General features: G+C 49.6%; 1 protein-coding gene across 1 annotated transcript; it reads left to right on the top strand.

Annotated features, from left to right (window-relative positions):
• The first annotated feature begins 25258 nt into the window (after window positions 1-25258).
• Window positions 25259-32001, top strand: LOC135372381 (uncharacterized). Its single transcript, XM_064606004.1, has 4 exons — window positions 25259-25945; window positions 27558-30581; window positions 30921-31117; window positions 31920-32001. Exons 1-4 carry the CDS (start codon window positions 25259-25261, stop codon window positions 31999-32001), a joined length of 3990 nt encoding a protein of 1329 aa, XP_064462074.1.
• Window positions 32002-71920: the final 39919 nt, after the last annotated feature.

A 71920-nucleotide genomic window follows, 5' to 3' on the forward strand; every position in this document is an offset into this window, starting at 1 on the left:
TCGCACCCTTTCATGAATCAAGAACTGGCCAAGGTTTTTCCCACCAGAAGCCTTATGGCAATCACAATGATGAGGCATCAAGAACGATACAAACGTGCCCTGCAGAGGATCACAGAAGCAGTGTCCACTCAGATGGTCACTAATGCTGACAATGAAGTCAGGGAGGAGGAAACGATAGTGCTCAGTGTCGATGAGATTATGGAAGATATGGAGGAAGTTGGACTCCATGACAGAACTTTAGCCACCAATCTGGCCAATGTCCCCATGAGTATGGGTGACTGGTCAATGATAATAAGACACTTTGGTGTGGCAGTAAAAGACGGGACCCAGCAGACCAGAGGTCGGCCAAGAAGGAATGTTCCCAACCCCAAATCCAGGAACGCCAGAAGAAGGGCAGTGTTCAGAGAACACCAGCGACTTGACAAATTAGGCCCAAAGGTGCTAGCACACCAACTGATTATGGATCAGGATGGAGATGGCCAGAGAGTCACTCTAAAAGATGTCCATGAGCTGTACGACCCAATATTCTCGTCCAAATCCAGAAGGGTTGAGGGAGATTTGAGGTCTGATGGTAAAACCTCTGTCGAGGTTACCACATTTCTCCAGGACGAAGTGGTCTGGGCTATGAAGAGCCTAGACAAGAAAGCAGCTCCGGGTCCTGATGGACTCACGTGGACTGACTTGGCAAAGATACCACCAAAGATCCTGACCCACATTCTCAATAACTTCTTGGCGTTCCAAGACATTCCTGAGGAACTGAAATCCTCACGTACGGTATTCATACCTAAAAAGGCCAACCCGAGGTCTGCTGCGGATCTGCGTCCTATCACCATGTCTCCGGTGCTGAGCCGTCTCCTATCGAAGATCCTACTTAGGAGATTTACGGAAGACAACACCTTCCATCACCTCCAAGGCGGTTTTGAGAGTGACCGCAGTACAAGCTCGAATTTGCTGATCCTCCAGGGCACGATGAAGTATCTTAAGACCAAGAAGAAGAGCCTCTATGCGGCTAGCCTTGATGTTAAGAAAGCCTTTGACACGGTCAGTCACGAAGCCATATTTGGGGCTATGAAGCGAACTCCCTGAGAAAAGACTATTGGAAGAAGAAGAGGGAGGCTTACAATAACAAAAGTCTCTTTGCCCATCTCAGGGAGCCGGTGGGGAACACTTGGTTGGGGTGCGACTCCCGATTGCTTAAAGACGGTGACCGAATTAAAGCCCTCCGTCTGCGCACCAACCTGTTCCCCACCAGAGCGCTATCCAATAAACACTCAAGGGATCCCAGGGCTCGTGATTGTCGGCATTGTGGCCAAGCGGTGGAGACTACTTTTCATATTCTAGAAGAATGCGAGCGCGTCCACCTTCCGAGAGTGGCACGCCACAACTTCATCGCTGGCCACATTGCTCGACTAATAAGACACCACAATCCGGAGGCGTCGGTGGAGGAGGAGAGGCTGATCACTTCGACAGAGGGCACTAGGCTAAAGCCTGATCTCGTCGTCACCCGTGGCGACGAGGTCGTGGTGTTGGACGTAGCCATCGCGTGGGATGCCAGTCCCACCACCCTTTCGGACATAAACAGAGCGAAGGCTGCGAAGTATGCTTGCCTAATGCAAACCTTCCCCGAGCATCACTTTTTTGTGAACGGGTTGTCTTTCGGGGCTCGAGGAGGAACTTGTACAGGAACCCGTAGAGCGCTTCGCGACCTCGGACTGACCAATAGCGACATTTCATGGCTCGCCGCGAAGGCGCTAGTAGGGAGCCTCATTTGCTTAAGCAGATTTAACAAAATGGTCTAACTGCTTTTTCATCTTTTTATCGGAGCTCAGATGTTTTTTATATTGCGACTTACCATCCTGGTGGTGGTCTTGTGTTTTCCTGGGTTTTATTCTTCCCACTTTTATTGATTTTATAAAAGTGGCTGCCTTGGGTCCAGTGGCCGAAAGGCTGACCTCGACTCGGTCGTGGTCTGGACCCAAGGACACCCACTTTTGGTCGCAACCCCTTATATTTTTTACCCCATTCTTGGGGAAAGTAACTGTTTTAGCCAAATAAACGCCATTCTACTCATTCGAAGCTTTTCTCCACGTTCGGTTCCTGCATATCAAGAGAAAATGAAAAAAGTATGGTGTAACGGCGGGGGAATATAATGTGTTCTTTCCATTTGGGGGGCGGGGGTGATTGTCGAGTGCCCTCTGTGCGATTGCTGTTGTTCTAGCGCTCCTTCTTCTAGCAGTGTTTGCTCGGCAATCAGGCAGGCGCACCTCCACGTGGTCCCCACTGGGCGAGTTCATCTAGGTGAACCCGGCTAAGAGGCCTGCCGCGGGTCATTCTTGTTCTCAGTCTACGTGTACAAGGCGGGTTGAAAAGGCCCGACCTTAGCCCCACTGACTTCCTAGAGAGTCATATATTGAGTATGGACGTCTTTACTGTGATATTCCCTCCGGGAGAACTGAGATGTCACATGTGTTTCGAGAGACTATCATCACGAGACAAATATCAGAACCATTACACCAGTGCCCACCAGATTTCCATCAACTGGAAATGCTTCATCTGTAACATAAAGGAGTGTAGCACTGCCAAAAGTATGTCTTCCCACCACACCAAGTGCAAGCGACGAATGGGTGGTCAACGAAATGTGTCTCCGGAACCTGGTTGCTCGGCTCCCCCCGCCAGGATGCAAGCGGATACCGATCACAACTGTCAAATAGCGGGCACTGCTCCCGCCACTTTGGGATTGGAAGGCACGACAACAACAGTCAACACAATTAAGAGACCTGGTGCTGGACTTGAGGTCACCTGCGGTGTGGCCCTTGAGGCCATGGGGGGCCCCGTGGGACCCGATGGCGTGCGTCCGGTCGGGAGTTTGTCCGGCGTCGGATCTGGCAGTGCAGTGCTGGGGGGGGGGGGGGGGGTTCCCCCGGAGAGGCTCAAACATGCTTGAGTTTGATGCAACCTACGTTGCAAGTGGCGGCGGTTTCTGAGGTGGCTACTGCTCGGCAGGATAATACTTACGATGTTAACCCGACCACCTTACTGCAAGAGGCAATGGTGGCTCCTAGTGGAACTACCGTCCCTGTGGTCGAGTCGCCAGAGATTTTTGATCTCTCTAACCTGTCAGAGCTGGCCCAGGCAATTGTCGCGGCGGGCGCTGATCCGCCACGCTTTGAAATGCTTGATGCCACCTCCAGAGATGGAGGCTTGGCGCCTCGGGAATACGACAGTCCCACTGATTCGCTGCCGGATCCGGGGCCGGATTTGTTCTCGTCTGGGCCGGAGGGTCCGGCGGGGCCCATTTCGTATGGACGATGGACTGAGCCTTGGACTGAGCCTGAGCCGATGGACTGAGACTTATTGCTTTGGCTAGGGCGTTTGAAAGGCCATCTTTATATCAACCAGGAGTTGGCCAAGGTCTTTACTACAAGGTCGCTGATGTCAATTCGAATGATGCGCCACCAGCCACGATACCGGGCCATCATACGTCAGTTAGGTGAAGAGGACCTCCAGGCAGCAAATCGCCCCACCAGGCGACTCCCAAACCCACCTCAACACACACACCTGTGCCTTGAGGAAGTGGCGGCCGACCTCACAAGAGCTGGACTTCATAATCCAGCAATAAGTCACAACCTAGTTGCGGCCCCGCTAAGTATGGCGGATTTGACGGTTATACTCCAGCATTTTGGTGTGAGTCCCAGTCGGCACTCTTACAAAAAGGATAGACCACGGAGAAGGATGTTTCAATCGGGACACAAGTCCAAGAGAGCAAGGAAGCAGGAGCGATATTCCCAACGTCAGCAACTTTACCGCAAGGGCCCCAAGGTCCTGGCTCATCATCTGATGCTCGACAATGAATCTGGTGGAGACACCATTTCTTTGGAGGATGTCCATGCGTCATATGATACTATATTCTCTTCAAACGAGCCTCCAGAATGTCCCCCAATCTCATATGGAGTACTCGATGTGCCAGTGGCGTTGCCAGTTACTCTGTTTTCCCCTGAAGAGGTAGAGGCAGCTCTTAAGGGAATGAATGGGAAATCACCTCCTGGTCCCGATGGAATCCGAGTATGTGACCTGCAGCGACTACCACCAACAATCCTTACGCACTTACTTAACAACTTCCTGCACTTTAAGCGAATACCAGAGGATTTGAAGATATCAAGAACTGTATTCATTCCTAAGAAGGCCGTGCCGAGTTCAGCCGGGGACCTGCGGCCTATAACTGTTACCCCTATCCTAACAAGGCTTCTATCTAAGATTTTACTCGGCCCGCTCTCGAGAGACATACATTTTCACCCCATTCAAGTAGGCTTCCAGGCAGATAGGAGTACGAGCACTAATCTCCTCTTACTACAAGCCACCATGAAGGCCATGAAGAAACGGAAAAAGCTTATATATCGCCAGTTTAGACCTTAAGAAAGCCTTTGATACGCTGGCCCATGAGGCTATATTCACCGCCCTGCGGGGCAGGAGTGTCCCTGACCACTATGTGGAGCTTATTCAACATCTCTATGAAGACTGCTCCACCACTTACCATCTTAACGGCAAATCAGATGGCAAGATGGTCCCTGTTCGTCAGGGAATCAAACAAGGAGATCCCCTCTCGCCATTCTTATTTAATGTGGTCCTTGACCCCCTGCTCCACAGGTTGAACTCATCAGGTCTTGGTGTTACTATGGATCAAGCTAACGCCTCGGCCTTGGCGTTTGCAGACGACGTCATCCTAATGTCTGAAAGCGTCGAGGGTCTGAAAGCTCTAATCCTCAGTACAGAATAATTTTTGAAATCCACTGGCCTATCTGTAAATTCGGCGAAGACCCAATATTTGGGTTGGAGATACGACGGCACAAGGAAATGGTTCAACTATGAAATTCCGCCACTGCTCATAGGCAATACCATGATTCACCCTCGCTTGAGGGATGTCCCCACAAGATACTTGGGGCTGAGCATCTATCCGAATAAAGGCTCCCAGATAGAAGATGAAGTGTCCGAGAAGTTACTCAAGATCATCCGACACGCCGCATTAAAACCCTTTCAACGGTTGCACTGCATCAACACCCTGGTAATCCCACGTTATCTTTACATCCTGGCAAACTCTCTCTCCGTTTTAAGCGACGCCAGCAAGAAGGAAAAGTCTTTGCGAAACATTATTAAACAGGTGCTACATCTTCCGCAATCCTTTCCTACGGCCCATATTCATTTGCCCGCTCGAGAGGGAGGACTTGGTGTGTTATATCTGCAATGGACTGCAGCAAGCATGCAGTTGAAGGCCTTGGCCAGAATGGCCCGCCTGGGTTTTCCTTCTGTCGACACTATTTTAACTACCTTAGCTGAACAAGAAAGACGCCTCTCGTCCTTTTTGGGGCTACCATCGGGTATTACAGCTCCAACTGACCTTGCTACAGCATTAACCTCTGCTAGAAAAGCGTATGTCTCAAACGCAATTGCTTCATATGGCAATCGGTCACTGTTTGCCCACAGGAGGGAACCAGTAGGTAATGTTTGGCTGTTCCATGATAGTCGTTTAATTAAGGACGGAGATCGAATAAAAGCACTTCGACTAAGAACAAATTTGTACCCTACGAGATCTCTGACGAACAAACATGCTATAGATCCGAAGGCTAGGGAATGCCAGTTTTGCCCTGGCAAAGAAGAGTCGGCATTTCATATCCTCCAGGGATGTGAGAATGCTCATCTTCCTAGAGTTCAGAGGCACAATTTTGTTGTAAACCAAATAGTACGATTGGTGCAGAAGTATAACCCCAATGTGTCCATTACCCAGGAGAAGGTGTTTACCTCTAATACCGGAATCAGGCTTAAGCCGGACATGGTGATCTCGGACGGAAACTCGGTGACCATCCTTGACGTGGCAGTCGCCTGGGACGCCACTCCGAGTACGCTCGAAGAGATCAACAGATCCAAAGAACAGAAATATTCGTGCCTGGCCGCAAGTTTTCCTGATAAAGCTGTTTCGGTAAAGGGGTTATGCTTCGGTGCCAGAGGACGAACCTGCGCTTCTACTCGGGCCGCTCTTCAGAAATTAGGCCTCTCGCGAAGTGATCTATCTTGGCTAGCATCTCGTGTCCTTATTGGCAGTCTAATTGTATTAGGTCGTTTTAATCGTTCAGTTTGAATGTTTACTCCAGACTCCCTGGCTCTCTGGGTTTATCTTGTCGATTTGAGATTTTATGGGCTGTATCCTACTTAGTATTTTACCACTTGGTTTTAACTGTTCATTATTTTAACGGTTTTACGAAGTGGGATTGTTGGCGGTCAGATGGGCATATCATTAGCCTAGCCCTGGTTGTTAATCATGGGCTGGCCCTCAACATATCCCACTTGAACGGACACCCCTTTTTAACCCAAGTTTTTTTGGGAAATCCCACGTTTTAGCCAAATAAGCGCCATTCTACTCAAAAAAGTATGGTGTAACGGCGGGGGAATATATTGTGTTCTTTCGGGGGGTGGTTGCCAAGGTTCCCCCTGCTGTCTACGTGTCGTTGTGCAGCTAGCTAGTGGCTTGTCCCTAGTGCAATTTGGTCGACTCTTCCTCAGTGTGCATTAGCCTTGGCAACCCGGCGGACCCACGTCCTCGTCGTGCCCCCTGGGCGGGAGCCAGAAGTTTCTGGCTCCCGGCTAAGTGGTCCGCCGCGGGGTCTTTGACCCGCAGAGAGATGAATTCTCAGTTATTAGACCCTCTTTTTGAGAACTAGGTACTCTGCCTGGTTTTGTACCTCTCTCCTTCCTTTCCCCTGCTATGTGCTCCGGCCCTCGGGATGGATGACAAAGTAATCCTCTACCCTCCCCAAGACTTAGTCTGTGAAGTCTGTGGGGCTTCCTCATCATCTCGAGCGAAATATCAGCAACACTACGCTGAGGCTCACAATACCAATATCAAACGGAAGTGCTCCATCTGCCAGGAGCGGACGTTTGACCTTGTACGCTCAATCTCTTCTCACGTAACCAAATGTAACCGTCGCAACCCCTCCGCTACCCAAGAATCTGCGACTAGAGGGGCGACGTCGTCAAAAGTAGAGAACGTGGCTGCTTCAGCTCCCCTACCATCTCTGCCTGGAAACCAGTTGGAACAGCAGGAAATTATGTCTCACGGCCGTTGGACGAATTCAGAGCTCCGTGCTCTTGCCAACCTCGAAGTGAGGTTGAGCGGTCACCCTTTTATTAACCAAGAGTTGGCGAAGCTTTTCCCAACAAGATCGCTGATGGCTATTCGGATGCAGCGGCACCAACCTAAGTACAAGGGGATGCTTGAAATGGCCTTCAAAGATCCCACCTCAGCGCTCGTGTCAGCAACCGGGCCCACATTTAGCAAGAGCCTACCACTCATACCTGATTTGTCGACCCCAGAGGCGGTAGCTTCTAAGGTCGTAGATGCAGCCTGTGGAAGTAAGAACATTGAAGTCACTACCAAGATCTCGACTTCTGATGCTACCCATGCAGAGATCAGGCACCTGTCTAGCGATTTGGAGGCGCCAACCCAAGAGGAGCATATTGAACGGTCCCTTGAAGAGTCCCTTGATATCATGACCGATCCGATATCACGCCTCGATATCACGCCCAATGGAGCCTTGGCGGAGGCCTGGGCGGGCGCTCCCGTGGCTGGTGCGAGCGGGGCCCCGGGCGTGCCCGACGTCGCCGCTGACCCGATGGATCTGTCCCGCCTCACTGGCACTGTGAACGAAGCCAATGGTTATGAAGCCACAAACACACAGTCCATGCCCAGCGGGTCCTTGGAGTACTCAAGTGACATCGAGAGCAGCGAAATATCCCAGCTGGCTTCCCTGCTAGCGGGGGCGGGACTAAGTCCCCCCTCATGCAATAGCTCTACGAACCATCCTAACCCGCGAGGTTTGTCTTCGGACGCCTCAATTACAAACGTCTGCAATGGGCAAGAGGCGAGCATTTTTGCTCAACCGAAATCTCCGACTGCCTCTGGTACTGTGGTGGCATCCGATGGTGGCGGGGTGTCCGTGGGCGAGGGGGCGGCGCCGGGCTTGGTCGGGGCTGCGGTTGCGGTGGTCGCGGGGGTGTCTGCTCTGGCGGCCGCCTATATTGAAGATGATGGCGATCCATCTTACAGCGCAACCATGCAAGACTTCCTCGAGGCCGGGATTTCGGACGCCTCGCTAGTGCAACGGGTCATTGACGGCCCTCTTCAGGAGATTTTCGGGCATTTTGGAGTTAAGCTCCAGGCCAAGAAGTCCAGAAGAGGACTGCAGAAGGACCAGGCTCCGGCTCAGAAACCAGCCAATAGATGCGAACGCAAGAGGGCGAGATACTACGAACACCAAAGACTGTACAGATTGGGGCCCAGAATATTACTCCACCAGTTGATGACTGAAGGCGATAACGGGAGTACAACGATCTCCCTAGAGGATATGCATACATTTTACGACCCATTGTTATCGGGACCTTCAGCAGCCTGCGAAGTTCAGTTGCCATCAGAGACCAAGACAACGGCCGAAGTTGGGCATCTAGAGATCGACGAAGTGGTCTTGGGTTTACGAGCGATGGACAAAAAGTCAGCACCTGGCCCTGATGGAGTCACTGTAGAAAACTTAAAGGGACTCTGACCAGAAACTGTGGGAGCTCTTTCGTACTTGTAGTCGATAAAGCACCCAACAAGGACTCTCCATGCGAAAATTCACGCATCAAAACCCCATAGTTTCTCTCAACTCAAATTTTAAACATTCGACTTCATCCGAGTGCAGCACGCCTAGCGTCAAACCGAGAAAACATACGTTTATATAGAATATCCACCCCGGCCCACCATCAAGATGATGTCAACACGGGGGCCACTCGCAACACCCACAATTGACTCAAACGCGTCACGTGGTCACGCAATATCTGTCAATTTCCTTCATGAAATTGCCTTTCTACGTTAATATGGTTTTGTTACAGAGCCCCAAAAAGAAAAATATACCCTGCATTTATCACCTGCAACAGTTTCTACGATTTTCTTTTCAATCTGTACACGGCGTTCGATATATGCTTCCGTATCCGGTCAGCTGTAATGGATGCCGTATGCCGAGCTTGCGAACTGTGAACTTGTGTGACTCCCGGTTCATCCTCTTTGTTCGGGTCATATTGGGTTGGTGTTGGAGTTGGTCACCATATTCTGAACGTTTCACCTATCGTTGCGGTGTACTGTTCTTGATCTGCTGCGAAGCGACGAACCGTAACGGCAGTCACTCGCCTCAGCGAACTTCTGTCTGCTGCATCTCAAAGGAGCATTGGGACCTGATGGTACCTTCAACTAAAAATGTTTTCCGTCAGGACCACACTCGTGTCAGGACCACACTCGTGTGGTCCTGACGGAAACGTAGTATCAAAAAGGTTAGCACATTTATTTTTCAGTTCCAAGTCTACGTATTGAAAACTATGCAGGTGCAGTCGATCATTCTCGTAGCTGTTGTGTAACGCGTATGCTTTCTTACATATCCCACAGAACCCTCCACTTTTTCGACCAAGTTATCGTTATGAGATCCTTCTGATGGCTTCTTACTAGGCTATGCCGCTCCGAAGCATTGAGATGACGAAGCGTCGTGGTAGCTGCACCCCTGCCTTCGAAAGATGAATCAGTCATTCCACACTGTGCTTACTGGCTTTGTATAGAGTCTGGCAAATCCGACAGACTTGGACTGCCTTTTTCAAGAAAGTTTGAAATGTAAGTATGTGTATATTGGTTTCACATATCCACCACATATTGAGCGTGTGTATGATTGTACTTTATATGCTACAGTGTATCAGTGTACATTATTATTCAACACGTAGTGTGGCAAACTCGACATCAGTCACACAAAGCCAACAATTGCCTTTTCTTCAATTGCTTATTTTTATCATAACATGTTTTTGTCTATATCTCAATTTACCAACCAACAAAGTATATTATTTTAGTATAATCGTCTGATATTTAACAAGTCACAGTTTTACCATGGTTTTGGCGCACTATAGCCCGAGTTGCTTATGCGTCATTAAATTGAATCATCGTCATCTTCAACTGCCATTATTCAATTGAAGTGCCAGGTGGATATAATGATATGGCAAGATATATTTTTTTGCTGTCATCCTGGAATTGCTCATTTCAGAAGAATAGTCACCGTGAAGTTTGTTTTCGTTTTCAGAAACATTAAGAGGACTAAAACCAAACACTTTTCTTTCAGAGCATCCCTTATGCACCTGCATTTCAATTCCAATCTGTGTTACAAGAATGACAGACCACTCAACAGAGATGAACATCTAAAGAGCTGGAATGAAGATACGTTAATCTGTGTCAAAGGTTCTTAGTATGTGTGCGAGTCGAGGACATAGGTCTCAAGCTTATTCCTGTCTTCAGAAGAGGTGACAACTATTCTCCTTCTATCTATTAACCAGCTCCACCTTTTAGGGTTCCCTGTAAACTAATGGAGCACATTATGTACTACCACGTTGTCAACCAAGTTGACTCTGTCAATTTCTTTTTTTAAATTCCAGCATGGCTTTAGAAAAGGGTATTCAGGCAAAACTAACGTAGTGGAATTCGTTCACAGCATTTCAAACTGTCTTGATTTCTGGGTCCACGTAGATGTAGTATTCTTTTTATGTTGTAAGGGCTTTTGAGACTGTGTTTTTCGCTCGCGTGTTGGCCAAAGTAGCCTAATTAAAATTTGATCCTGCTACCTGGATATGCAGTTTCTCAACTAACCGTAACTGTGGCGACAACTCGTGAGGAGAACCTATCACATCGCCACCATGCAGCATTTGTTATATTACAATCACTTCACATTTTAATCTTGTCAAAAGCAAGGCCTTTTGGTGATCGGTCTTGTATAATTACGTGCCCCTCCGTTATGTAACACCACACTGGGTTCTTCAACCTATGAGAGATAAATAAATATATTGTCAAGTAAATTGTCTACAAGGCTCGTTATTCCATTTCGCCACACTACCACAAGCAATTGTTAGAGTAGTGGCCCAGGGTATGAAGCTCGCCACTAATCATCATTCAAACAAAGTTCATAATGTAAAATGCTTTACTCAGAACACTGGCTTAACACAACAATTGAGAATAAAGAGAGTAAACGTTTCATTGCCTATCCAGGTGGCATCATCCCTCCAACAGAGAACAATCAAAAACAACATCAAAGGAGTCAAATCGGTGGTCCGCATTCCTTTCATCCAATGTATTTCATACGATCTTTCGAGGGCACTGTGCCCATCAGGCATTTTGACTGTGCATATCAAGTTGAGTGCATAGAATGTGATGCAACCTACATTGGCGAGATAGACAAAAGACGTGGGACAAGACTAAAAGAGCCAGTTGCCAGGGCTACTAATGCTTAGCTTAACTAAACAGGACCGAATCAGTCTACCACTGCTGTCCTAAGGGACATATATTTTGATGGTGCAGTAACCTTTGCTCATCACTAGCGATGGGGCCCTAGAAAGTTCTTAGAATCCTGCTTTATCAGGCGTGATGCTTCAGCCTGTAATACATACCGTGGCCCCCTATCGGATGTGTAAGATTCCCTCTTAGATAGGCTGATGTGCTCATCTTTGGCCTCTGTTGTACTGATGATGCCACCCGGATAGGCGACAAAACGTTTACGCTCTGTTTTTATTCGTTGTGTTGAGCGGTGTTTGCAGTAAAGGACGCTACATTATGAGGTTGTCACCCGGCTTTTGGAATATATTTTCAAATAAAGTTGTTGTTTTACAAAGCTCAATACATTGCAGAAATCATTCTTGTTGCCTATTGTTTTGGGGGTGCCATTCTTGCAGTCACATGAAGCACTGAAGGGCCAATTTAAAAAGTAAAGGCAGTCTGATTTATGTTCTTGCCGACATGGCACAGCGTATGTACGAGGTAGCTCCATTTCAGAAGCCTGAGAACACTCAAAGCAATTAGTGTGCTAGCATCAGATATGGTGTACAGCATTACATATTTGCTTTTGCTAGGGCAACTAAGAAGGGTGGATAGAAAGACAGTTACAACCTGTTTCCACAAAAGACACTCAGATTCATTAGCAATTTCCTCCAAGAGAGCCAAGGCTTTTTCTAGATTACTAGAACATGGGTACCTGGTTATAAATAACAAGAATTCATCTACCAGAAGTCAGTGTTTCACACACCCTGCTTTCAATCAACACTATTAAAAGGTGTGACCCCCAAACCTGCACAAAATTCCTGGAGAGTCTTTACTGGACACTGTTGCTGTCCCTCTCACCAGGTGCTCTCTATGAACCCGATTCACAGTTCTGGAGGCACTGCCTGAGCTAACTTCAACATGCTTTCCCAACATGAATGGTAACTGCTATGAGGAGTGTTGTACTTACTGAAAGCAACATGAAATGCTGTACCTCGACAGGTAACGTTGATATCCTTCTTAAGACCGTAGAGAGATGTTCCTTGCTCCCTTTCTTCCAAATCTTACTATCAGACGCAAGCCCACTTGCCACCAAGCCAATGAGATGTGCCTCACAGTCAGTGCAATCAAGGGAATCTATCACTGAGGCTCAGAAAAGCTGTTTTCCATCGGGACCTGATTCAGCACTGAGCCGTGAGTAGCCCCGTGAAAGTACACCCCACTTCAATATCTAGGGTTGTCTATTAGTATAGCCAAGGGCCCGATTATGTTAGACCCCATGGCGAACAAGATCAAAGAAATAATTTCTCGAGCAGCTTTAAAGCCCTTCCAGCGGCTGCGCTGTATGAAAGAATTGCTGGTGCAGAGACGCCTGTATTCTTTGAGTAATTCGCTCAGTGTCATTGCCCAGTCCGAGAAGGTTGACAAGGAGCATTTACGGCTGGCAAAAGAATGCCTTCATCTTCCCGGTCCCTTTCCGTCTTCCCATGTATGGCTACCGATGGGCCAGGGAGGACTGGGTGTATTACAGCTATCCTTTACTGCTGTGGCCGTTCAGCTAAAGGCTGTCACCAGATTGATGAGACTCGCCGCTCCGTTCGTAGACGCTATTCTGAACGCTGTCCTTCTTAAACACGCGGATACCCTGACTGACCACCTCAAACTGCCAAGTTACGGGTGCTGAGGATCTTAAGGCTCTACTGAGCGAGGCGCGCGGGGCGTGGGTGGAGCGTATGAAGAGCGTGTATAGGCGTAAAGGCCTTTTTACACACACAAAGGACCCCATGGCCAATAAATGGCTCCATCCAGACTGCCGCCATATGAAAGACGGGGACAAGATAAAGGCCCTGCGGCTACGTACGGGGATCTACCCATGCCGCGCGCTCTTCAACATGCATTCCAAAGATCCGACTCAGCGCCTCTGCCACCACTGTGGTCAGGGTGAGGAAACGCCTGCACATATCCTGCAGTTTTGCGAAAAGGCCCATGGTCCAAGAGTAGAGCGGCACAACTTCCTGTGTAAACAAGTGTGTAGATTGGCCGCACAATACAATCCCAATTTGACTATTGCACAGGAGAAAATTTTTACGGTTCAGGGATCCCGATTGAAACCTGACATAGTCCTCGATGATGGGAGTAATGTGACCGTAATTGATCTAGCTGTGGCCTGGGATAGCACTGTTACTACTCTTGAGGATAGATGTAAAGAGAAAGTTGAGAAGTATAGGATCCTCCAACAGTGCTTCCCAGGCAAGACGGTCCGCATCGAGGGTATGTCATTCGGTGCCAGGGGATTGACTTGTGCGACCACTAGGCGGTTGTGCCGTTCGCTGGGCTTTACAGTATCGGATGTTGCATGGCTGGCCTCGCGAACATTAGTGGGGAGTCTCATCTGTCTGGGACGTTTCATCCGACTTGTTTAACCCGCCTTAAGATCGTGGGGGGGTCCACGATCTTTGTCCACTTGGTCCACTGTCCCACTCTTTGGCTCCCGTGCAGTGATTAACCCTTTGGGGTAGTTAGACCTCTTTTTGTGAGTTTACTTTTCTTTAAAGACGACCAGGGCTAAGGTAGGCTTCTGGGCGCCAACAACCGCACCTTGCTTACGCATGGTGTGGCGTCAAGAGTCTGGCTTCCCTTCTTTTACCCATTTTTTTATGGGACATTTACTGTTTTAGCCAAATAAACGCCATTCTACTCATTCGAAGCTTTTCTCCACGTTCGGATCCTGCATCTCAAGAGAAAATTAAAAAAGTATGGTGTAACGGCGGGGGAATATATTGTGTTCTTTCTGCCCGGCGTGGCACACCTTTTTGCCCGGCGTGGCACACCTTTTTCGCTGTTCTTCTCCCGTGTTTTGCGAAGTGTTCTGTACGGTGTGTCACAAGTGCTCCCCCACCTCCTCGTGGTGCCGGGTGGTAACGGCTCTGCTCTTTGCATAGCCGGCCAAGTGGGGAGCGCAGGCCTTTGGCCTGGTGCAGGACCTGAGTTTCTTATTCTTTTGGGTCTCCCTGTTCATAGCACAGGGGGCCTACACCTGCTCCGTTGAGCGTGAGTGCATTGTCTTCTTTTATCCTTTGAGGATGGCGACCCATGAATGGGTTACCATCTATCCACCACTGGACAGTCTTTCTTGTCACTTTTGTGATCTTCTTGTGTCATCTCGACCCAAACTAGAGAGCCATTACCTTCATACACACGACACTAGGCTCATTTGGAAGTGTGGTGTCTGCTTGAATAAAACATCCAATTCAAGTAAGACAATATCTTCACACCACACAAAATGCAAAAGGAAATTGAAGTCTCAGGCGGGTCTGTCTGGCTCGGGTGCGTCCGGGGCGGCTTGCGCCGCGTCGGGTGGGCCTGGCGAGTCGACGGCTGCGGCCCCTAGTTCTTGTCCAGAATCTCTTCCATGCTCTCCTGATGGGGGTGGCGATATCAGGGAGCAGAGTGTCTTAAGTCCGGCTGTGCCGGCTCCACAATCAAACATCGAGAAATGTTCTTCCCTTGAGGAAGAGTTCAACACTTCGGGGCAGGTTGCTCTGAGTCCGGCTATGCCGGAAGTCGGTCCTTCCCTTGAGGTAGTGGCTGACGAGCCTGAAACCCCTACGACAACGAGCGAGTCACAGTTGGCTCAGTTGCTGGTAGACAGAGGTATTGCCCCCCCCTCCTCTGTTTGCTGAGACAGCTCAAGGATTGGTGTCTGCACCAATTGAGTGGGAACGAGGTAACATCAAACCTCAACATTTTCTTTCTTCACATTCTGGGAGTTCTGGGGACCGCGAAGTTGACGAGTTGGGTCCGCACGGGGCGGCGGTGGCCCCTCCGGGGGCGTCGGAGCCGGAGAGGCCCGCTATGTCTTATGGTCGCTGGACCAAAGCAGAAATGCATGTTCTTGCTATGCTTGAGATAGAGATTGGAAAGCATCCTTTCATCAATCTTGAACTTTCCAAACGTTACCCCATCCGTTCTCTTATGAGCATCAGGGGTATACGTCATCTTCAAAAATATAAACAAATATTAGCAGCTGCACGTTCAGCATGTTTCCAAGAAATACAAGAAACTCTAAGTCAAGAGCAATGCGTGTCACAGCACAGTATGAGGTCTGAAGGCGAAGCTACGGAGTTCTGTGTGGAAGACCTTGAGAGGGCGGGACTGCCGCGGGACCTTGCTGAAAGACTTCTTTCTGGTCCATTGCAGTATACAGATTTGGAAAGTATTTACAGAGTCTTCAATGCCTTTCCCGATCCAAACATCGATCCACTAAGCCTACTAAAAAAGCCCAGCCTAGTACGAAGGCAGCGAAAAGGAGGGAGAGGTATCGTGAACATCAGCGGCTTTACAGAATGCGACCGAAGGTCCTGGTTCACCAGCTGCAGGCTGAGGGGGTGACTTCCCCTGTCACATTGGCTGATGTTCACACCACTTATGATCCACTCTTCTCCTCTCCTTCTAAAACTAGTGTTTCGGTGCCTTCGTCTAGAAGTAAGGTTAAGGCGTAATGCGGCTTTATTGCCGATTCAGAAGTTGGAGAGGCATTGGGCTCTTTTAAGATGGGTACTTCTCCTGGTCCAGATGGAGTGACGGTTGAGTTGTTGAAGCGGGTCCCTGCGGTCGTCCTTGCCTCTGTTCTTAACAATTTCATGAAGTTTGTGGTCGTTCCACCTGAACTAAAACATTCTAGAACGATCTTTATTCCTAAGGTGCCAAAGCCTGAGTCAGCTTCTGACTTCAGGCCCATTACCATCTCTCCCTTGGTCCTTAGGCTGTTTTCCAAAATCTTATTATCCCGCCTTTCGGCTGAAAATCTTTTCCACGATTTGCAGAGTGGATTCGAGAATGACCGGAGCACGAGCTCCAACCTTCTCCTTCTTCAGGATGTCATGCTGCATTCCAAAAGAACACACAAGCCCCTGTACGTGGCGAGTTTAGACGTTAGGAAGGCCTTCGACTCTCTGAGTCACAACGCCATTTTCTCGGCCCTTGAGGGCAAGGACGTGCCACGACTGTACCAGGAGCTGGTGAAGGAGTTGTACACTGGAAACACGACCACTTTTCATCTGAACGGCAGAACCGACGGTGCCAGAGTCGCTGTGCGACAGGGAATAAAGCAAGGAGACCCCCTGTCACCATTCCTCTTTAACTGTGTATTAGACCCCCTCCTTGCCCAACTCAACCAGTCCGAGTTTGGGTATCACGCTGGAACAGCTTCGGCTGCCTCCATGGCCTTCGCTGACGACTTGCTGGTGTTTTCCGAGAACCATGCTGCGTTAACCAAGTTGTTGCACATGGTTGAAACCTATATGAATTCAGTTGGTCTGGCACTGAATCCTCGGAAAACCCAGTATTTCGGATGGCGTTGGAACAGCGAGACCGGCTGGTTTGATTACGGTGCACCACCTGTGGAAATTGCAGGAGCACGGGTGGATGCCCTGGGAAGGGGAGGTGTGGTCAAGTATCTTGGGGTCTCCTTATCTGTCAGCAGAGGTCCTCTGCTTGAGGACAAGTACAGCGACTCTGTGGCCAGGTTGTTAACAAAAGCGTCATTGAAGCCGTTTCAGAGGATAAAGTGCTATAAGGAACTTGTAATATCACGGCAGTTGTACCTCCTCTCCAACTCTCTGGCGGTTCTTTCGCAGTCGCAGAAGATCGATAAATGGCACAGGTCCTTCGTTAAAAAGACAGCACATTTGCCCGGGTCCTTTCCTAACGTCTTGCTCTGGATGCCTTGTAGAAGTGGTGGCATGGGGGTCTTGCCGGTACTGTGGACAGCCCCAGCAGTCCAGTTGAAGTCCTTGGGAAGACTGCGGCGCCTTGGTAACGTCTTCGTTGACGAAATTTTTAACCAGGTGCTTGGAGGTTACCCTTCGAGGCTGTCCGCAGTGCTGGGTGTTCCGGATGGGATAGTACATGGGAAGGATTTGCAGATGGCCCTGAATGAAGGTAGAAGGAAGTGGTTCAACGACAAGAAAGGGAGTTATGCGAAGAGAGATCTTTTTGTTTTTGAAAAGGATCTCTTGGGAAACCGGTGGCTGCACCCAGACTGCCAATTTATGCGTGAAGGTGATAAAATAAAAGCCTTACGACTCAGAGCGGACGTTTATCCAACGCGTTCCTTATTCAATAAACACGCAGAGGACCCCGCGGCCAGGCTTTGCCATCACTGTCATGAGGCCGAGGAGACGCCTTGCCACATCCTCCAGTACTGCGAGCGAGTTCACGGCCCCAGAGTCGAGCGCCACAACTTTATCACCAAGCAGTTGCACAGACTTGTAACCAACCACTAAAACTGTCACTGCGAGAAAGTCTTTTCTGTTGGTGGTGCTCGGCTCAAGCCAGACCTTGTATTACATAGGGGGCACGAGGTAGTGGTGGTGGATGTGGCGATCGCGTGGGACTCCTCTGTGGCCAATCTGGAGAAAAAAGCTAAGGAAAAGTCCGACAAGTATGCCTGTTTGGCGCAGCTTTTTCCAGGCAGAAGTTTCAGAGCGGTCGGGGCGGTCCTTGGAGCCAGGGGTCTGGTCTGCCAATCCATGCGTAAGTTATGTGAGGAGCTCGGCCTCTCGAGGTCCGATGTGGCATGGTTGGCAGCCAGGGCCCTGGTTGGTAGTTTGATCTGCCTGAGTCGGTTTGTAAGGAAGGTGTAGCTGGGTCGTCCATCGGTTTCTCCCTGTGGTTTTGCTAGATCTAGGTGGTTTTGCTAGATCTTTGCCGCTTGGCGTATGAATATACCTTAACATCTGGCGGTCAGCATTTTGAGCGTTTTAAGCTCAATTGCTCCAAGAACATCTTCTTAGTAATTACCTTCTTAACCATTTTGTGGTTTGCTAGATCTTTTCGCTTGGTGTACGAGTACACCCTAACATCTGGGCGACTAGCATTTTGAGCGTCCGTTGGACAAGCTCAATTGCTCCATGAACTTCTTATTTAGCAAATACCTTCAACTAAACATCCTTTGTAGCAAATACTCCTTCAACATTACTAGTCACTGTAGCACTGTCTTTCCCTGTTGGTTTTGCCATAGGGTAGTGGTGTGGAGTTCCCGATGGTTTCGCTCGATGTAATCGGGACTCCCTGCTTGAGTTATTTAGTTATTTTAACTTGAGGCGTTTTGCGCTCCGCTCGTTTTAGCCTATTGTTGGGCTTGGTTCTTATCAGTATTCTTACTTTGCTCTTTTTAACGGTCTTACCCCAAGTTTGGGTCTAAGGCCAACTAGCTCACTGCGCTCCGCGCGGTGAGGCTGCAGATCCCCAACTTGGTTTCAACCCGCTTGCGGGTACAAGTTAGTTTTAGCCAAATAAACGCCATTCTACTCATTCGAAGCTTTTCTCCACGTTCGGATCCTGCATCTCAAGAGAAAATTAAAAAAGTATGATGTAACGGCGGGGGAATATATTGTGTTCTTTCAGAAGGCGGCGGCCATGGCGTTCGCCGATGACCTCTTACTGATATCAGGAAGTTATGAAGGGCTCAGAGCTTTGACTAACGAGACAACTGACTATCTTAAGAACCTGGCTTTGACTGTAAATCCCCGCAAAACGCAGTACTTTGGCTGGAGATACAATGGTGTGAGGAAGTGGTTTGACTATACACTCCCCCCATTGAGAATCGATGGATGTTCCATCCCATCCTTACCTAAGGAGATCCCAGTGAAGTACCTCGGGCTGCAGATATACCTGAACAAGCCCCCCAAGGCTAACGATGAGATGGCTGAGAAGATCGTGGCAGTGATCAGAAGGGCGGCCTTGAAGCCGTTCCAGAAGGTCAGGTGTATTAACACCTTGGTATCTACAAGATACCTATACATACTCTCTAACAGCCTCAATGTGAGATCAGAGGCAGCCCGACGTGATAAGATCATAAGGACCATTACCAAGAATGTGCTCCACCTTCCATCATCATTCCCAAACTCCCATGTGCACATGCCAGCAAGGGAAGGTGGGCTAGGCATGCTACCACTAGAATGGACAGCGGCGACCTGCCAAGCTAAAGCCTATGCAAGACTAGCCCGAATCGGGCTCCCTTTCGTGGATGCTGTGCTCTCTGAGCCCCTTAAAGACCATCAAGAAAGGCTAGCCCAATATCTGGGCATTCCCATGGGAATCTCTGATAGAGGCGACCTGGAGTTGGCGCTGAGAGAGGCTCGCAAGCAGGCGATCGAGAAATCGATCCAAACCTATACCAACAAAAGTCTGTTCTCTCACCGAAGCGAGCCTGTTGGAAACCAGTGGTTATACCACAATTCCAGATACATGGCCGATGGAGACAGAATTCGAGCCCTCAGGCTAAGGACCAACTTATACCCAACCAGGGCCCTATCTAATAAACATGCCACTGATCCCAAAGGCATTGAATGCAGGTTCTGCAAGGAGAAGCCGGAGACAGCATTCCACATACTCCAAGAGTGTGAAAGGGTCCACTTACCAAGGGTGGAAAGACACAATTTTATAGCAAAGCAGGTCGTCCGACTGATCAAGAAGTACAATCCCGAGGTGGAAGTGGAAGAAGAGAAGCTGATAACTTCTCAAGATGGAGTCAGGTTGAAACCTGACATAATCATCAAGAAGGGCGATGACGTTAAGATCTTGGACGTTGCCATTGCATGGGACGCCAGCGCATCGACCCTGAAGGAAGTGAACCAAGGGAAAGTACAAAAATACTCATGCCTGAAAGCCTCCTTCCCCGGCAAGAATGTTGAAGTGCACGGTCTGTGCTTTGGTGCGAGAGCTGGCACCTGTGCAAGTACAAGACAGACCTTGAAAGATCTGGGATTTACCAAGAATGATATCGGTTGTTTGGCAGCAAAGGTCCTAGTCGGCAGCCTGATCTGCTTAAGCCGTTTCTTCAAAAAGGTATAGCCCGAGGGAACCCTGGCGAAACACCAAGACTACGATACCGATAGAAGCTCTGCGTTACGGTTTGCTACCCCTACTGCAGGGGCTTCCAGATGCACTTTGGTGTTGGGTTCTGAGACGGATGCCGATGTAACTTACCCTCCCCGACTCAATCCGACTCACGGCATGATGAGCGGATTAAGAACAGGTTAGAAGGCTCAACACCGCCGTCCCCTGTCGTCCCAGCAGGGCTAACCAAATGGCCTCAGAGCCTGACGATACACCCCATTTGGGGAAAGAAGAGTTATAGCCAAATAAACGCCATTCTACTCATTCGAAGCTTTTCTCCACGTTCGGATCCTGCATCTCAAGAGAAAATTAAAACAGTATGGTTAAACGGCGGGGGAATATATTGGGTCCTTTCCTGGGTCTATTGTGTTCTTTCCAGGGTCCTGGGTCCTCAGAGGAGTCTGAGGGCTCGTTATAGGGCGGAGCTCTAGTTGAGCGTCGGAAACGGTCTGTCCTGGCCGACCAACCCCGCCTCCACGTGGTAGGACCTGGGCAACGCACAGAGGCATTACGCCCTGTCCGGCTGAAGGGGCTCTGGAAGGCGAATTTTGCAGTGGGAGGTAGCTGCCCCACGATGCTGCGCACCCTATGGGATGACCCTCACTGGGGAAGCCTCCAGGATGACGTAAGGCCGTGGTAGGGTATATACCGGAGTGGCTATTCCCCAATGGTACTCGGCGCCCGGGCAAAGTCCCTTTGGCTAACTTCTGTGGCGCGTGGTCGTAACCCAGCTTCTTGGGAGCCGGGACCTAGCCTGCGTAACACAAGTACTGGGAGGTCTCGGTTCGTCCGATGTTATGGCAGCCTCCTGTAACGGTGCCTACGGATTTATCCGCAAACCGGGGAAAGGTTGGTCGAGGTCTCTTTGGGGCCCTCGGATGAGGCCGGGAGGTATTGCTACCCTCCTGTAATCCAGCACATTTGGAGGCTGAGGGGTACGGGGTATATCCTTGTGCTACCCATTTCCGATATGCTTTTTCCACAATGGCCTGAAGTCTGATAGGTGGTGGAACCTTTAAAAGGCCGTCAGGCGACGTGCCTCGCAGCATCTCCCTGCCGGGAGATAGGAAACGTGATGGCTTCTTTTGGTGTTCATCACTGGTGTCCTTTCACGTCGCCAACGGCGGCAATCCCTGGTGGTACCCGGTGTTCGGGCAAAGTTCCTGTGGCTAACTTCCGTGGCGTGTGGTCGTAACCCAGCTTCCTGGGGGCCGGAACCTAGCCTGCAAGACACGAATACCGGGAGGTGTGGCGGCCTCTTGTAGCAGTAGCCGTAGGGGTAAAACCCTGTTTCCTTTTGCTGGGTTTAAGTTCATCGGGACCGCTTTGTGGCGAGGGGAAAGTTTTTCCGCTCCCTTCCCCGTTCCACAGGGGCCCTCAGGGAGGCTAGGAGGGGTGGCGTCCTCCTGTAATCCAGCCTGGAAGCTGAGGGGTGCGGGGGGCTTTGGCAACCCCCTGCGCTATCCGTCGAGTGGTGTGGTGCGAGGGCGCTAGCCGGTGGTGGGCCGGAGCCAGGCACGTATCTCGGCCAGCTGGGGCCTCTCTCAGGGTTTATCTCTGTTGGGGGGTCTCGGCTATGTACGGCGAGCACTGCCGAGTCATCAAGTGTGCGAAAGATGGCAAGGGGTGTCCCCCGGTGGTCCTGTACTGCGAGTGGGGGCGCTCCGCGCCAGACATACATAGCCAAATAAACGCCATTCTACTCATTCGAAGCTTTTCTCCATGTTCGGATCCTGCATCTCAAGAGAAAATTAAAAAAGTATGGTGTAACGGCGGGGAAATATATATTGTGTTCTTTCGGTAGCAAAATAAACGCCATTCTACTCATTCGAAGCTTTTCTCCACGTTCGGATCCTGCATCTCAAGAGAAAATTAAAAAAGTATGATGTAACGGCGGGGGAATATATTGTGTTCTTTCTTGTGTTTATTTCTTTTCTTTGTGTTTCTTTCTGTTTTTTCTTGTGTTTATTGGGGGGGTGGCTGTCGAGTTTCTCCCTGAGCGTTCGTTTTCGCTGTGCTTTTGCGCCCAGTATTCTTCAGTGTTCGCTCGACAGTCAGGCAGGCCCACCTCCACGTGGTCCCCCCTGGGCGGGTTCTCTTCAAAAAAGGGAACCCGGCTAAGTGGCCTGCCGCGGGCTTTGCCCCGCAGTGGGGCAAGGTGTTTACTTGTACCCTTTTGTTCTCATAGAGGCGGGTCGAGGCCCGCTCTCAGCCCCACTGCCTTTGCCTGAGGGCACTCAAGTCGATGGACTCCCACACGGTTTTGTTCCCCCCTGGGGAGCTTCGTTGCCATATATGCGGGGACAGAATGACTTCTAGAGACAAGTTTCAAAGACATTATTTGACCAACCACCAAGTATCTATACTTTGGAGATGTACTGTCTGCGATATCAAGGAACTTGGATGTGCGAAGAATATGTCTTCTCACCACACCAAATGCAAGAGAAGATTGGGAGCACGACTCAACGTGTCTCCAGCGCCTACTTGCTCTGCGCCTCCCGCTCCACTCCGAGATCTCTCTGTTCGAGAGCGCCACATTACCAGCTCAGCCCCAGTTCTGGGATCTGAAGGCTTTAATCCAACTCAACACACGCTTGAGACCGGTCTTGTTGGGTCTGAGGGAGCGGAGCCGGGCGGGCTTGTGTCGGACGGGGGGTCTGGCGCCGCAGCGTCTGGGGGTGGTTCCCCAGAGGGGGCAAATTCAAGTACCGACAATATGCAACCTGATATTGAGTCAGCGAGCTGCGCTGTCCAGCTGCATCAGTATAACGGTTCTCTAGGAGACCGTGAAGGTACCTCCATTTCTTCTCACGAAGAGGTTGACCTTTCAGAATTGGCTGAGGCCATTCTGGCAGCTGGAGCTGACGCCCCAACTTTTCAGCCCGCAGAAATGGTTGCCGCCTCGTCTAATATGGTGGACGAGGCGCCCCCTGGAGACGACTACCACGCTAGTGCCCCCCCTTTGGGTGGGACAGTGGCGCCGGACCCGTTGCCTGGCTCGGTCCCGCTGGGGTCTGCTTCGGAGGGCCCCTCGGGGCATTTGTCTTACGGTCGTTGGACCGACCCGGAGTTGGTGGCCTTGGCTAGGGCCGAAGTGGAGAGAATCGGCCACCCTTTTATAAATCAAGAGCTGGCGAAGGTATTCACGTCAAGATCACTAATGGCGATACGCATGATGCGACACCAGGGACGTTATAAGACCATCCTTCAGCAAGTCACTGAAGAAGTAAGACAAACTGAGCCTGCTTCATCTACTACTGGGATTGAGCAGCAGCTACAATTGAACTTACAAGATATCCAGGCGGATCTGGAGAGACTGGGCATACAAGATCCTGCCCTCAGTTACAACTTGGCGTCCGCTCCCATCAATATGACCGACCTCACTGCTCTAATGCAACACTTTGGCGTCGCCCCCCCTCGGAGGGATCAAAGAAGAGAACGAGCACGAGGACGGAGCAGGGTAGCGCGAAATCCCAAGAAGGCTAGGAAGCAAAAACGCTTTCTGGAACACCAAAGGCTTTACAAGAAGGGGCCCAAAATCTTGGCCCACCACCTCCTCCTTGAGAATGAGTCCGAAGACTGTTCTGTTACCCTTCAAGAAGTCCATGACACCTACGACGCCCTTTTCTCGAGTTGCAAGTCACCAGATAGAGCTATGTTTATGACGGCTCCTGAATGTCCTGTGAGCATCCCGGTAGTCCCTTTTACCGTAGATGAAGTCCAGGCTGCTGTCAGAAGTATGGACCCCAAGTCGTCCCCTGGTCCCGATGGCATTCGAGTTCAAGATCTTCTCAGGATTCCCTCCTGCGTGTTGGGTCACATCATGAACAACTTCCTGAGCTTCAAAAACCTTCCTGAAGAGCTCAAGGTATCCCGAACAGTATTTATTCCCAAGAAAGGAATACCACATACAGCAAGCGACCTTCGCCCTATAACAGTGGGCCCAGTCATGTCCCGACTCTTCTCGAAGTTGTTGCTGGGACGTCTATCAAGAGCAATACAGTTTCACCCTTTGCAGGGTGGCTTCCAGCAAGATAGGAGCACAAGTACAAATCTACTCCTACTCCAAGGCACCATGAAGATTATAAAGAAGAGGCGTCGGAGCTTATTTATAGCAAGCTTGGATCTCAGGAAAGCATTTGATTCCTTGGCTCATGAGGCAATATTTACTACACTACGTCAAAGAGGCTTCCCAGATCACTACGTGGATACAATTCAGAAGATGTATGAGGGTGGTTCTACAACATTCCACTTGGATGGGAAAACTGACGGAAAGAGGATACTAGTGCGTCAAGGGATAAAGCAGGGGGACCCCTTGTCCCCCTTCCTCTTCAACACAGTCATCGACCCTCTTCTACACCACCTCAATTCCTCAGGTCTGGGGGTCACTTTGGACCACGCCCACGCATCAGCACTTGCTTTTGCTGATGACATTGTACTCATGTCTGAGAGTTTCGAAGGCTTGAAATCACTAATCACTATCACTGAGGAGTTTCTCAGCTCTACTGGTCTACGCCTAAACCCCGCCAAGACACAGTACCTCGGGTGGCGGTATGACGGCCGTAGAAAATGGTTCGATTACGGCATACCCCCCCTTACGATCGCCGGTACTACCATCTACCCAAGGCAGAAGGATACTCCGACCAAATACTTAGGCCTGAATTTATATCCCAACAAAGGCCCTAAGGTGGAGGATGATATGTCTGAAGACCTCCTGAGAATTATTCGGCAAGCCTCGCTCAAGCCTTTTCAGCGCTTGCGATGCATCAACACCCTGGTTTTGCCTCGATATTTATATATTTTGCGAACTCTCTCACCGTCCTCCGAGATGCAGAGAAGAAGGACAAGACTATCCGTAATATCATCAAGAAGGTCTTACACTTGCCACAGTCCTTCCCGACGGTCCACATACATCTACCAGCCAAGGAAGGAGGGCTGGGGGCTTTGCAACTTCAATGGGTAGCGGCAGGGATGCAGATGAAGGCTTTCGCCAGGATGGCGCGACTACGATATCCCTTTGTAGACTCCGTGATGGCGGGACTGTCGGATCAAGAAAATCGTCTGTCATCTTTCTTGGGTATACCTACGGGCATCACAAGCCAAGGCGAGGTCTCAGCGGCAGTCCAGGCTGCAAAGAAGATATACGTTTCTAGAAAAATCGCTGAATACAACAACAAGGCCTTATTCGCTCACCGTAGAGAGCCTAGCGGCAACGCTTGGTTGTACCATGACAGCCGACTCCTAAAGGATGGAGACAGGATCAGAGCGCTAAGACTACGAACTAACCTCTACCCTACCAGAGCCCTGTCAAATCGACAAGCCAGTGATCCTAAGGCCAGAGAGTGCCAATTTTGTCCAGGAAAGGAAGAGACTGCCTTCCACATATTGCAGGGTTGCGAGAAGGTTCATCTGCCTCGAGTTGCTAGGCATAATTTTGTCGCTGACCAGGTGTCGCGGCTTTGCAAGAAATACAATCCAAACTCGAGTGTTGTTCAGGAAAGGGTTTACACTACAAGTGACGGTGTCAGACTTAAACCCGACATAGTGATATCTGAAGGCAGCTCCGTAACTATTCTAGATATAGCGGTTGCCTGGGATGCCGCACCGAATACCCTGGAAGATATTAATGCCGGAAAAATCCAGAAGTATGCCGGCCTGATTTCCACATTTCCTGACAAACAAGTAACCATCCACGGATTGTGTTTCGGTGCAAGGGGCGGTACCTGTGCTTCCACCCGCAGCGCTTTGTTGGGCATCGGATTTACTAGAAGCGACCTTAGTTGGCTTGCCTCCCGCGTTTTAATTGGAAGTTTAATTATGCTTAATCGTTTTAACCGTTCGGTTTAGTCCTTTCGAGTGAGCGGCTCTCAGGTATATTACCAGTTGGCTCAAGATTTTATTGGGTGTACCCTCTTCTTCTGTTTTATTCCGCTTGGTTTTAGCTGTTTCTTGTTTTAACGGTTTTACCAAGCGGGAATGTTGGGGGACATAAAGGCAGACCATCGCCTGACCCTGGTTGGCTAACCATGGGTCGTCCCCCAATACTTCCCACTTGAACCGACGCAGTTTTACCCTTATTGGGAAATTCCGAGTTTTAGCCAAATAAACGCCATTCCACTCATTCGAAGCTTTTCTCCACGTTCGGATCCTGCATCTCAAGAGAAAATTAAAAAAGTATGATGTAACGGCGGGGGAATACATTGTGTTCTTTCGGTAGCCAAATAAACGCCATTCCACTCATTCGAAGCTTTTCTCCATGTTCGGATCCTGCATCTCAAGAGAAAATTAAAAAAGTATGGTGTAACGGCGGGGAAATATATATTGTGTTCTTTCGGTAGCAAAATAAACGCCATTCTACTCATTCGAAGCTTTTCTCCACGTTCGGATCCTGCATCTCAAGAGAAAATTAAAAAAGTATGGTGTAACGGCGGGGAAATATATATTGTGTTCTTTCGGTAGCAAAATAAACGCCATTCCACTCATTCGAAGCTTTTCTCCACGTTCGGATCCTGCATCTCAAGAGAAAATTAAAACAGTATGGTGTAACGGCGGGGGAATATATTGTGTTCTTTCGGTAGCCAAATAAACGCCATTCCACTCATTCGAAGCTTTTCTCCACGTTCGGATCCTGCATCTCAAGAGAAAATTAAAAAAGTATGGTGTAACGGCGGGGAAATATATATTGTGTTCTTTCGGTAGCAAAATAAACGCCATTCTACTCATTCGAAGCTTTTCTCCACGTTCGGATCCTGCATCTCAAGAGAAAATTAAAAAAGTATGATGTAACGGCGGGGGAATATATTGTGTTCTTTCGGTAGCCAAATAAACGCCATTCCACTCATTCGAAGCTTTTCTCCACGTTCGGATCCTGCATCTCAAGAGAAAATTAAAACAGTATGGTGTAACGGCGGGGGAATATATTGTGTTCTTTCGGTAATGGGGGGTGGTTGCCAAGGTTTCCCCAAGTTGGTCTGTCGTTTTTGCGAAGAGTGTGTTCGAGCGCCTTGCGTCTCTGCGAGTTTTCTTCTCTTTGTGTGCTCTCACCTTGGCAACCGGGCGGACCCGCGTCCTCGTCGCGCCCCCTGGGCGGGAGCCAGTTATTTCTGGCTCCCGGCTAAGAGGTCCGCCCAAGGTCTTTGACCTTCTGAGTGCAGAAACTCTTGTTCTCAATTTCGTTGAAGGACTAGGTACAGCGCCTAGTCACCTACTGCACTCCCCTTCCCCTTGCTCTGTGCTCGTTTTAATCCTTTTTGAAGCTACTATGAGCCAACTGACGGTGGTTTATCCACCTCAGGACCTGTCTTGTCACATTTGCGGGGTCACAAGCTCTTCCCGCACAAAATACCAGGAGCACTACTTGCAAGTGCACAATACCCAGCTGTCCTGGAGATGCTCCATTTGTCAGGAAAAGGAATTCGCCCTAGTGCGATCCATCTCGTCGCACCTCACTAAATGCAGTAAAAAACATCCCGCTGCATCTCAGCCTGCAGTCCCCATTGCTGCCTTACAAGCCACACAGCAAGAGGTGGCAGCTACGGCTCCTCCGTTGGGTCAACGTCCTGCCCTTGGTGCGTCTGGGGCCATCGGTACCGGGATCATTTCTCACGGTCGTTGGACCGATTCTGAGCTTCGAGCCCTGGCGAACATGGAAGTAACCATGTTTCAACATCCATTCATCAACCAGGAGCTCGCGAAGCGGTTCACCTCCCGGTCACTGATGAGCATTAGGATGCAACGCCACCAAAAGCGGTATAAAGACATTCTAAGGGTGGCGCTCCAGACTCCAGGTGTTGCGGCGTTATCTACCGGAGAGGCTTCTACAATGGCATTTAACACTCCAAGCCAACCCACTGACAATCATCAGGTTCCGGCCGGAGGCCAGCACAGCCAAGACAACCAAATGACGCCGCCGGTGGCCAGGACCACCTATCCCCTAATCGCCCAGGATTGGGCCCAGGAAGAAAGATCTGAGTGTACTCCTCCAAGAACTTGCGGGGTCCCTGGGGGCGGCGGGGCTGCCGCGGCTGCGGACGGAGGCCCGGGTTTGCCCGATAGCGTCGAAGAGCCGATGGAGACCGACCGCCTGCTCACAACCATCCAGGAGGCCTACGGGCCTGAGAGCTCCCCGTCCGACGTAGAGCGGACAGGGGGACCGTCCACTTCGGTGGATCCTACTGACATTTCTCAATTGGCGGACCTGTTGGCGGAGGCGGACATCAGCCCCCCTAATCTGGCTTTTGAAGGCCAACAGAGTACCCAAGGTCCGGCCATCACGGCGAATGTGTCCGATGCATCTAAGGGGTGCTCGGCTCGACAAAGAAGCTCTGCAACGAGCAATAATGATGACGGCGGCTCTGTTGGCGAGGCGGCGGGGTCGGGTTTGCCCGGGTCGACGGCTGCGGCGGCGGTGGCGGCGCCTTTCCTGGGGGCTGCCAGAAAAGCTACCGAGGCGACGATTGCCAACACCTTACAAGGCATAAGACAAGATTTCAACCGTGTCGGAATAACAGATGGATCTCTGGCGGAGCGTATTGTCTCCGGCCCACTCCAGATGGAAGATTTAATGAAGATCTTCGGGCATTTCGGAGTGAATTTCCAGAAGCCTCAGAACCAAAGAGGGACTGTAAGGACGAACAGACAAGCTGAGCATGTCCCGCAACTTTCTCAACACCAAAATGCTGGGAATAGGAAAATACGAAAGAAGAACAAATTCAATAAACACCAACGATTGTACAGACTGGGCCCACGGGTCCTGTTGCACCAACTCCTGTCAGAAGATGCAAGCGGCGAGCCAACGCTAGCCCTGGAGGACATCCACAAATTTTATGATCCCCTTATGTCGGGTTCTCCTCCCCCACTTCAGAGACAGCTGCCCTCACTGATAAAAACTTGGGCTGATACCAGCGAGTTTGACCTCGAAGAAGTTACACAGGCCCTAAGGGCTATGGATAGAAAGGCGGCTCCAGGGCCGGACCGTGTATCGGTCGACGACCTGCTAGCTGTTCCACCTGAGATCCTTCGGCATGTGCTGAACAATTTTTTCCATTACAAGTCTATGCCTGGCGGCCTCAAACAAGCACGAACTGTCTTTATTCCTAAAAAGGCAACACCTTCACTGGCGTCTGATGTCAGACCTATTACTATGGCCCCCATGCTGAGTCGGCTGTATTCCCGCGTCCTCCTTAAGAGACTAACTGCTGAGAACACCTTTCACCCCTTACAAGGAGGCTTTCAAGATGATAGGGGAACCAGTACCAACCTTTTGGCCCTCCAGGCGCTAATGAAGATCATGAAAAAACAGAAGAGGAGTTTCTATGCAGTGAGTCTGGACGTGAAGAAGGCCTTCGACTGCGTGTCACACGAGGCCATAGCGGCAGCGGTTCGTGGTAGAGACATCCCAGAGCACTATGTCCAGGTGCTTATGGATCTTTATAGCGGGTGTTCTACCACGTTCTGCTGGAACGGTAAGACGGACGGCAGGGAGGTGCCTGTAACACAAGGCATTAAGCAAGGAGATCCCCTGTCGCCGTTTCTTTTCAATTCCGTTCTTGATCCGCTACTCCAACAAGCTAACACCTCTGGCCTCGGTGTGCAGATCGACCACCAACACGCAGCTGCGATGGCCTTCGCAGATGACGTCCTCCTCTTCTCTTCTAGCCTGGAGGGGCTAAAGGCCCTGGTACGCCTCACTGAAGGTTATCTCGGCAGCACGGGTCTCACTATCAATCCCGTAAAGTCTCAATATTTTGGTTGGAGGTACGACGGGACTACCAAATGGTTTAACTACGACATACAGCCGCTCAGCATTGGAGGAACGACGATCACGCCCCGTGGTCGCGACACGCCAGTGACCTATTTGGGCCTTCGGCTTTATATAAATAGGCCATCTAGGATTGAGGACGCCATGGCTGATCGGATGGTGGAACTCATTAAAACCGCGGCCCTGAAGCCCTTCCAAAAGCTTCGATGTGTAAACCAGTTGGTCCTCCCTCGGCTCTTGTACCAGGCTTCCAACATCCTGGGACTTTTGACGCAGGCCACCAAGCGAGATAAGGCCATGCGAAAAATAGCTAAGCAACTTTTGCATCTGCCCCAGTCATTCCCGAACGCCCACGTCCATCTGCCCAACCGTGAGGGAGGATTGGGAGTGCTTCACCTAGAGTGGGTCGCGGCAGCGGTGCAGTTTAAGGCGATGGCACGAATGGCGAGGTTGACCGACCCGTTTGTGGACGCCTTGTTAACGCTGGGTCTCGACGACAACCTAAATAGACTGGCCTCTCATCTAGGGATCCCTCGAGGAATTACAGATAGGCATGAGGTAAACGAGGCTCTCATTGCCCTTAGGAAGGAGTATTGGAATCGGAGGATCGCAGGGTATAACAATAAGGCCCTTTTCTCTCACAGAAACGAACCCGTCGGGAATTCGTGGTTAGTCTGCGATTCCCATTTAATGAAGGACGGGGATCGAATTCGTGCCCTGCGCCTCCGAACCAATTTATTCCCCACTAGAGCTTTATCTAACAAGCATGCGAGGGACCCTAGAATGAGAGATTGTCGACATTGTGGCCAGGAAGTCGAGACGGCGTTCCACATATTACAGCAGTGCGAGAAGGTCCACCTCCCAAGAGTGGCGCGCCACGATTTCGTTTCTAAACAGATTGCACGGCTGCTAAGACACCACAATCCTGAAGCCACTGTTGAGGAGGAGAGGTTGTTGACATCAGTAACTGGCGTCCGATTAAAACCAGACCTCATCTTTAAACGAGGAGGCGAAGTAATAGTTCTCGATACAGCCATCGCCTGGGACGCCAGTTCGACAACTCTCTCCGACATCAACAGGGCCAAGGTGGAAAAGTATTCTTGTCTCTCCCAGTCCTTCCCCGACAGCCATTTTTCAGTTCACGGCCTCTGTTTTGGGGCACGGGGTGGGACTTGTGCGGGAACCCGTAGAGCACTGAGAGACTTGGGGTTAACTAGACGAGATGTGGCTTGGCTTGCGTCAAAGGTGCTTGTTGGAAGCCTAATCTGTTTGAGTCGCTTCAACCGCATGGTTTAATACCTGGTTTTATTAAGCACAGAGCACTTTTTAGGCATGCATTTCCACCTTTGTGGGTTTGTTTTACCCCCTTTTGGGAACTTCCACTTTTATTGTTTTTATAAAAGTGGCTGCCTTGGGCCCTGTGGTCGTTAGACTGACTTCGGTTTTACCGTGGCCTGGGCCCAAGGACACCCACTTTTGATTGCCTCCCCCTTACCTTTTACCCCACTCGTGGGGACATAGTGTGTTTTAGCCAAATAAACGCCATTCCACTCATTCGAAGCTTTTCTCCACGTTCGGATCCTGCATCTCAAGAGAAAATTAAAACAGTATGGTGTAACGGCGGGGGAATATATTGTGTTCTTTCGGTAGCCAAATAAACGCCATTCCACTCATTCGAAGCTTTTCTCCACGTTCGGATCCTGCATCTCAAGAGAAAATTAAAAAAGTATGATGTAACGGCGGGGGAATATATTGTGTTCTTTCGGTAGCCAAATAAACGCCATTCCACTCATTCGAAGCTTTTCTCCACGTTCGGATCCTGCATCTCAAGAGAAAATTAAAACAGTATGGTGTAACGGCGGGGGAATATATTGTGTTGCGGGCTTTGCCCCGCAGTGGGGCCAACAGACTTATCGTACGATTACCTCTCAAAGGAGGCGGGTTGAGGCCCGTTCTCAGCCCCACTGCCCTCGCCTAAGGGCGCCTACTTTAAGATGGACACCCATGTGGTTTTGTTTCCCCCCGGGGAACTAAAGTGTCATGTTTGCGGAGACAGAGTCTCTTCAAGAGAAAAATTTCAAAACCATTACGCCAACAGTCATCAACTATCTACTGTATGGAGATGTTCAACTTGTGGAATCAAAGAGCTCGGATGTGCAAAAAGTATGTCATCCCACCATACTAAGTGCAAAAGGCGTCTGGGAGCCCAACACAATATCTCCCCACAACCTGGTTCCTCAGCGCCAGTGCCTCTTCAGAGTCGACCCACTCAGGATCATCACATCGTGGGCTCAGCACCAGCACTGCAAGGATCAGAAGGCTTCGTAAGATCACAGCTTGTACCTGATTATGTGGCAACGACTCGATTACTTCAACACCCTGGTATACGAGATCAAGCTACGGCCACAGCCCGGCTTCCACGGAGATCGGTAGAATCCGACGATACACTGCATGACCTGGGGACTGGGTCTGGTGGGCCTGAGGTGGCGGAGCCCGGTGGGCCTGTGCCGGACGGGGGGCCTGACGCTATAGCGCCTGGGGGTGGTTCCCCAGGAGGGGCAACTTCGAATGACCATAACGTGCAACCGGATAGAAGTTCTTTAGTGAGCGAAACAGCCCAAGTTTATGCTGACAGTGGCTCTCTAGGAGACCACTCGGTTTCCTCGAACATACGTGATCTTCTAAACGAGGAAAACCTATCACAGCTGGCTGAGGCCATTGTGGCGGCTGGCGCCGACGCGCCTTGCGATGTGCTCACAGATTTGGTTGCGATTCCGTCTACCTGTAGAGATGGAATGCCCCTTGACTACGACTATCACGCTAATGCCGCGCTACCAGATGCGGTGATGGCGCCTGGCCCGTCGCCCGGCTCGGTCCCGCTGGGGTCTGCTCCCGAGGGTCTGGCTGAGCCAGTTTCCTACGGTCGCTGGACCGACTCCGAATTGACTGCTTTAGCCAGGGCTGAAGTTGCGATAGCAGGCCACCCATTTATTAACCAGGAGTTGGCCAAGACATTCAAATCAAGAACTCTCATGGCAATTCGTATGATGCGCCACCAGGGGCGATACAAGGCAATCTTCCGAAGTGTCTCCGAGGACCACAGACAAGCGGAGGCCTCTTCCTCAGCAACACCTATGATTGATCAAGATAACCAGCTACAGCTGAGCCTCCACAATGTGATTTCAGACATGGCTGAAGTCGGCTTACACGATCCAGCCCTGAGTTATAACCTCGTATCAGCTCCTCTGAACATGTCAGACTTATCCACAATAATGAGCCACTTTGGGGTGGCAGCCACGGCGAGGACGCACAAGAAGGATCGAAGAAGACAGCGGCAAAGGACAAGACATTGTCCGAGGAGAGCAAGAAAACAGGAGCGCTTTCTTCACCACCAAAAGTTGTATCGGAAGGGACCGAAGATTTTAACCCACCACCTTCTTCTAGAAAACGAATCTGAAGATGGAGCCCTCACCCTAGAAGACGTGCACCAAACTTACGATGCCCTCTTCTCGAGTAACGCCCCTCCTGAGGTACCTTCATCTATGGCTGCTCCTGTGGGACCTTTGAACATGCCAGTGGTCCTATTTACACCTGACGAGATAGAGGTTGCAGTCAGGGCTATGGATACCAAGTCATCCCCGGGTCCTGACGGTATCCGGGTGGCGGACCTCCATCGAATCCCTTCACGCATTTTGGGACATACAATGAACAACTTCCTGCAGTTCAAAAATATTCCGGAGGATCTCAAAGTATCACGGACGGTATTCATACCGAAGAAGGGCGTCCCTCAATCAGCGAGTGACTTAAGACCTATTACTGTGGGCCCTGTGCTGTCTCGTTTACTTTCAAAGTTGCTGCTAGGACGGTTCTCTAAAGAGGTACAGTTTCATCCGCTACAAGGTGGCTTTCAACAAGACCGCAGCACGAGCACCAACCTCCTCTTGTTGCAAGGCGTCATAAAGATTATGAAAAAGAAGCGTCGCAGTTTGTATGTGGCAAGCTTGGATTTACGAAAAGCTTTTGACTCCCTGGCCCATCAAGCAATCTTCACCACACTCCGGCAACGAGGGTTTCCAGAGCATTACGTGGAACTTGTACAGAAATTATACGAGAATTGCTCAACGACATTCCACCTGGATGGAAGATCCGATGGAAAACGGATTGTGGTGCGCCAGGGGATCAAGCAGGGGGACCCCTTGTCCCCCCTGCTTTTCAACACCGTCATTGATCCACTGCTTCATCATCTAAATACCTCAGGCCTAGGGGTCAAGTTGGACCAGGCTCATGCCTCTGCGTTAGCCTTCGCTGACGACATTGTCTTAATATCAGAGAGTGTCGAGGGGCTGAAGTCCCTGATCACCATCACGGAACAGTTTCTTAGGTCCACAGGGTTGTGCCTAAACCCATCAAAGACTCAATACTTTGGCTGGCGGTATGATGGCCGAAAAAAGTGGTTTGATTACGGCATCCCTTCCATCAACATTGCCGGAGTCGCCATCCACCCTCGCCAGAAAGACGTGCCTACAAGATATTTGGGTCTCAACTTCTACCCCAATAAAGGACCGAAGATGGAGGACGCCCTTTCTGAGGATCTCTTAAGGGTCATCAGACACGCTGCGCTAAAACCGTTTCAGCGCCTAAGATGCATTAACACCCTGGTGCTACCCAGATACCTGTACATACTGGCCAATTCTCTTACCGTCCTCAACGACGCGACGAAGAAAGACAAAGCGTTACGGCACATCATCAAACAAGTTTTGCATTTGCCGCAGTCCTTCCCCACAATTCACCTCCATTTACCAGTGAAGGAGGGAGGCTTGGGAGTACTGGACCTTCAGTGGGTGGCTGCGGGCATGCAGATTAAAGCCTTCGCCAGGATGGCTCGGTTGCGGAGCCCCTTCGTGGACGCAGTATTGGCAGGGTTGTCCGACCAAGAGCGAAGATTATCAGCATTCCTCGGAATACCTACAGGAATCACCAGTCAGTATGAGATAGCAGCAGCGGTTAGGGACGCCAGGAAACCCTATATCACCAATAAAATCGCTGCCTACAACAATAAGGCGTTATTCGCCCATCGGAGGGAGCCGGTGGGAAATACCTGGCTGTATCATGATAGCAGGCTCCTCAAGGATGGTGACAGAATTCGTGCTTTAAGACTTAGAACCAACTTGTATCCGACAAAAGCTTTGACCAATCGGCAAGCCATCGACCCGAGGGCGCGTGAATGTCAATTCTGCCCAGGAAAAGAAGAAACAACGTTCCATATTCTGCAGGGCTGCGAAAAAGTGCATTTACCGAGAGTAGAGAGACACAATTTTATATCGAATCAGATAGCACGCCTTTGCAAAAAATACAGCCCGGACGCTACCGTCACTCAAGAGAGGGTATATACAACCATGGATGGAACCAGGCTAAAGCCAGACTTAGTGATGACGGAAGGTGATTCTGTGACCATTTTAGATGTAGCGGTGGCCTGGGATGCCACCCCCAGCACCTTGGAAGACATCAACAGAGCCAAGGAACACAAGTATGCTGGGTTAGTCTCTACCTTTCCGGATAAACACGTGTCCATCCATGGCCTGTGTTTTGGAGCGCGGGGCGGCACTTGTGTCACCACCCGTAATGCCCTGCAGAAGATAGGCTTTACCAGAAGCGACATCAGCTGGTTGGCCTCTCGAGTCTTAGTTGGCAGCCTTATCATGTTGAACCGTTTTAATCATATGGTGTAGTCCGCCTCGTGAGCGCCTTTGGGTTTATACTAGTTGGCTCAAGGTTTTATTGGGTTGTACCCCTTCGTGTGTTGCTTTTATTCTGCTTGGTTTTAGCTGTATTATTTTAACGGTTTTACCAAGCGGGAATGTTCGGGGTCACATGGGCAGACCATCGCCCGGCCCAGATTGGCTAATGATGGGCCGACCCCGAACAGTTCCCTCTTGAACCGACGCAGGTTTTACCCCTCGGGGAAAATTCCAAGTTTTAGCCAAATAAACGCCATTCCACTCATTCGAAGCTTTTCTCCACGTTCGGATCCTGCATCTCAAGAGAAAATTAAAAAAGTATGATGTAACGGCGGGGGAATATATTGTGTTCTTTCGGTAGCCAAATAAACGCCATTCCACTCATTCGAAGCTTTTCTCCACGTTCGGATCCTGCATCTCAAGAGAAAATTAAAACAGTATGGTGTAACGGCGGGGGAATATATTGTGTTCTTTCGGTAGCCAAATAAACGCCATTCCACTCATTCGAAGCTTTTCTCCACGTTCGGATCCTGCATCTCAAGAGAAAATTAAAAAAGTATGATGTAACGGCGGGGGAATATATTGTGTTCTTTCGGTAGCCAAATAAACGCCATTCCACTCATTCGAAGCTTTTCTCCACGTTCGGATCCTGCATCTCAAGAGAAAATTAAAAAAGTATGGTGTAACGGCGGGGAAATATATATTGTGTTCTTTCGGTAGCAAAATAAACGCCATTCTACTCATTCGAAGCTTTTCTCCACGTTCGGATCCTGCATCTCAAGAGAAAATTAAAAAAGTATGATGTAACGGCGGGGGAATATATTGTGTTCTTTCGGTAGCCAAATAAACGCCATTCCACTCATTCGAAGCTTTTCTCCACGTTCGGATCCTGCATCTCAAGAGAAAATTAAAACAGTATGGTGTAACGGCGGGGGAATATATTGTGTTCTTTCGGTAGCCAAATAAACGCCATTCCACTCATTCGAAGCTTTTCTCCACGTTCGGATCCTGCATCTCAAGAGAAAATTAAAAAAGTATGATGTAACGGCGGGGGAATATATTGTGTTCTTTCGGTAGCCAAATAAACGCCATTCCACTCATTCGAAGCTTTTCTCCACGTTCGGATCCTGCATCTCAAGAGAAAATTAAAAAAGCATGATGTAACGGCGGGGGAATATATTGTGTTCTTTCGGTAGCCAAATAAACGCCATTCCACTCATTCGAAGCTTTTCTCCACGTTCGGATCCTGCATCTCAAGAGAAAATTAAAAAAGTATGATGTAACGGCGGGGGAATATATTGTGTTCTTTCGGTAGCCAAATAAACGCCATTCCACTCATTCGAAGCTTTTCTCCACGTTCGGATCCTGCATCTCAAGAGAAAATTAAAACAGTATGGTGTAACGGCGGGGGAATATATTGTGTTCTTTCGGTAGCCAAATAAACGCCATTCCACTCATTCGAAGCTTTTCTCCACGTTCGGATCCTGCATCTCAAGAGAAAATTAAAAAAGTATGATGTAACGGCGGGGGAATATATTGTGTTCTTTCAGCGTAAGCTTTATGCCCTTTCCAACGTACTATCAGTGATAGAGGAGTCGGTTAAGGCTGACAAAACACATCGCATTTTTCTTAAAAAGGCATTACACCTTCCGCAATCTTTCCCCAATGCTATCTTGTGGATGCCACATAGAGAGGGAGGACTGGGTCTGCTGCCGGTCCAATGGACGGCACCTGCTGTGCAGCTTAAGTCAATGGCCAGGTTGCAGCGATTGGGTCATCCATTCGTTGATGCATTGTTCCATCACGTCCTGGGTCCATACTTGATGAAACTTTATGACTATCTGGAGGTGCCTAATATAACAACTCAGGAAACGTTGGAATCGGAGCTGGAGGGCTCCAAGAAGCGTTGGTTCTCAGCTGTTAGGTCTAAATACAAAAAACAGGATCTGTTTTCATTCCAAAATGATGTAATTGGGAACAGGTGGTTGCAGCCTGACTGCAACTACATGAAGGACGGCGACCGAATCAGAGCATTGAGATTGAGAGCGGATGTTTACCCCACTCGTGCCTTGTTCAATAAACATGCAGCGAACCCAGATGCCAGGTTATGCCACTTTTGCAGGCAGGCTATCGAAACACCATGTCACATACTGCAATATTGTGAGAAAATTCACGGGCCGAGAGTTGAACGGCATAATTTTATTACTAAACAGTTTACTCGCCTTGTCAAAGAGCACAATCCTCATGTGTCGGTGCAGGCTGAGAAGGTTATGACCGTAGCCGGCGTGAGGTTGAAACCTGATCTTATTATTGAGAGAGGTGAGGAGTGCATGGTTGTTGACGTAGCGATTGCCTGGGATTCGTCCGCTGGAAACTTGCAAAGGAAGGTGGCTGAGAAGGTTCAAAAATACTCAGCTCTTGCACCTTTGTTTCCGGAAAAAAGGTTTCGGGTGGCTGGCCTGGTGTTTGGGGCCAGGGGTCTCACGTGTACGGCCTCCAGAAAGTTATGTGACGAGCTCGGTCTGACTAAGGCGGATGTTTCTTGGCTGGCCGCGAGGTCTCTCGTTGGTAGCCTGATATGTTTAAATCGCTTTGTTAAACAGGTGTGAGCTGGGAAGATCTATTTAGTCTATACGTCCTTGTCTGATTCGGTCGTGCCTGCCCGGACTGTGTTGCGATTGGGCAGCGGCGCTTTCACTGTGGCGACTAGGTGTCAGATATTTTAATTGGGGCAGGCATGTGTCATCTTTTGAGGGTCCCGGTAGTTTTGGGTTCCCGTGCTACACATATCTGTTTCCATCTTCTTCCACAAGTTGGGCTTTGCGTGTGTTTTCTTTGAGCACGTTTTTGTTTGAGCCGTTGGGCTTCTGCTGGGCAGTTCCTGGGTTATTTTTTAGCCTTGCCGGCATAGTTTTAGTTTATTCTCTTTAATTATTTCTGGGTTTTAAAGTAGCCTTGACCGGCACTTGAGGCCCAGATGACAATAGTTAGGGTTGCCGTCAGGCTTCCCTGGCTTACAAGTTGCCAGTTAAGGTTTTTAATCCTTTTTTTTTTTTAGGGGTACACGATTGTTTTAGCCAAATAAACGCCATTCCACTCATTCGAAGCTTTTCTCCACGTTCGGATCCTGCATCTCAAGAGAAAATTAAAAAAGCATGATGTAACGGCGGGGGAATATATTGTGTTCTTTCGGTAGCCAAATAAACGCCATTCCACTCATTCGAAGCTTTTCTCCACGTTCGGATCCTGCATCTCAAGAGAAAATTAAAAAAGTATGATGTAACGGCGGGGGAATATATTGTGTTCTTTCGGTAGCCAAATAAACGCCATTCCACTCATTCGAAGCTTTTCTCCACGTTCGGATCCTGCATCTCAAGAGAAAATTAAAACAGTATGGTGTAACGGCGGGGGAATATATTGTGTTCTTTCGGTAGCCAAATAAACGCCATTCCACTCATTCGAAGCTTTTCTCCACGTTCGGATCCTGCATCTCAAGAGAAAATTAAAAAAGTATGGTGTAACGGCGGGGGAATATATTGTGTTCTTTCGGTAGCCAAATAAACGCCATTCCACTCATTCGAAGCTTTTCTCCACGTTCGGATCCTGCATCTCAAGAGAAAATTAAAACAGTATGGTGTAACGGCGGGGGAATATATTGTGTTCTTTCGGTAGCCAAATAAACGCCATTCCACTCATTCGAAGCTTTTCTCCACGTTCGGATCCTGCATCTCAAGAGAAAATTAAAACAGTATGGTGTAACGGCGGGGGAATATATTGTGTTCTTTCGGTAGCCAAATAAACGCCATTCCACTCATTCGAAGCTTTTCTCCACGTTCGGATCCTGCATCTCAAGAGAAAATTAAAAAAGTATGGTGTAACGGCGGGGGAATATATTGTGTTCTTTCGGTAGCCAAATAAACGCCATTCCACTCATTCGAAGCTTTTCTCCACGTTCGGATCCTGCATCTCAAGAGAAAATTAAAAAAGTATGGTGTAACGGCGGGGGAATATATTGTGTTCTTTCGGTAGCCAAATAAACGCCATTCCACTCATTCGAAGCTTTTCTCCACGTTCGGATCCTGCATCTCAAGAGAAAATTAAAACAGTATGGTGTAACGGCGGGGGAATATATTGTGTTCTTTCGGTAGCCAAATAAACGCCATTCCACTCATTCGAAGCTTTTCTCCACGTTCGGATCCTGCATCTCAAGAGAAAATTAAAACAGTATGGTGTAACGGCGGGGGAATATATTGTGTTCTTTCGGTAGCCAAATAAACGCCATTCCACTCATTCGAAGCTTTTCTCCACGTTCGGATCCTGCATCTCAAGAGAAAATTAAAAAAGTATGGTGTAACGGCGGGGGAATATATTGTGTTCTTTCGGTAGCCAAATAAACGCCATTCCACTCATTCGAAGCTTTTCTCCACGTTCGGATCCTGCATCTCAAGAGAAAATTAAAACAGTATGGTGTAACGGCGGGGAAATATATATTGTGTTCTTTCGGTAGCAAAATAAACGCCATTCTACTCATTCGAAGCTTTTCTCCACGTTCGGATCCTGCATCTCAAGAGAAAATTAAAAAAGTATGGTGTAACGGCGGGGGAATATATTGTGTTCTTTCGGTAGCCAAATAAACGCCATTCCACTCATTCGATGCTTTTCTCCACGTTCGGATCCTGCATCTCAAGAGAAAATTAAAACAGTATGGTGTAACGGCGGGGGAATATATTGTGTTCTTTCGGTAGCCAAATAAACGCCATTCCACTCATTCGAAGCTTTTCTCCACGTTCGGATCCTGCATCTCAAGAGAAAATTAAAAAAGTATGATGTAACGGCGGGGGAATATATTGTGTTCTTTCGGTAGCCAAATAAACGCCATTCCACTCATTCGAAGCTTTTCTCCACGTTCGGATCCTGCATCTCAAGAGAAAATTAAAAAAGTATGGTGTAACGGCGGGGAAATATATATTGTGTTCTTTCGGTAGCAAAATAAACGCCATTCTACTCATTCGAAGCTTTTCTCCACGTTCGGATCCTGCATCTCAAGAGAAAATTAAAAAAGTATGATGTAACGGCGGGGGAATATATTGTGTTCTTTCGGTAGCCAAATAAACGCCATTCCACTCATTCGAAGCTTTTCTCCACGTTCGGATCCTGCATCTCAAGAGAAAATTAAAAGAGTATGATGTAACGGCGGGGGAATATATTGTGTTCTTTCGGTAGCAAAATAAACGCCATTCTACTCATTCGAAGCTTTTCTCCACGTTCGGATCCTGCATCTCAAGAGAAAATTAAAAAAGTATGATGTAACGGCGGGGGAATATATTGTGTTCTTTCGGTAGCCAAATAAACGCCATTCCACTCATTCGAAGCTTTTCTCCACGTTCGGATCCTGCATCTCAAGAGAAAATTAAAAGAGTATGGTGTAACGGCGGGGAAATATATATTGTGTTCTTTCGGTAGCAAAATAAACGCCATTCCACTCATTCGAAGCTTTTCTCCACGTTCGGATCCTGCATCTCAAGAGAAAATTAAAAAAGTATGATGTAACGGCGGGGGAATATATTGTGTTCTTTCGGTAGCCAAATAAACGCCATTCCACTCATTCGAAGCTTTTCTCCACGTTCGGATCCTGCATCTCAAGAGAAAATTAAAACAGTATGGTGTAACGGCGGGGGAATATATTGTGTTCTTTCCAGTGCACTTTGGTGTTGGGTTCTGAGACGGATGCCGATGTAACTAACCCTCCCCGACTCAATCCGACTCACGGCATGATGAGCGGATTAAGAACAGGTTAGAAGGCTCAACACCGCCGTCCCCTGTCGTCCCAGCAGGGCTAACCAAATGGCCTCAGAGCCTGACGATACACCCCATTTGGGGAAAGAAGAGTTATAGCCAAATAAACGCCATTCCACTCATTCGAAGCTTTTCTCCACGTTCGGATCCTGCATCTCAAGAGAAAATTAAAACAGTATGGTGTAACGGCGGGGGAATATATTGTGTTCTTTCGGTAGCCAAATAAACGCCATTCCACTCATTCGAAGCTTTTCTCCACGTTCGGATCCTGCATCTCAAGAGAAAATTAAAAAAGTATGATGTAACGGCGGGGGAATATATTGTGTTCTTTCGGTAGCCAAATAAACGCCATTCCACTCATTCGAAGCTTTTCTCCACGTTCGGATCCTGCATCTCAAGAGAAAATTAAAAAAGTATGATGTAACGGCGGGGGAATATATTGTGTTCTTTCGGTAGCCAAATAAACGCCATTCCACTCATTCGAAGCTTTTCTCCACGTTCGGATCCTGCATCTCAAGAGAAAATTAAAAAAGTATGATGTAACGGCGGGGGAATATATTGTGTTCTTTCGGTAGCCAAATAAACGCCATTCCACTCATTCGAAGCTTTTCTCCACGTTCGGATCCTGCATCTCAAGAGAAAATTAAAACAGTATGGTGTAACGGCGGGGGAATATATTGTGTTCTTTCTTGGGGGGGTGGTTGTCGAGTGTTTCCCCCAGGCGATTTCTTGCGTTGTGCTCTTTCGCAGTCTTCTATTAAGTGTGCTACTCGACAATCAGGCAGGCCCACCTCCACGTGGTCCCCCCTGGGCGGGCACAATCTTTGGTTGAGCCCGGCTAAGTGGCCTGCCGCGGGTTCTTTGCCCGCAGTGGGGCAAACCTCTTGTTCCTGCGTTTTTTTCAATAAGAGGCGGGCTTAGTCCCGACCTCGAGCCCCACTGTTTACCCTGAGAGGTCGCCGTACCTGTACTGAGGATGGATTCTTATACTGTGCTTTTCCCTCCTGCGGAGCTACGGTGCCATCATTGTGGAGAACGGGTAACATCCCGAGAGAAATTGCAGACCCATTACAATGTGAATCATCAGACGGCGTTATCTTGGAAGTGTTCAGCTTGTAACATCAAGGAATTGGGATGTGCAAAGAGCATGTCGTCCCATTACACAAAGTGCAAGAGGCGTCTCGCCAATTTCCAGAATTTGTCCCCAGCAGTTGGGTGCTCTGCTCCACCAGCACCTGTTCAAGAGGTTGAGGACGAGTCTTCGACGCAAGTTAGGGGCTCTGCCCCTGGAAGAATTGGATCTGAAGGCATTATTACCACAAACACTGGGTCCGAGGACATTGCTAATTTCGTGGATGTGGCTCCCCGGGGTGGTGGGGGCGGGGGCCCGGTGGGGTCTTTCCCCGGCTGCGGCCGCGATGCTGCTTCCCTCTCGGGACTTGGCGGCGAGGCAGGGGGTGGTTCCCCTGAGGAGGTGGTAGCCTTAATGGAGGTGTCTATGGTTCCCTGTCAAGCCCCAGTAGACGGTTCGCAAGGCGACCGCGACATATCTCAATTGGCTGGAGCCATTGCTAGTGCCATAGGAGATGGCTTAGAGACGTCACCTACTCAGCCTATGGGGTCGCAAAGTGACTCCGACATATCAGAGTTGGCTGAAGCTATAGTGGCAGCAGGGTCCCATCCTCCCTCTGGGAGATGTCAACGTACGACCACGGTGTCCCCTTTGGGGCACGACACCCCGCCTCCTGATTACGTCTATCCCATCGCCGCTGGTCCCGGTTGTGGGGGGTTGTCGTCGGGGCTGCCTCCGGGGTTGGGCTCGGCTGTGCCGTTGCCTGGGCCTCCCTCGGGAGCTCTGTCCTACGGACGCTGGACAGATGCATAGCTGGTGGCATTGGCCAATGAGGAACTGGTTCTGCGTGGCCATCCGTTTGTTAACCAAGAATTGGCCAAAGTTTTTACATCACGGTCACTAATGGCAATTAGAATGATGAGACATCAACCACGCTATAAGACAATATTCCAACAAGTGTCTCAAGAGAGTCAACGAACGTTGTCTCCTGCACCGGCTCGTGCACTGCCTACGCCGAATCTCCAAGTGGATTGTCTTGAGGTCATCAACGACTTCCAGAGAGTTGGTATCAACGACCAGGCCTTGGCGCATAACTTGGTGTTTGCGCTAGTATGTATGGCTGACATCAAGCTAATCTTTCGGCATTTTGGAGCTGTTCCGTCTCGGCCTACTCCCAAGACTACACGCAGAAGTAGGGCATGTCCTGCACGGATAAACTCAAAGAAGGCCCGTAAGAAAGCAAGATTCCTTCAGCATCAAAGACTTTATCGTAAGGGGCCACGCATCCTTGCCCACCATCTCCTTCTGGAAGAAGAGTCGCCGGAAGATCTTATATCGCTCGATCAAGTACACGATGTGTATGATACGCTCTTCTCGTCCTGCGGGAACCCTCTACCCCAGCAACCTGGCGCACCTCCTACGGACAGAATTTCATGTCCTGTCACCCTATTCTCTCCTGGTGAGATTGAAGCTGCTATTGAGGGTATGGACCTAAAGTCAGCGCCTGGGCCCGATGGTCTTCGGGTTGGAGACATCAAGAGGATCCCTTACGAAATCACTTCTCATCTGATGAATAACTTCCTGCGGTTTAAAAGGTTGCCTGAAGATCTTAAGACTTCCCGCACGGTTTTTATACCGAAGAAGGCGGTCCCACGTACAGCAGGGGACCTTCGCCCTATCACTGTTACACCCGTTCTGGCTAGGCTGCTGTCCCGTCTACTGCTGAGTCGCTTCTCAAGTGTTATCTCCTTCCACCCACTTCAGGGTGGCTTTCAATCGGACCGAAGCACAAGCACTAATCTGCTACTACTTCAGGGGACTATGAAGTACCTGAAGAAGAAACGCCGCAATTTCTACGCAGCGAGTCTGGATATAAAGAAGGCGTTCGACTCGCTAGCCCACGATGCCATCTTTACCGCCCTGGACAGGAGGGGTTTGCCTCATCACTACATCGACCTCATCAGGAATTTATACCAGGGTTGCTCTACCACCTTCCATCTTGATGGCAGAACAGACGGAAGGAGAATCCCTGTCAGGCAGGGTATTAAGCAGGGGGATCCTCTGTCCCCCCTGCTGTTTAACACCGTCCTTGACCCTCTACTGTGTACCCTGAATTCCTCGGGGCTGGGAGTGACCGTTGAGCAAGCACAGGCGTCGGCGTTTGCTTTCGCCGACGACCTAGTGCTTATGTCCGAAAGCTTGGAGGGCCTTAAGGCCTTGATCAATCGAACCGAGTCCTTTCTGAGCTCCGCCGGGTTGAGGTTGAATCCCGATAAGACGCAATACTTTGGTTGGAGATATGACGGTAGGCGAAAGTGGTATGACTATTCTATTCCACCAATAAAGATCGGAGATGTCGTGGTTCGGCCTCGCCCTAGAGGTGTCCCCGTTAGATATTTGGGGCTGAGTATTTTCGCCAACAGGGCTCCTCAGTGCGAGGACGACATGTCTGAAAGGCTTATTTCCGTTATACGACACGCTTCTCTGAAGCCATTCCAACGGCTTAACTGTCTCAATACCCTCGTCATGCCGCGGTATCTCTACATCCTAGCGAACTCCTTGTCCGTTATCAATGAGGCGGCTAAGAGAGAGAAGAGTATGCGGAACTTAGTGAAGCAGATTCTCCACCTTCCTTCGTCCTTTCCGAATCTGCACTGTCACCTACCCTCTCGAGAGGGCGGCCTTGGCCTACTGCAGCTGCAATGGGTAGCTGCGAGTATGCAGAGGAAGGCTTTGGCGAGGATGGCCCGGCTGAGTTACCCCTTCGTGGATGCCGTCCTGTCGTCTGCATAACAAGATCAGGAAGTCAGACTATCAGCCTTTCTGGGCATTCCAACGGGCATCACCTCCCAGACTGACTTGACTACGGCTCTGCATACAGCTAGAAGAACAGCTTTGGCCAGGGACATCTCCACCTACACTAACAAGGGTCTGTTTGCTCATAGGAGAGAGCCGGTTGGCAATGCGTGGTTAAGACATGACTCCAGATTTTTGAAAGACGGAGACCGTATTAGGGCGTTACGCCTCCGCACAAACCTTTATCCAACTAGGGCGCTCTTCAATAAACATGCGCAAGACCCTAAGGCGCGAGAGTGTCAGTTTTGTCCTGGACGGGAGGAGACGGCCTTTCACATCCTGCAAGGGTGTGAGAGGGTCCACCTCCCCCGTGTCGAGAGACACAATTTCGTGTGTAATCAAATAGTCCGCCTCATTCGGAAGTACAGCCCGACGGCCACAGTGACCCAGGAGAGAGTCTACACCTCAGCGGATGGATCCCGGTTAAAGCCAGACATCGTCGTCTCCCTCGGTGACTCAGTCAGGATTTTAGATGTGGCGGTTGCCTGGGATGCCACTTCGAGCACCTTGGAGGACATAAACCGGGCCAAGGTTGAGAAGTACAGAAGCTTGGCCACGACCTTTCCTGATAAAGAAGTTGAAGTTTATGGGCTGTGCTTCGGAGCGAGGGGCGGGACATGCGCCTCAACTAGGAACGCCCTATTGGATATTGGTCTCCCAAGAGTCGACATCGCATGGTTGGCTTCCCGCGTTTTGGTCGGTAGCCTAATTGTTCTTAATCGTTTCAACCGTATGGTTTAATTCTTTCCCCTGTATTGGTCGCGATCTCTTTGGGTGTGTCTAGTCGCTCAAGGTTTTATTGGATAGTCTCCTTTTACTAGTTTTTTTAGTTCCACTTCGTGACGCTTTTAGCGGTTTTAACCAAGTGGGAATATTTGGGGCCATCTGGGCAGAACACCGCCTAACCTCCGGCTGGCTAGCCATAGGAGGTTGGTCCCAAATACATCCAACTTGAACCGACGCAGTTTTACCCCTTTCGGGGAAGTTCATTGTTTTAGCAAAATAAACGCCATTCTACTCATTCGAAGCTTTTCTCCACGTTCGGATCCTGCATCTCAAGAGAAAATTAAAAAAGTATGATGTAACGGCGGGGGAATATATTGTGTTCTTTCGGTAGCCAAATAAACGCCATTCCACTCATTCGAAGCTTTTCTCCACGTTCGGATCCTGCATCTCAAGAGAAAATTAAAACAGTATGGTGTAACGGCGGGGGAATATATTGTGTTCTTTCGGTAGCAAAATAAACGCCATTCTACTCATTCGAAGCTTTTCTCCACGTTCGGATCCTGCATCTCAAGAGAAAATTAAAAAAGTATGATGTAACGGCGGGGGAATATATTGTGTTCTTTCGGTAGCCAAATAAACGCCATTCCACTCATTCGAAGCTTTTCTCCACGTTCGGATCCTGCATCTCAAGAGAAAATTAAAAAAGTATGGTGTAACGGCGGGGAAATATATATTGTGTTCTTTCGGTAGCAAAATAAACGCCATTCTACTCATTCGAAGCTTTTCTCCACGTTCGGATCCTGCATCTCAAGAGAAAATTAAAAAAGTATGATGTAACGGCGGGGGAATATATTGTGTTCTTTCGGTAGCCAAATAAACGCCATTCCACTCATTCGAAGCTTTTCTCCACGTTCGGATCCTGCATCTCAAGAGAAAATTAAAAAAGTATGATGTAACGGCGGGGAAATATATATTGTGTTCTTTCGGTAGCAAAATAAACGCCATTCTACTCATTCGAAGCTTTTCTCCACGTTCGGATCCTGCATCTCAAGAGAAAATTAAAAAAGTATGGTGTAACGGCGGGGAAATATATATTGTGTTCTTTCGGTAGCAAAATAAACGCCATTCTACTCATTCGAAGCTTTTCTCCACGTTCGGATCCTGCATCTCAAGAGAAAATTAAAAAAGTATGATGTAACGGCGGGGAAATATATATTGTGTTCTTTCGGTAGCAAAATAAACGCCATTCTACTCATTCGAAGCTTTTCTCCACGTTCGGATCCTGCATCTCAAGAGAAAATTAAAAAAGTATGGTGTAACGGCGGGGAAATATATATTGTGTTCTTTCGGTAGCAAAATAAACGCCATTCTACTCATTCGAAGCTTTTCTCCACGTTCGGATCCTGCATCTCAAGAGAAAATTAAAAAGTATGATGTAACGGCGGGCAAATATATATTGTGTTCTTTCGGTAGCAAAATAAACGCCATTCTACTCATTCGAAGCTTTTCTCCACGTTCGGATCCTGCATCTCAAGAGAAAATTAAAAAAGTATGGTGTAACGGCGGGGAAATATATATTGTGTTCTTTCGGTAGCAAAATAAACGCCATTCTACTCATTCGAAGCTTTTCTCCACGTTCGGATCCTGCATCTCAAGAGAAACTTAAAAAAGTATGGTGTAACGGCGGGGAAATATATATTGTGTTCTTTCGGTAGCAAAATAAACGCCATTCTACTCATTCGAAGCTTTTCTCCACGTTCGGATCCTGCATCTCAAGAGAAAATTAAAAAGTATGATGTAACGGCGGGGGAATATATTGTGTTCTTTCGGTAGCCAAATAAACGCCATTCCACTCATTCGAAGCTTTTCTCCACGTTCGGATCCTGCATCTCAAGAGAAAATTAAAACAGTATGGTGTAACGGCGGGGGAATATATTGTGTTCTTTCCCGGCGTGGCACACCTTTTTCGCTGCTTTTTGTCTGTGTTTTGCGAAGTGTTCTTGGCGGTGTGTCACAAGTGCTCCCCCACCTCCTCGTGGTGCCGGGTGGAAACGGCTTGCTCTTTGCATAGCCGGCCAAGTGGGGAGCGCAGGCCCTTTGGCCTGGTGCAGGTGAAACCTGTGTTCTTTCTTCTTCTTGGGTCTCCCTGTTCATAGCACAGGGGGCCTACACCTGCACCGTTGAGTGCGAGCGTTGCGTCTTTTACATTGAAGATGGCGACCCATGAATGGGTCACCGTCTATCCACCACAAGTCAGTCTTTCTTGTCACCTTTGTGACCTGCCTGTGTCGTCACGACCCAAACTCGAGAGCCACTACCTTCTTACACACAGTACAAGGCTCATATGGAAGTGTGGTGTTTGCTTGAACAAAACATCCAATTCAAGTAAAACCATATCTTCACACCACACTAAATGCAAAAGAAAGTTCAGTTCCCAGGCAGACCCCTCTGGCTCGGGTGCGTCCGGGGCGGCTTGCGCCGCGTCGGGTGGGCCTTGCGAGTCGACGGCTGCAGTCCCTAGTCCCAATCCAGAAATTCTTCCATGCTCTCCTGATGGGGGTGGCAATATCAGGGAGCAAAGTGTCTTAAGTCCGGCGAAGCCGGCTCCACAATCAAACGACGAGAGGTGTTCTTCCCTTGGGGAGGCATCGAATATTTCGGGGCAGGTTATTCTAAGTCCGGCTATGCCGGAAGTCGGTCCTTCTTTTGAGGTTGTGGCTGACGAGCCTGATACCCCTATGACAACGAGCGAGTCACAGTTGGCTCATTTGTTGGCGGACAGGGGTATTGCCCCCCCTCCTCTGTTTGCCGAAACAGCTCGTGGATTGGTCTCTGCACCAATCGTATGGCAGAGAGGCAACATCGAGCCTCAACATTCTCAGTCTTTGCATTCTGGTGGTTCTGGGGACTGTGAAGTTGATGAGTCGGGTCCGCACGGGGCGGTGCTGGCCGCTTCGGATGCGTCGGAGCCATTGAGGCCTGCAATGTCTTATGGTCGTTGGACCAAAGCAGAAATGCACCTCCTGGCTGTGCTTGAGCTAGATTTGGGACAACATCCATTCATCAATCTTGAATTGTCCAAGCGTTACCCCACCCGCTCACTTATGAGCATCAGGGGTATACGTCATCTTCAGAAATATAAACAAATATTGGCAGCTGCACGGTCAGCACGGTACAAAGAGAGACAGGAACTTTTGAATCAAGAGCAGTTTGTGTCAGAGAGTAGTACGAGGTCAGAAGGCGAAGTTGCTGAGCTCAGTGTGGAGGACCTTGAGAGAGCGGGACTGCCGCGGGACCTTGCTGAGAGGGTTCTGTCTGGACCACTGCAATATACTGATCTAGAGAGAATTTACCGAGTTTTCAACGCCTTTCCCCATCCAAAACACCAACGCACTTTGCCAACTAAACCAGCCCAGCCTAGGACGAAGGCAGCGAGAAGAAGAGAGAAGTTCCGTGAACATCAGCGTCTTTACAGGATGGGACCGAAGGTCCTTGTCCACCAGTTGCAAGCTGAGGGGGTGAGCTCCCCTGTCACGTTGGCTGATGTTCACTCCATCTATGATCCACTCTTTTCTTCTCCTTCCAAAACTAGCGTCTCGGTGCCTTCGTCTAGGAGTAAGGTGAAAGCGTATTGCGGCCCTGTTGCCGACTCAGAAGTGGGGGAGGCTCTGAACTCTTTCAAGAATGGTACTTCTCCAGGTCCAGACGGAGTGACGGTTGAGCTGTTGAAGCGGGTTCCCGAGGTGGTCCTCGCTGCGGTGCTTAATAACTTTATGAGATTCGTGGTCGTTCCACCTGAGCTCAAGCACTCAAGAACCATCTTTATCCCTAAGGTACCAAGGCCTGAATCGGCTTCCGATTTCAGGCCTATCACGATCTCACCCTTGGTCCTTAGGTTGTTCTCCAAGATCTTATTGTCCCGCCTTTCGGCCGAAAATCGTTTCCACGATTTGCAAAGTGGGTTCGAGAGTGACCGGAGCACGAGCTCCAACCTTCTCCTTCTTCAGGGCATCATGTTGCACTCCAAAAGAACACATAAGCCCCTGTATGTGGCGAGCTTGGACGTTAGGAAGGCTTTTGATTCCCTGAGTCATAACTCCATCTTTTCAGCCCTTGAGGGCAAGGACGTGCCACCACTCTTCCAGGAGTTGGTTAAGGAATTGTATACTGGCAATACCACCACGTTTCACTTGAACGGCAGAACAGACGGCGCCAGAGTCGCTGTACGACAAGGTATTAAGCAGGGAGACCCCTTGTCACCCTTTCTCTTTAACTGCGTACTAGACCCTCTTCTTGCCCAGTTGAACCAGACCGAGCTTGGGTATCACGCTGGAGCGGCCTCGGCTGCTTCCATGGCCTTCGCTGACGATTTGCTCGTGTTTTCCGAGAACCATTCTGCTTTAACAAGACTGTTGCAGATGGTTGAGACGTACATGACGTCTGTTGGTCTCACGTTAAATCCTCGGAAAACACAGTATTTCGGCTGGCGATGGAATAGCGAAACCGGCTGGTTCGACTACGGTGCACCACCTGTGGAAATTGCAGGAGCACGGGTGGATGCTTTGGGAAGAGGAGGTGTCGTGAAGTATCTCGGGGTCTCCTTGTCCGTCAGTAAGGGTCCTTTACTGGAGGACAAGTACAGCGACTCTGTTGCCCGATTATTGATGAAGGCGTCGTTGAAGCCGCTTCAGAGAATAAAATGCTACAAAGACCTAGTAGTATCACGCCAGTTATACCTCCTTTCCAACTCCCTGGCTGTTTTGTCCCAGTCGCAAAAAGTCGACAAGTGGCATAGGTCCTTTGTGAAAAAAACAGCACATTTACCAGGATCATTTCCTAACGTCCTGCTCTGGCTGCCTTACAGGAGTGGTGGTATGGGGCTTTTGCCAGTACTGTGGACAGCTCCAGCAGTCCAGTTGAAGTCCTTGGGTAGACTGCGGCGCCTCGGCAACATGTTTGTTGATGAAATCTTTAACGAGGTGCTCGGAGGCTACGCCTCGCGACTGTCCACAGTGCTGGGTGTACCTGACGGTATAATACACGGTAAGGAGTTGCAGCTGGCCCTGAATGAAGGTAGAAGGAAATGGTTTGGTGACAAGAGAAGTAGTTACTTAAAGAGGGATCTCTTTGCTTTTGAGAAGGATCTCCTCGGAAATCGATGGCTGCATCCAGACTGCCAGTTCATTAAAGAGGGCGACAAAATCAAGGCCTTGCGGCTCAGGGCAGACGTTTTCCCTACCAGATCTCTTTTCAATAAGCACGCCGAGGACCCCGCGGCCAGGCTCTGTCATCACTGCCATGAGGCCGAAGAGACGCCTTGCCACATCCTCCAGTACTGCGAGCGAGTGCACGGCCCCAGAGTCGAGCGCCACAACTTCATTGCGAAACAGTTGCAAAGACTTGTCACCAAGTATTCTCCGGATACCATTGTTTCCGCGGAGAAAGTCTTCACTGTTGGTGGCGCTCGGCTCAAGCCAGACCTTGTGCTAGACAGGGGGCATGAGGTAGTCGTGGTGGATGTGGCAATCGCGTGGGACTCTTCCGTGGCCAATCTCGAGAAGAAGGCAAAGGAAAAGGCTGAAAAGTATGCTTGTCTGTCGCAGCTGTTTCCTGGTAGACCTTTCAGGGCGGTCGGGGCGGTCCTTGGAGCCAGGGGTCTGGTTTGTCAGTCCATGCGAAAGCTATGCGAAGAACTTGGGCTTTCGAGGTCTGATGTCTCATGGTTGGCAGCCAGAGCCCTGGTGGGTAGTTTGATCTGCCTGAGCCGGTTTGTACGTAAGGTATGACTGGGGCAGCCATCGGTTTTCCTGTGGTTTTGCTAGATCTTCTTATGGTGTTGCCAAATTTCTTATGGGTTTTGCTCGATCTTTACGCATAGTGTATTAATACACTTGACATCTTGCGTCAGCAGTCCGAGCGGTTTTTGTGCTCGTTGGCTTCCAACATACTTCCTTATCTGTAGCAAATACTCTTCTTTTCCATCAGTCTGTGGCAAATACACCTTCTTTTGATCTTCTTAATGGTGTTGCTAGGTCTTCTTGGTTTTGCTAGGTCTTCAACGCACAGTGTATCAATACACTTTAAGATCTTGTGTTAGCAGTCCGAGAGTTTTTTGTGCTCGGTTGCTCCATTACATTCTTCATCATGTGTAGCAAGACAATTTCTTGAACATCCTGTAGCAAATACACCAGTTTTCCATCTTATAGGTGGTGCTGCTAGATCTTCTTTGTGGTCTTATTGGATCTTACCGCGCCGTGTATTATTACACTTGAGATCCTGGCGATGGCATTGCGAGCGCTGTTTGCTCGTTTGCCCCATTACTGTTCTTTAACATCTGTACCAATTCGACATCTTTGAATATCTGGTAGCAAATACGCCTTTTTTGAATAATATGTAGCAAATACACCTTGGAGTTTGTACCTTCTTTACACTACATAGCAAATACACCCCTGAGCATTTGTAATCTTTTGAGTAGCAAATACTACCTTTCTTGCTGGCTTTTCCCCTCTGATTTTGTCATAGGGAAGTGGAGAGGAGTTCCCGTGCTTTCGCTAGATTATCGGGACCCCTGCTTTGTGTTTGAGTTTATTTCGAGGCTTATTACGCTCCACTCTTTTTAGCCACTTGTCGGGCAGTGTTTTAACTCTGTATATTTTAATATGTGTTTTGCACATTTTTGTGCGTTGGTCTTAACCCCAAGTTTGGGTCTGCGACCACCAAAACTCGCTACGCTCCGCGCGGCGAGGTCTGCAGAGCCCCGACTTGGCTTTTAACCCATTTTTGGGTACATTTCTGTTTTAGCCAAATAAACGCCATTCCACTCATTCGAAGCTTTTCTCCACGTTCGGATCCGGCATCTCAAGAGAAAATTAAAACAGTATGGTGTAACGGCGGGGGAATATATTGTGTTCTTTCGGTAGCCAAATAAACGCCATTCCACTCATTCGAAGCTTTTCTCCACGTTCGGATCCTGCATCTCAAGAGAAAATTAAAAAAGTATGATGTAACGGCGGGGGAATATATTGTGTTCTTTCGGTAGCCAAATAAACGCCATTCCACTCATTCGAAGCTTTTCTCCACGTTCGGATCCTGCATCTCAAGAGAAAATTAAAACAGTATGGTGTAACGGCGGGGGAATATATTGTGTTCTTTCGGTAGCCAAATAAACGCCATTCCACTCATTCGAAGCTTTTCTCCACGTTCGGATCCTGCATCTCAAGAGAAAATTAAAACAGTATGGTGTAACGGCGGGGGAATATATTGTGTTCTTTGGGTTAGTCTCTACCTTTCCGGATAAACACGTGTCCATCCATGGCCTGTGTTTTGGAGCGCGGGGCGGCACTTGTGTCACCACCCGTAATGCCCTGCAGAAGCTAGGCTTTACCAGAAGCGACATCAGCTGGTTGGCCTCTCGAGTCTTAGTTGGCAGCCTTATCATGTTGAACCGTTTTAATCATATGGTGTAGTCCGCCTTGTGAGCGCCTTTGGGTTTATACTAGTTGGCTCAAGGTTTTATTGGGTTGTACCCCTTCGTGTGTTGCTTTTATTCTGCTTGGTTTTAGCTGTATTATTTTAACGGTTTTACCAAGCGGGAATGTTCGGGGTCACATGGGCAGACCATCGCCCGGTCCAGATTGGCTAATCATGGGCCGACCCCGAACAGTTCCCTCTTGAACCGACGCAGGTTTTACCCCTCGGGGAAAATTCCAAGTTTTAGCCAAATAAACGCCTGTAGTAAAAGTATGATAACGGCGGATAATAAAAAAGTATGATGTAACGGCGGGGGAATATATTGTGTTCTTTCGGTAGCCAAATAAACGCCATTCTACTCATTCGACGCTTTTCTCCACGTTCGGATCCTGCATCTCAAGAGAAAATTAAAAAAGTATGATGTAACGGCGGGGGAATATATTGTGTTCTTTCGGTAGCCAAATAAACGCCATTCCACTCATTCGAAGCTTTTCTCCACGTTCGGATCCTGCATCTCAAGAGAAAATTAAAACAGTATGGTGTAACGGCGGGGGAATATATTGTGTGGGGGGTAGTGACTCAGTTGTTTCTCTGGTGGTTTTGGCAAATTAGTTAGTGGTATTTGCTGCGTTTTGAACTGAGTCACTGTGCGGTCCGGCCTCCACGCGGCGCCCCCTGGGAAACGGCTACCACCAGCCGGCTAACAGGACCGCACGGGGCGTTTGGCCTTTTACTAAGGGACGAAGAATCTTCTTTTAAGTGTGTAGTTGCTTGGGGTCTGCCTTAGGGCAGACTTCTAACGTCTCTCTAACCCGGCAGGGACCTGGTGTCTCGTTGACCGATCTCTTTCATCTCGACCAGTTGTTTGGTTATTATGGAGACTTGGGAGATACGCTTCCCGCCTGAAGATCTTACATGTCATGTATGTGACAGCAGAGTCACTTCTCGTGTCAAATTGGAGACTCACTACTCTGAACATGGAATGCAACTTATCTGGAAATGTAGCCTGTGTGAGAGGTCCACCTTCACGAAGAGCAAATCCATGTCATCCCACTTCACAAAATGTAAAAGATGGGGTCTTGCCCGACGTGACACGGTTGCTGCTGTGCCGCCTGCCTCTGCGCCGGGCGCGTCTGCGTTTGGCGAAGAGGCGGATGGCGTGCCCTCCTCGCCGCCCGGTCCGACGGACCCTCTGGGGGATGTGAATCTGTCCCAGATTGATGCTCATACGGTAATGCCTCAGCCTGGAGTGCCTAATGAAGCCTCCTGCAATGTCAACCCGACTATTGAACATACCTCGCACGATACCTCCAACTTGTCCGTATCGAGAGAAATCTCGCTCCTAGCTGAAGCTTTGGACCTGGCGGGGCAGTGCCGCCCGCTCGACTATTCGACTCAACACACTATGGTCCTAGCTCACGGACTGAGACATATTCTTCTACTGTTGTGAATCGAGGTAATGAAACTACGCTCAGTGAGGAGAACGGTGGCGGCGAGGGCGGTGTGCGGTCCGCCTTGTCGCTTGTCGCGGGCGGGTTTGGTGCAGCTGTGGATGGTGTGGTGGCGTCTCGTGTCATTGAAGGTAATACTCATGACGATGAAGCTAGACCCAACCGAGCAACCTCTGCTCCCCATGATGACGGTCCCATACTATCCTATGGGAGGTGGAATGACCAGGATCTACGAGCTTTGGCCCTTATGGAGTGTGACCTAATAGGACATCCATTTATCAATCAGCAACTGGCGAAGCAATTTACAAGTCGTTCGCTCATGGCTATCAGAATGCAGCGGCACCAAAATCGATACAAGGCCATATTGCGTAGCATTCTCGCTGATAGAGAAAGTGCCAGAGTGCAGCAAAGGGCGCCAGGTCCAACCAATACTGCATTATCGCAAGTGTGCATTGAAGATATAAAACGGGACCTGGCTGCTGCAGGTGTTACAGATGAGTCTCTGGCCCATAATTTGGGAACTGTTCCTATCACCATTGGAGATATGCAGAAAATTTTCTCCCTCTTTGGAGTTCGGCAAGCTGCTGTAAAAAAACCTTCTAGAAAACGACAGAACCACTGGAATGTCGAGGCCCAGAACCGCAGAGCCAGACGTAAGATGAGATTCCTTAGGCACCAACACCTGTATCGCCTAGGGCCCCGTGTCCTGGCCCACCAATTACTGATGGAACACGACCAGGAAGGCTCTTCTCCTCAGTTGTGTGATGTCCGTGAACTATACGACCCTATGTTCTCGACGACATCGGGCCCAGTTGAAGGCGATTTGGAGTCAACAGTTAAAATACAAGTGCCAGTGGAGTTGATTACAATCGAGGAGGTTGCGTTGGCGCTCAATAGCTCGAACGCCAAAGCGGCCCCTGGCCCTGACGGGCTAACTGTCAATGAGTTGGCTAAGGTTCCTACTTCAATTTTGGCCCATATGTTCAATAACTTTCTCAAGTTTCAAGACATTCCTGTGGAGCTAAAACACTCTAAAACGGTATTTATACCGAAGGCTTCTTCTTCCAAGTGTGCCTCAGATTTACGCCCACTAACAATGTCATCCATGGTCACGAGACTTTTCTCCAAAATCTTGCTTACTAGATTTTCTGCTGAGAACTCCTTCCACGCTTTTCAAGGTGGATTCCAAGATGACAGGAGTTCCAGCACAAACCTACTGCTGTTACAGGGCATAATGAAGTGCCTTAAGAAGGGAAAAAAGAGCTTATTTGCGGCTTCTTTGGACATCCGCAAAGCTTTTGATGTTGTCAGCCATGAGGCCATATTTGGCGCGCTGAGAGGAAGGGGTTTTCCTGAGTTTTACATTACCCTTCTCCGTAACCTCTATGAGGGAGCCAGTACCTCTTTCTTTCTGAATGGTGTTACAGATGGTCATAAGATACCCGTACGAAGGGGCATCAAGCAGGGGGATCCGCTCTCCTCCTTTCTATTTAACGCAATTTTGGATCCCTTTCTACAGAAGTTGAATGCCAAGGGACTGGGGGTCCAGGTCGAGGGAGCCGAGGCTGCGGCACTTGCGTTCGCCGATGATATCCTTCTGATCGCACCTAGTTTTGAGAGTTTGAATGCACTTGTCCGTGAAACGGAACAATATCTAGCTGGGGTACAGCTCTCTTTAAACCCCGCAAAAACTCAATACTTTGGTTGGCGGTACGACGGCATACGCAAGTGGTTTAATTACAGTTTGCCACCCTTGCGTATAGCTGGGAGCGAGGTGCGCAGCATTGGCAAGAACGAACCAGTTAAATACCTGGGCCTCCAGCTCTTTGTAAATAAGCCTCCCAAGGCATGTGACGAAATGACCGATAACATCTCGAGGATTATAACGGTGGCTGCCCTCAAACCCTTTCAGCGAGTCAGATGTTTGAACCTCATGGTTGTGTCTCGCTATCAGTACATTCTTTCCAACGCTCTAAATGCTCAGAGAGAAGCGTTGCGTCGAGACAAGCTGTTGCGTGTCGCTGTAAAGAAAATGCTACATCTTCCAATGTCTTTCCCTACCACTCATGTACATTTGCCAACTAGAGAGGGTGGTCTTGGGGTTGCCCAACTTGAGTGGACGGCTGTTGCCGCCCAGGCCAAGGCGTTTGCCCGAATGGCGCGACTAGCTCATCCTTTTATCGATGCCATTCTTTCTACTTCTTTGGCAGACGTCTATGAGCGGGTATGCAAACATCTCGACATCCCCTGCGGTCTACTTTCTCAGTCTGATGTTGGTTCTGCCCTAGACGAGGCCCGGAAGCGATGGACTGAACGAATGAGACAGCCCTATACGAACGCCTCACTCTTCTCCCATGTCAAGGAGCCAGTGGGTAATCAATGGCTTGAGCCTGATTGCAGTTACGTCGTGGATGGTGATAGAGTCCGAGCATTAAGGTTACGAACTAATCTGTACCCCACAAAAGCCTTGTCCAACAAGGGCTCGACCGATCCCGATGCTACTAAATGCAGGTTTTGTAAAAATAAGGAAGAAACTGCATTCCACATATTACAAGAATGCGAGAAAATACATCTCCCGAGGATCGAGCGGCACAATTTTGTGTGTCGACAGATAGTTCGCTTGATACAAAAATACAATCCTTTGGCTCACGTAGAACAAGAAAAAGTATACACCACGACGGCGGGGGTCCGGCTCAAGCCAGATATTGTGTTAAGAGATGGAAACGATGTGGCTATACTGGACTTGGCAGTGGCGTGGGACGCGTCTCCAAAAACGCTTGAAGAAGTCAACAGGGGAAAAGTCTCTAAGTATACACCCCTAGTTGATTCTTTCCCTGGCTGTAATGTTAGGGTCGCTGGGCTATGCTTTGGGGCCCGTGCGGGCACGTGTGCCTCTACAAGAAAGATCTTGAAGGATCTTGGTCTCTCTGGTCGAGATGTCGGATGGCTCGCCGCCAAGGTTTTGGTAGGAAGCCTTATCTGTCTTAATCGGTTTGGAAAAATGGTCTGACCTCCTGGTTCCCTGTTAGTTATGTAGAATTAGGTTCCACTGTTTTGGAGTTTTATCTTGTACGGTTTTTATTCCTCTTAATGTTCTGTAAGGGGATCTGTTGCGGCCAAGTGGCAGAACAACGCTTGCCCGAAAGGGCATGGCCGCAAAGTACCTCCTTCGGGACTTAATGTATTTTAACCCCTTTTTAGGGGACATCTTTTTACTAGCCAAATAAACGCCATTCTACTCATTCGAAGCTTTTCTCCACGTTCGTCCTGCATCTCAAGAGAAAATTAAAAAAGTATGGTGTAACAGCGGGGGAATATATTGTGTTCTTTCGGGGTGGTTGCGGGGGGTGGTTGCCAAGGTTCCCCCAGCTGCGCTAAGAGTTTCTTTGTCCAGCGTTGCTAGAGGTTCTTCCCTAGTGCTTGTGCTTGACTTCTTCTAAGTGTTTAGCCTTGGCAACCCGGCGGACCCACGTCCTCGTCGTGCCCCCTGGGCGGGAGCCAGGTTTTCCCGGCTAAGAGGTCCGCCACAGGGTTATACCCGATGAGCGTGGAACTTGCTGGTTCTTAAAATTGTTCTAGAACTAGGTCCACTGCCTGGTTCACACCACTCTCAACCCTTCCCCACTGCTGGGCTTCAAGTCAGACCGACATGGATGAGGAAAAAGTTGTCCTTTATCCACCTCAAGATCTCTCCTGCGAGATTTGCGAGGAGAAGTCCTCGTCACGAGCCAAATTCCAAGAACATCACGCCGCAAGGCACAATGTGCAGATTTTGTGGAAATGCTCCGTGTGCAACGACAGAACTTTCAACTTAGTGCGTTCGATATCTTCCCATACGACCAAGTGTGCCAGAAGGCATCAAGTAGTATCGCAGCCAGCGGCGACAGGCGAGGAGCCAGACATCGATCGCGAGGGACGGGTGGGGTCCGCCCCTCCATTGGAACAGAACCAAAGGATGGCACCTCAAGAGGATGGAAATATAAGATCGCAAGAAATAATTTCCCATGGCCGATGTACGGTATCGGAGCTACGAGCACTGGCAAACCTCGAGGCGACCTTGATGGGGCACCCATTCATAAACCAAGAACTAGCCAAACGTTTCCCATCAAGGTCACTTATGAGTATTAGGATGCAGAGGCACCAAGACAGATATAAAAGCATCCTTCTCGAGGCTTCACAAGATCCCACTGCAGCCAGATTATCAGCTCCAATCTCCTCTTCTAATCGGAACCTGAAAGTTGGCAGTACGCCGCGACTTCCTCCTGTGGTCGCTACTACTCATCAACAAGCAAACACTATAGTTAACGACGATGAGGAAGAGGAGGGGATGATAAACGAGCAATCCTCTGACGACAGGCAAACTTCAACAACACTCAGGAAAACCTTGGAAAGCGAAGAAGTTCCTGTAAGAGCTCCCCACGGGGCAAATGGGGATGTCCCTGTCGGGGCGGGGGACGAGGGTTCGGGTGTGCCCGGCGGCGTCCCCGAACCCATGGATGTTTCCCGTGATATAGGCACAGCAACAGAGGCCTATGGCCCAAATGCCAGCTATGATCGATCGCCGGGGCCGGATCAGAGTGACACTCCAAGAGTCTCTGACATCTCTCAGCTTGCCGAGTCGCTAGCCGAGGTAGGACTGAGTCCTCCTCAAGCTGATTGGAACGCAGATCTCATTGGCCCGAGGGGTTTGTCGGAAGACACCCCTCCAGCAGCATTAAAATCCTCGACGAGGGCTGCTGAACCAAGGCTGGCGACCACTAGAGTCAGTGATGATGGTCACAATATCAGTGCTTACGGGGGATCCGGGGAGGGGGCGCCGCCGGGTTCGGCCGGGCCCACGTCCTTTGCCGCGGTGGGGCCGTCCCCAGGCGCCACCGTTATCAATGAGCCGAGCCGGAGGGAGATTTCTGAGGCTCTCAGACTCTTCAACGAAGCAGAGGTGAGGGATCCCTTGCTAGCGCAGAGAATAACCACTGGACCTATCACCATCAGTGACTTGAAGAAAATATTCCAACAATTTGGAGTGGATATAGAGCCAAGATCCAGACGGAACCCAACAGAAGGCCAGAAAGGCAACATCCTACTAATAGGAAGGAACGGAAGAAGGCAAGATTCAACGAACATTAAAGACTATATCGCCTCGGGCCTAGAGTGTTGGTCCACCAGTTGATGACCGAAGACGAGAAAGGCGCTGTGAGCATTTCCCTGGATAACATTCACAGTTTTAACGATCCACTGCTGTCGGCATCTGGCGGAGAGCAATCAATACACCTGCCATCCCGAACAAAGACCACAGCTCCAGAATATCGAATCGAAGTGGAAGAAGTAACAACGGCTTTACGAGCCATGGACAAGAAGTCGGCCCCCGGACCAGACTGGGTTACTGTCGAGAAACTTGGGGCTGTGCCTCCGGAGATTATCTGTTTGATTCTGAACAACTTCTTCGAATTCAAGAAAATGCCTGATGAACTAAAACAATCTAAAACTGTGTTCATCCCGAAGAAGATTCGGGTTTTTATGGCGCACGGACAACTAAGGTCATAGTGCGCCAAGTCTATGATGAAATTATGACTAGTTAAAATTATGCATGGAAACTATCCCGAAGAAGACTACTCCGCGGTCTGCAGCAGAAGTCCGACCTATCACCATGTCCCCAATGCTCTGTCGACTTTATTCAAGAATTCTACTGCGAAGGCTATCCGAAGACAATTCTTGTTACCCCTGCAGGGAGGGTTTCAGGATGACCGGGGGACAAGTACGAACCTGTTGGCCCTCCAGGCTTTGATGAAAATTCTGAAGAGAAAGAAGAAGAGCTTTTATGCTTGCAGCCTTGACGTCCGGAAGGCTTTCGATTGCGTGTCACACGGGGCCATTACTGCAGCCATGAGGGGCAGGGACATTCCGGAGCACTATGTGGAGGTTGTTGAGTATTTGTACACGCACTGTTCAACGACTTTCCACTGGAACGGTAAAACGGACGGGAGGGGAGTGCCAGTAAATCAGGGCATTAAACAAGGAGATCCCCTCTCGCCGTTTCTGTTTAATGCAATGTTGGATCCCCTGCTCCAAGTGGCGAATGTTTCTGGCATCGGTGTAGAAATTGAAGGTCAACACGCCGCAGCGATGGCCTTCGCGGACGATGTTATGCTGTTCTCGTCTAGCTTAGAGGGCCTAAAAGCACTAATTAGGATGACCGAGAATTATCTCGCTCGTACCGGTCTCATCCTGAACCCTGAGAAATCCCAATACTTCGGATGGCGGTATAATGGAATTAGCAAGTGGTTCGACTATGCCATCCAGCCAGTGAGCATTGGGGACACGGTGGTGAGGCCTAGAGGTAGACACACTCCAGTCACATACCTCGGGATGAAAATCTACGTCAACAGACCGTCAAGAGTAGAGGACGTAACAACGGATCGCATGATTGACCTCATACGCTCGGCAGCGTTAAAGCCGTTTCAAAAGCTTAAATGCATAAATCAGTTGGTTGTGCCAAGAATTTTGTATCAGACAGCCAACGTCTTGGGACTGTTTAGCGCAGGCAACCAAACGTGATAAAAGTACAAGGAATTTGGTCAAGGGGATCCTCCATCTTCCCCATTCATTCCCTAACATTCACATCCATTTACCCAACCGAGATGATGATGTTTCAGGTATTCTTGGCGCATAAGCAACGAAGGCCATAATCCCAACCGAGGAGGAAAGGGGGATTAGGTGTCACCAATCTTGAATGGGTGGCCGCGGCAATCCAATATAAGGCAATATCCAGGATGACCCGATTGGCCCACCCTTTCATTGATGCAGTCCTTAGTGTGGGCCTACATGATAACATTCATAGAATTGCCACCCACCTTGGGATCCCTGTTGGTATTACGGACAAGACTGAGGTGAACGAAGCCCTCAGGGCCTTGAGGAAAGATTATTGGAGAAACAAGAGGGAGGCCTACAACAACAGATGCCTCTTCGCTCACCTCAAGGAACCTGTGGGGAACACCTGGTTGGGATGCGATTCACGGCTCCTTAAGGACGGAGATAAGATAAAGGCACTTCGTCTACGCACCAACCTGTTCCCCACTAGGGCACTATCGAAGAAACACGCCAGGGACCCCAAGGCGAGGGAGTGTCGGTATTGTGGGCAGGCGGTGGAAACAACATTTCACATTCTCCAACAATGTGAGCGTGTTCACCTTCCTCGGGTTGCACGCCACAATTTCATCGCTGCCCATATTGCCAGGCTAATCAGGCACCACAATCCGGATGCATCAGTGGAAGAGGAGAAACTTATAACATCTACAGTGGGAACAAGACTGAAGCCCGACCTCGTGGTTACTCGCGGGAACGAGGTGGTCGTCCTGGAGATAGCCATCGCGTGGGACGCTAGCCCTACTACATTATCCGATCTGAATCGTGCGAAGGCCGCAAAGTACGCCTGCCTGGACCAAACATACCCCGACAAGCACTTCTTCGTCCAAGGCTTGTCCTTTGGAGCGCGGGGGGGGGGGGGACCTGTGCAGGAACACGCAAAGCTCTTCGAGAGTTGGGTCTTACGAATGGGGATATATCCTGGCTTGCCGGAAAAGTGCTCGAAGGGAGTATCATATGCCTTGCAAGATTCAATAGAATGGTCTGAGTTTTGACTCTAATTTTATGGAGGCCAGTCGTATTTTATCGACCTTACCATCTTGGTGGTGGTAGTTGTTTTTACTTGGTATTTTTCCTCCACTTTTATTGGTTTTATAAAAGTGGCTGCCTTGGGCCCATTGGCCGAAAGGCTTACCTCGACTAGTTCGTGGTCTGGGCACAAGGTCACCCACTTTTGGTCGATTCCCCCTATATTTTTACCCCAGTTATTGGGGACATTTTCCTGTTTTAGCCAAATAAACGCCATTCTACCCATTCGAGGCTTTTCTCCACATTCGGACCCTGCATCTCAAGAGAAAATTAAAAAAGTATGGTGTAACGGCGGGGGAATATATTGTGTTCTTCCCTGGTAAGCGGGTGGAGGTGCGAGGACTCTGTTTCGGAGCACATGGCGGCACTTGCGCTGGAACCAGATCGGCGTTAAGGGACTTGCGCTGCACTACTGCAGACATAGCTTGGCTGGCCGCTAAGGTATTAACTGGCAGTCTTATTTGTTTGACTCGTTTTAATCAGAAGGTTTAGGTTTGGTTCCGTCGACTTAGCACTTGGTATTTTGATCACCCTGTCACGTCTTGGTTTTTGGGGGTTGTATTTTAACTGTTCAGTTTTAATAGTTTCTTCTTTCTGCTGCAAAGAGGATACTTTGGGGCCCTTGGGCAGAAGATCGCTAGCCTTTTCGGAGGCTTGGCCCCAAAGCGCCCCTCTTGAGGCTTGACGATTTTACCCCTTCTTTTTGGGTGGACTTTTACTGTGTTAGCCAAATAAACGCCATTCTACTCATTCGAAGCTTTTCTCCACGTTTGGATCCTGCATCTCAAGAGAAAATTTAAAAAAAAAGTATGGTGTAACGGCGGGAGAATATATTGTGTTCTTTCGGTAGCCAAATAAACGCCATTCGACTCATTCGAAGCTTTTCTCCACGTTCGGATCCTGCATCTCAAGAGAAAATTAAAAAAAGTATGGTGTAACGGCAGGGGAATATATTGTGTTCTTTCTTCTTTTGGGGGGTGGTTGCTGAGAACCTCCATGCGACATTTGAATGCGTTATTGAATGCGACTCTAAGGTGCCTTGGATGCGATTATAGTGGGTTTTCCCCCACTCCAGCACCTGCATTCTATTCTTCTTACTAGTGCCATTTTCTCAGCAACCCGGCAGACCCACGTCCACGTCGTGCCCCCCGGGCGGGTAATCCAGATGGAGCCCGGCCAAGCGGTCTTGCCACAACGAGGGTCGATGACCCGAGGTGGGAGTGAATCAGCCCAGTGCCACAATACTCACCAAACGGGACGGGTAGTTACCCGATCCGGAACCCCACCACCTGCGCTGGCACCTACCAATTGCGTAGGGCAGCGAACCTGCAGAAGCATGAAAGTCTTGAGATTCCCACCAGATGACCTGCTTTGCGGGGTATGTGGAGCCAGAATGACGTATCGAGAAAAGCTCGAAAACCACCTGAGAACTGCACACGACTTCCAGGTCTATTGGTTATGCTCTCTCTGTGATGAGAAGGAAGCTTCCTCTGCGAAGACTATGTCTTCCCACTATACAAAATGCAAGAGGAAACTAGGCCAGAGGGCCAACGGTGCACCTTTTCAAGATTCACCCCGCCCTGGACCTAGTGAAGCGATCGATTCAACTCGACCTCCTGAGCCGCCGGCACAGACATACCACGAGGACACTGGGGCACCTTTTCAAGATTCACCCCAGCTTGATCCCGATGGTGCTATCATTATGTCTGCGCCTGAACCACGGAGAGTTACTGAATTCACTGGAAGTGCGATGTCGCAGCATCCCCCCACTTCTCTTGGTGTGGAAGTAGCCCAAGTCTTCTCCCATGGGAGATGGACCGAATCAGAGGTGGCAGCGCTGGCTCAGCTGGAGGTCGCCCTCGGCTCGCACCCTTTCATGAACCAGGAATTGGACAAGGTTTTTTCCACCAGAAGCCTTATGGCAATCAGAATGATGAGGCACAAGGAAAGATACAAACGTGCCCTGCAGAGGATCAAAGAAGCAGTGTCCACGCAGTTGGTCACGAATGCTGACAATGAAGTCAGGGAGGAGGAAACGATAGTGCTCAGTGTCGATGAGATTATGGAAGATATGGAGGAAGCTGGACTCCATAATAGAACCTTAGCCACCAACCTGGCCAATGTCCCCATGAGTATGGGAGACTGGTCAGAGATCACTAGACATTTTGGGGTGGCAGCGAAAGACGGGACCCAGCAGACCAGAGGAAGGTCAAAGAGGAATGTCACCTTACCAAAGACCAGGAACGCCAGAAGAAGGGCCGTGTTCAGAGAACACCAACGACTATACAAATTAGGCCCAAAGGTGCTAGCTCACCAATTGATCATGGATCAGGAGGGAGATGGCCAGAGAGTCACTCTTAAAGATGTCCACGAGCTCTACGACCCACTATTCTCGTCCAAATCCAGAAGGATTCAGGGGGATTTGAGGTCAGATGGTAAAACCTCTGTTGAGGTTACCCCATTCCTCCCGGACGAAGTCATCTGGGCTATGAAGAGTCGTGATAAAAGAGCAGCTCCGGGTCCCGACGGACTCACGTGGACAGACTTGGCAAAGATACCGCCAAAGATCCTGACCCATATCCTCAATAACTTCTTGGCGTTCCAAGACATTCCCGAGGAGATGAAAGCCTCACGCACGGTATTTACACCGAAAAAGGCCAACCCGAGGTCTGCTGCGCATCTGCGTCCTATAACCATGTCTCCGATGCTGAGCCGTCTCTTATCGAAGATCCTACTTAGGAGATTTACGGAGGATAATACCTTCCATCCCCTCCAAGGCGGTTTTGAGAGTGACCGCAGTACAAGCTCAAACTTGCTGATCCTCCAGGGCACGATGAAGTATCTAAAGACCAAGAAGAAAAGCCTCTATGCGGCTAGCCTTGATGTCAAGAAAGCCTTTGACACGGTCAGTCACGAAGCCATATTCGGGGCTATGAAGGGGAGGGGGTTCCCGGACTTCTATATTCAGTGGCTCCGGAACCTGTACAGCAATTGTACAACCTCCTTCTTCTTAAATGGCAAGTCGGACGGCCAGAGAGTGTCTGTGAATCGAGGCATTAAACAAGGCGACCCGCTATCCCTATTTCTGTTCAATGCGGTCTTGGACCCGTTGTTACACAAGGCCAATAAATCTGAATTGGGTGTGTCCGTGGGTGGCCAGAAGGCGGCGGCCATGGCGTTCGCCGATGACCTCTTACTTATGTCTGGGAGCTATGAAGGGCTCAGAGCTTTGACTAACCAGACAACTGACTATCTTAAGAGCCTGGGCTCTGACTGTAAATCCCCGCAAAACGCAATATTTTGGCTGGAGATACAATGGCGTGAGGAAGTGGTTCGACTATACACTCCCCCCATTGAGTATTGATGGATGTTCCATCCCATCCTTACCCAAGGAGACCCCAGTGAAGTACCTCGGGCTGCAGATATACCTGAACAAGCCCCCCAAGGCTAACGATGAGATGGCTGAGAAGATCCTGGCAGTGATCAGAAGGGCGGCCTTGAAGCCGTCCCAGAAGGTCAGGTGTATTAACACCTTGGTATCTACGAGATACCTATACATACTCTCTAACAGCCTCAATGTGAGATCAGAGGCAGCCCGACGTGAAAAGGTCATGAGGACCATTACCAAGAATGTGCTCCACCTTCCATCATCATTCCCAAACTCCCATGTGCACATGCCAGCAAGGGAAGGTGGGCTAGGCATGCTACGACTAGAATGGACAGCGGCGACCTGCCAAGCTAAAGCCTATGCAAGGCTAGCCGGAATAGGGCTCCCTTTCATGGATGCTGTGCTCTCTGAGCCCCTTAAAGACAATCAAGAAAGGCTAGCCCAATATCTGGGCATTCCCATGGGAATCTCTGATAGAGGCGACCTGGAGTTGGCACTGAAAGAAGCTCGAAAGCAGGGGATCGAGAAATCGATCCAAACCTATTCCAATAAAAGTCTGTTCTCTCACCGAAGCGAGCCTGTTGGAAATCAATGGTTATACCACGATTCCAGATACATGGCCGATGGAGACAGAATACGAGCTCTCAGACTAAGGACCAACTTATATCCTACCAGGGCCCTATCTAACAAACATGCTACAGGTCCCAAAGCCATTGAGTGCAGGTTCTGCAAGGAGAAGCCAGAGACAGCATCCCACATACTACAAGAATGTGAAAGGGTCCACTTACCAAGGGTGGAAAGACATAGTTTCATAGCGAAGCAGGTCGTACGACTGATCAAGAAGTACAATCCCGAGGTAGAAGTGGAAGAAGAGAAGCTGGTAACTTCTCAAGATGGAGTCAGGTTGAAGCCTGATATAATCATCAAAAAGGGCGATGACGTTAATATACTGGAAGTCCCCATTGCCTGGGACGCCAACGCATCGACCCTGAAGGAAGTGAACCAAGGGAAAGTACAGAAATACTCATGCCTGAAAGCCTCCTTCCCCGGCAAAAATGTCGAAGTGCACGGTCTGTGCTTTGGTGCAAGAGCTGGCACCTGTGCTAGTGCAAGACAGACCTTGAAAGATCTGGGATTTACGAAAAATGATATAGGTTGGTTGGCAGCAAAGGTCCTAGTCGGCAGCCTGATCTGCTTAAGCCGTTTCTTCAAGAAGGTATAGCCCGAGGGAAACCTGGCGATAAACCAAGACAAAGATACCGATGAAAGCTTTGCATGAAGGTTTGCTGGCACCCCTACTGCCAAGGTTTCCAGTCGCACTTTGGTGTCAGGTTCTGAGACGGATGCCGATGTAACTAACCCTCCCTGACTCAATCCGACTCACTGATGGATGAGCGGATTAAGAAAAGGTTAGAAGGCTCAACACCGCCGTCCCCTGTCTTCCCTGCAGGGCTAACCAAAACGGCCTCAGAGCAGGACGATACACCCCATTTGGGGAAAGAAGAGTTATAGCCAAATAAACGCCATTCTACTCGTTCGACGCTTTTCGCCACATTCGGATCCTGCATCTCAAGAGAAAATTAATAAGTATGGTGTAACGGCGGGGGAATATATTGTGTTCTTTATGTTCTTGTGTTCGCCCGGCGTGGCACACCTTTTTCGCTGCTTCTTTTCCGTGTTTTGCGAAGTGTTCTTGACGGAGTGTCACAAGTGCTCCCCCACCTCCTCGTGGTGCCGGGTGGTAACGGCTCTACTTCTTGCATAGCCGGCCAAGTGGGGAGCGCAGGCCTTTTGGCCTGGTGCAGGTGAAACCTGTGTTCTTTCTTCTTTTGGGTCTCCCTGTTCATATCACAGGGGACCTACACCTGCGCCGCTGAGTGTGAGCGTATTGTCCTTTATTCGAGGATGGCGACCCATGAATGGGTCGCCGTTTGTACTCATTCGACGCTTTTCTCCACATTCGGATCCTGCATCTCAAGAGAAAATTCAAAAAGTATGGTGTAACGGCGGGGGATTATATTGTGTTCTTTCTTTGCGTTGGCATTACGAGTGCTTTGTTTTGCTCGTTTGCCCCATTCATAGTCTTGAACATCTTGTACCAATTACGCATTTTTGAACATCTAGTAGCAAATACACCTTCTTTGAACATTATGTAGCAAATACACCTTCCGAGTATTACATACACCTTCTTTGAACACTACGTAGCAAATCCACCCTCTGAGCATTCTTTAACCCTTGTCCAGTAGCAAATACTACCTTGCTGGCTTTTCCCCCTCTGATTTTGCCATAGGGAAGTGGAGAGGAGTTCCCGTGGTATTGCTAGAGTTGATCGGGACTCCTGTTTTGTGTTTTTTGTTTTTAATTGAGGCTTGCAACGCTCCACTTTTTTTTAGCCTCTTGTTGGGTTGGGTAAGTTCTTATCTGTATCCCTAATATGTTCTTTTTAACGGTCTTACCTCAAGTCTGGGTCTAAGGCCGACTAGCTCACTGCGCTCCGCGCGGTGAGGCTGCAGATCCCGGACTTGGCTTTAACCCGCTTGCGGGAACACGTTTGTTTTAGCCAAATAAACGCCATTCTACTCATTCGACGCTTTTCTCCACATTCGGATCCTGCATCTGAAGAGAAAATTAAAAAAAGTACGGTGTAACGGCGGGGGAATATATTGTGTTCTTTCGGTAGCCAAATAAACGCCATTCAACTCATTCGACGCTTTTCTCCACGTTCGGATCCTGCATCTCAAGAGAAAATTAAAAAAGTATGGTGTAACGGCGGGGGAATATATTGTGTTCTTTCTTACCGGTCGGGGTCACCGCCGCCGCTGAATTGAAGGCTCTGGTGGGCGAGGCGCGCCGGGCTTGGATCGAGCGTATGCAGGCGGGGTATAGACGCGCGGGGTTATTTTCCCACTCTAAAGACCCCCTATCCAACAGGTGGTTGCACCCGGAGAGTCGCCATCTAAAGGATGGCGACAGAATCAAAGCGCTCCGATTGCGGACCGGCGTCTATCCCTGCCGCGGACTTTTTAACATGCACGCCCGTGATCCGACCCAGCGCCTCTGCCACCATTGCGGCCAGAGTGAGGAGACCCCGGCCCATATCTTACAGCATTGCGAGAAGACGCACGGCCCCAGGATCGAGCGGCACAATTATTTATGTAAGCAGATCTGTCGTTTGGTGACACAGTATAGCCCCGATGTCAGCATTACCCAAGAAAGAATTTTCAATGTACAGGGGGCCCGCTATAAACCGGACATTGTAGTTGAAAATGGCGACAACGTCGTCATCCTGGACGTGGCTGTGGCATGGGACAGCGCTGCCAGCACCCTGGAGAGCAGGTGCAGAGAAAAGGTGCTGAAATATGATCTACTTAGGCAGTGCTTCCCGGGCAAGTCCGTGTTTGTGGAGGGGGTCGCCTTTGGGGCCCGAGGGCTTACCTGTGCCACCACAAGGAGGGTGTGCCGCTACCTGGGGCTCACGACGTCGGACATTTCATGGCTGGCGTCGAGGGCACTCGTTGGGAGCCTAATCTGCTTAGGCAGATTTGTCCGTTGTGTGTGATCCAGCAAGACTGGTCTGCTGTTTGGCCATCGTGTGGCATCTTTTAGTCGCTGTCGTTGCGACCCTTTGTGGTCTCCATCGGACAGTGGGAAATTAACGTATTCGTGCTCGCTCGATTACTCCCCCCTTTGGTGCCCCGTGCGGGGATTTTTGTCGGGCGGTTTGGCCCTGTCTTTCGTTAAAGTTTTGTTTAGTCGACGACCCGGGCCAAGTTGGGCTTCTGGGCGCCACCTACCACACCTTGCTAACGCATGGTGTGGCGTCAAGAGCCAGACTTGCCCTCCTTTTAACCCGTGTTTGCGGGAAAGTTTGAGCTTTAGCAAAATAAACGCCATTCTACTCATTCGACGCTTTTCTCCACATTCGGATCCTGCATCTGAAGAGAAAATTAAAAAAAGTATGGTGTAACGGCGGGGGAATATATTGTGTTCTTTCGGTAGCCAAATAAACGCCATTCAACTCATTCGACGCTTTTCTCCACGTTCGGATCCTGCATCTCAAGAGAAAATTAAAAAAGTATGGTGTAACGGCGGGGGAATATATTGTGTTCTTTCCTTGTTGTTTCTTATATATTGTTTCTTTTGGGGGGTGGTTGCCAAGGTTCCCCCTGCTGTCTGTTTGCGTTTGCGTGCTGTGCAGCTAACTAGTGGTTTAACCCTAGTGCGATCTGTCGACTCTTTTTGACTGTGCTTTTGCCTTGGCAACCAGGCGGACCCGCGTCCTCGTCGCGCCCCCAGGGCGGGAGCCAGACTTTTCTGGCTCCCGGCTAAGTGGTCCGCCGCAGGGTCTCAGACCCGTGAGAGAGGAAAGTTCTGTTTATTCAACCTTCAAGAGCTAGGTTCACTGCCTGGCTCATACCTCTCTCCCTTCCCCTTTCCATCCTGTGCTCCAAATTTTCGGGATGAACGACAAAGTGATTATTTATCCCCCCCTGACCTTGTCTGCGAAGACTGTGGAGCCTCTTCGTCTTCACGAGCCAAGTTGCAACAACACTACGCTGATGTCCACGACGTACAAGTCAAGTGGAAATGCTGCAAATGTCACGAGCGGGTTTTTGATCTCGTGCGATCGATATCTTCCCACGTCACAAAGTGTGGCCGACGTCAGCGACTGCAGGGACGAAGTCCATTGACACTGAGAATATGCCTGCCTCGGCTCCATTACCATCTGCAGCCGGTGGTTCCACCGAACGACAACAAGAAGCAAAATCGCATGGCCGCTGGACAGACTCTGAGTTACGAGCACTTGCCAATCTAGAGGTGACGCTTATCGGCCATCCTTTTATAAACCAGGAGCTAGCCAAGCTGTTCCCCACCAGGACATTGATGGCAATACGGATGCAACGCCACCAAGCACGATACAAGGGGATTCTCGAGGCGGCTTTAAGGAATCCTGCTGCCGCGCTCATGTCGGCTCCTGGGCCGTCACATGCTAAACAGTCACAGTCCTCGACTCAAACGATTGCTTTAAACATGGCCTTGACTTGCAAAGCTGTGGAGACCGCCGCAATACACGGGAATGCGGATGAAGCTGCGATGAATGGGAGTCTGGCAGACACTCAAGAAGATGCTGGACGCACTTTTTCCAACCCGAAGGTCATTTCTCTAAGTGAGCCAAGTGGACTCAGTGAACGAGTCCCAGAGAGAGTTGTGGATCCCACATATGAAGAAGCCCTTGCGGGGGACGGGGCTGGCGCTGTCGCTGCCTTCGGGAGCGCGGCTACGGGCGTGCCCGGCGTCGCCGCCGACCCCATGGACCGATCCCGCCTCACAGACACTATCCATGAAGCCTACGGCCATGATGCCACTATTACCCAGTCAACGCCCAGTGGGTACCAGGTGATCTCACGTGATGATGAATGTAGTGAGATTTCTCAGCTGGCTTCGTTGCTAGCGGCGGAGGGACTAAGTCCCCCCCCCCCCCCCAAGCTATCGATCTTTCAGACAACCTGGCCCACGAGTTTTGTCTGCGGACACCTCTAGTATTCACGACGACAATGGGCATGAGGCGAGCTTGTTAGCTCATTTGCAATCTTCGACAGCCTCGGGTTTGGTGGCGGCTGTGGGCGACGGCGGGGCGTCCGTGGGTGAGGAGGAGGCGTCGGGCTTGGCCGGGGCCGCGGTCGCGGCGGCGGAGGGGGTGCCTGCCCCGAAGGCCGCATCGCTACAAG

This window comes from Ornithodoros turicata, unplaced genomic scaffold (genome assembly GCF_037126465.1).
Source record: "Ornithodoros turicata isolate Travis unplaced genomic scaffold, ASM3712646v1 Chromosome14, whole genome shotgun sequence".
Taxonomy (NCBI): Eukaryota; Metazoa; Arthropoda; class Arachnida; order Ixodida; family Argasidae; genus Ornithodoros; species Ornithodoros turicata.

Excerpts from the sequence above, each read along its gene's own strand:
- LOC135372381 (XM_064606004.1), top strand. The coding sequence starts at position 25,259 with ATGGCGCGACTACGATATCCCTTTGTAGACTCCGTGATGGCGGGACTG. Across the intron at positions 30,582-30,920 it reads GAATTACAGATAGGCATGAG|ATTGCACGGCTGCTAAGACA; the intron begins GTAAACGAGGCT and ends GTTTCTAAACAG. Across the intron at positions 31,118-31,919 it reads AACAGGGCCAAGGTGGAAAA|TGGGGCCAACAGACTTATCG; the intron begins GTATTCTTGTCT and ends TTTGCCCCGCAG.